Raw genomic sequence first — 72,089 nt, 5'->3', positions numbered from 1 at the left:
CCTGAAGGGGAGGGGGGAAAGGGATACAACAGATGGTTCTCTCTTTTTGTCTACTTATTTGGTGAGGTCTGCATTTTCTTTTTGGAACATCCTTTCTGATGAGTTAGAAAAAAAAAAGCCTTATCTCTGCAGTATGTTTTACTTTCTGAAGTGGGTTTTCTCTGACAACCCCAGCTGTAGCACTCGTACCACTTTTCTCCTTACTCGGTTTTTAAAAGAGAGAAATTTTTTTTGTGAAGTCAGCTTGGCAGCAGTGCTTATTCACTCTTTCTCCATTTGCTGGCCATTTCTCATTACCTGTCTCTTTCTACAATGTGGTGAAGGCATGCACAGCACCCTATTTTAGTCCAGACACTGCAGAACTAATAAAAAAAATACATCATTAGGCTGGAAAAATTCTAATAGGAGCTTTCATTAACAAGCAAATGAGACAAGACATGGGATTCATGAATAAAAACCAAGATGCAATATAAAAAAATTAACAATGCAGAATCATTACCTTTAGTCCCTCAATTTCATAAACAGGCATTTGCTTAGTTCTGTTTGCAAAAAGGCTGAGCATATAGCAAGAATAGTAATTTTTATCCCTTATTTTCATATTTCAGTAACCAATGATATTGCATCTGTATGCTACCAGATAACTCACAATACAAATTTTATCCAGAGTGAGGACAGGGAAGGGCAGGAAGGAAGGCTTGCTGGCATTTCTTCAAATGAGCACTGAAGCATACAATACAGTGTTTAAACCCTTTTATTTTCAGGCATGTAGGAGAAGAGATAATGCATTGGAACTTATTCCAGGAGAAAGCCTGAGACTTCAAAGTCAGCAAAGCAGCATCTTTTGAGCAAAACTGACCATACAGAATGAGTTTAAATTGGCTTCTTACTTTGCTTCATGGTATTTTCTTTTGATCTCGTACCACAGGACCTAAAGACAGATTTATTCTATGATCACACTGGAGCCTAAATCCATTGACTAGTAAAGAGTTTGCAGGGATGCTCCCTGTTCCAAGTAAGCCCTAATCTCTTGAGAATAACATAAAGACTTAATTTTCTGGATTTTTTTCAGGGGAGAACTCTTACAAATTATCCTAGAAAGATTGCCTTCTGGTTGTGCTGAGACATTCCCCATGCTAAGCATTTATTACATTTTTTTGTTCAGTATGCTTTGCTTCCTTCCATCCTACCAATAAGTACCCAGGGACCAACTGAATGTGCAATAAAAATCTTCATCTTCTTTTTTTTTTATTTGATTTTACTCAATGAAATATTATTGACAAGTCACCTTCTTTTGAAGAGAAATTTATATAAAGTTTTGAAAGCAACCTGCTATCCAGCAGAAGAATAGCAAACTGTGAAAGAGTTGCAGCAATGTTTTTGCTAAAAAATAATAAGACATTATTGGTATAACATTCCAGTGGCTTAGTGAGAGAAAGTAAAAAATCCTGTATCTATTATAACAAAAAGGAAAAAAATACCAAATATTTTAATCACTACTAATTTAAAAGTTATTGTGCTTTTTGGGAAAGTAGCTCAGAGAAAGCTGATTTACAGAAGTGCTCTTGAACTCTTACTGCTGTAAGTGTCTTCCTGCTCTTCAATTTGGTCTTTAATATGTTTCAGGCACAAGAGATAGTCTTTCTTGCAGAGGTGATCTTCAGGGACTGTTTTTCAGCATGTTTTTATTTTTCACCTAAGAATAGCCAGACACTGTTTAAGGAGTAAAGGACCATCAACAGGACACAACATACTTTTGACATTACTCAGTGTATGAAGTGCAGAAATTGCACTCCTTATAAATGCCACTCAGTTTTTGGTGAAGTGAAGGTAGGTTCTTTCCTCAAGTAATAAGGTTCTAGATGTTTTCCATCAGAAATTATTTTTTATTTTGAAAGTTGTTTTAATGGATAAAACCGGTAAAACTACTCCACACACTAATTTTGCCTTCCTTTGTTCAGTTTTCTACTTCTACCACCTTTCCTTTTGAAAGCCTGTATTTCTGATTGTAGTTTTTCTTATTGATCTGTTATCTTACTTGCTTTAGATTGAATGCCTATCTCTTCATTCCAGAAAAGTTCCTGCCTGAAACAACTACACACACAAAAGGAGGAGGAAATTTATTATGGGAACTTGGAATACTTCCATCATAATCTGAATAGGGATTCCCACCTCTTCTGTTAAAACGTAATTACCTCACCACAGACAATATGCCTCATTTTTGTCTAGCTTGCTATCTATGCCTTTTTAAATTTTAATAAAATATCCCTAAGTAGGTTATTTTTATTAGCTTGCATTTTTTTTTTGCTTTATTTATTCAAAAATCTCTGAGTATGTTATTTTTATTACCTTGCAGATGCTTTTTGCTGTATTTACTATGGATTTTAAATTTTCTTTTCAAGCGTTAAGGTGCATCACAGTACAGAAGCAGGCCTTGTTATAGGCATGCACAAGTTTATTGACAGTTCAGGATCAGGGCTGTTCTCATCTTGATTCAGCAGGGTGGGTGCCTTTTATTATATTTATGATATTATAAAAAATGGTATTTTCTCAGCTTATTATGAAGCCCACTCAATAGCTTAGAGACAAGAAAGGAGCTCAGCCTAAATGTTCCTGAACACTCTGAGCCTCTGCCCCCAGTATTTTGTGGGATACTTATTTGTGTCTCTGCTCTGATCAATTTGTGTGACCTCACAATAGTAAGGTCAGCAATCTCTAAGGTGAGGGATGGATTTCTGGTAATACCAAGGAGCTTCAGAGACTTGAGGAAAAAAAACAAAAACAAAATAATATCTGAGATAGTGTTGTTCACGTAAAAAATGCCACAGTCATCTGATAACTGATATTTTCTTTTTTCTTCGCTTCAGGCTGCATGGTGCACAGAAACAAATGAAGTTCTTCTCCATGAGAATTGGACCCAAAAACCTGTAGCCTTTTACAAAAATTACCCTGCTACAAGCCTTCCCCAACTACTTACATTTGCAGTTGTGCAATGTCCTCTCCTCAGAAGGTCAGCTTCAGCTCCCACTCCTAGGGGAGTTATTCTTGTCACATGAATGCTTATGCTTTGCTAACTTTTGTACTGACTGTTGAAAGGCAATTTGCAGGCAGTGCAAAACAAAGCTCTGATTAACACAGTTGTTATGATTTGAGCCAAGAAGGCCTGCTGGAAATTTTCCCCTTTCATTTTTGTTCACTTTTGGACTGTGTCCTTAGGAAAAGCAAGCACCATTTCCAGTGAGTTTAGATGATACCTATATTTAACACTTCTGTCAAACTGCTATATTGAGATCCCCACTCACTTTAACTGTTTATGTAAGACAAATTATTGGATGCTAGCTGCAAGATAATGGGCCCTTTAAACAGACTAAAGCAATGCCCTCTAATTTTACTAAATAAAAACCCTGTAAAGCAGTGTCAATTAACTGGCTCTAAATGTCTTTTCTAAATCTTTTCATGCACAACCACATCTGTAATATGCCTCATAAAAAATTATGAGGATCAAAAGAAACTGATGAAAATTTTAAAACCCCCATTCTTTTATAAGAATTTTTCCTAAGAAAATGCCATTTATCTCCTTTCCAGAAATAGAAAGCCAAAATACTAGCCCCAGTCATCAATAATGGTAGAAATCCAGCTCACTTGACACTTCCTTAATTTTGAATATGATGAAAAGAGAATATAGGAAAGAAAATTGATTAATTTCATGAGAAGAGGCCTGAAATATTATGTAGAGGTGTCAGTATCAATGTGTTACAGCTGCCATGTAGAACTCTGGGCTAACAGATTAGATCTAAAGATACTGGGTCAGCAGTGGGCTTCCAAAGTGAGATTCATACTCTTTTCTGGATTCTCAGAGTGGTCTGTGGAGATGAAGCTTCACCTTTGATGAAACTAAAGTGGAAGAGGAGCTCCAGGAGAATGGCTGGTACACTCACTCTATCAACCAATGGTCACTCAATCCATCAGGCCAAAGCAGAATTAGTCTGAAGTAAAGAAAGAAAATAACAACAAAAATCTCCCCCCCACAAAAAAAAAAAAACCCAAAACAAACGAACAACCCCGCTCCCCCGCAAAAAACCCAACTCTCCAGAATTTCACTGCCGGTTGTTTTCCTTACAGGTGGTGTAATCCATGCCTCAACAGTGAACAAACATTTTCTTTCATTATGCATGATGCCAAAATTGAATTAAAAAATAAATTAATAAAAATGAATAACAGCCTTAAGTCTAAATAAAAAAGTTTGACTGCCCATGATGACCATAAAAAAATGAGATTTGTGCACATCCTCTGCCTGTGCGTTATTCAGGTAAACACTATGCCTGAGCATCAACAAAAGGGATTTGGGTTTCCCTGGGTTTTTTTAGCTTTGACCTGGTAAAATTTAGTCATTATGGTAAGAAACAAATTCATACAAATAATCAGAAAATCTGTATATATAATGCATTTATGCTTGTCCACTGATGGCCAAGAGTTGAAACATGTTCTACCCATCAGGAATAAAGAAGGAAATCACCCACAATATTTTATACCTCAGGCAGCTTTTATTTTCAACTTTTGAACTCCTTTTTTCAGTGCTACCTCTGAGGAAAACCTTGCCTCACAGCAATGTAAGGTAAAAAGGGAATGGCAGCTTGAAACAAGAGAGGATTGCCACTTCTCATCATAAGTCTGCCAAGTTGACAGCCAGAAAATATTACCAGCTAGAGAATTGTCCTTGGAGAGGTGTTTTGGTCTCCTGCACCATGAGCACATGTGCAAGCATTGTACTAGAATGCATTAATTTAATTTAATCTTTTAATGTGTTGTATTTGTTTGAGTTCAAGTGATATCCATGGACTCAGTGTATGTCTTAAGAACTCTCCAGTCATTTTTGTGAGTGACCTGCTCATGTTGCAGACATTCTTGCAAAGCATGAAATTTTCCAGACGAAACCTCAAGTGAACTGTTCCCATTATGGTTCAGTAAATGCCTCCCAGATTCTTCCACACAAAAGAAACCTCATTTCCTCCTTTGGAGTTCTTTACATAGTCTACTTGCAAATGTTTTTTCCTTTACATACCATTCAAATTTTGTTCTTCAGGTATAATTCTTAAGCCAAGTGACTTCTTTAAAAATAATGAACAACAACTTGAGAAAAATTTTGGTGTTTTCGGGGAGTTCTGGGGAAAAATTGTGTCTTTACCAAGAGGAAAATTCTGTAGGCATGTACTATAGAGCAAAAAAAGTAAAAATAGGCAAATACAAAACCAAACAAAAATAAACCAAAAGAAGCAAACAAGTCAGAAGGTAGGCAGCATTTTGTCAGGAGGCTGATATAATTAGGCTCCTTGGAAGAACACATGCCTGAGTAATTGTCTGAGTAAGGGGAATAGTCTCTCTCAAACAGTCAACATTTTCAGAGTCCAGAGTGACCTGACTCACATGAAGTTTTGGGCCTGACAAATCAGACTCAAAGTTTTATGTTTCAAGGTTGTATAAAGAAATAACATTTTTCTATCATTTTCTCTTTTGCAAAACTTATACCTTAATGAAACTCATGGCACAAGAGAAATTGTTGTTGCTCCTTTATAAAAAATTAAACTTGGTTGGTTAGATTTTGGTGATAAAAATCAAACTTAGGTGATAAATTCTGGTGGATATTAGCCATATGCAACATAGGTTTCTCCCACATCACTGTTCTGAATCTCAGCAAAGATAAAACCCTCAACACAGAGATTGCTGTTGCATCATGGAAGATGAAATATCTAGCAAATATTGCAGAGGACTGCATGCAGTATACATTTTGAGGAAGCACATTTAAAAAAATTTAAAAAGGGCTGATTTTTTTCCTCTTAGTTTCATCTGAATAATCAAACTCTAAATTGGAGCACTTAAATGGAAGTCAAGGAACTTGGAGTGTGATGGAGGAAGCAGTAATCAGTTTGAAAAGATGTTGAATCTCTGATGAACGTTGAATATGTCAGATTAAGTTATGTCCTAGAAAGGGAGGTTCCCTGAACAACTGCTAGTCACTTTAAATTATTCTGCATTTCAAACAGGAAATCATCCAATTAGACTAACAGCTGCAGAGATTGTAACAAGCCTTGCATATTAGAAAATTAAAGAAAATGCAGCTGAGTATGGAAAGGAGTATGGAAAGAAGCTAAGGTAAGTCATTTTTCCCTCTTCTTTTCTGTAATAAAACTTAATTTCAAGGACTTTTAGGATAAGGAAATGACTGCAAATTTATTACATGCAATTAAAACAAGAAAAAACATTTAGCATGAATTATGCTACATAATTCGTTTTTCATATGTATGTTCTGCTTGTCCTGAAATATCCACGGTTTCTTTCAAGGTGGGTGGAGACTTCTGTATTTTTTCTTGTCCCAGGTCCATTCCAATACCATCACTATTATTTCCAAATGTTCTAAAGAATATAAGCAATGATATTATATTGCAAGTACTGTTTGGCTAAGAGTCATCTCCATTTGAAACTTTGTTCACAAAGACAGTCTGAGATTGCAAACTATATTTGAGAAAGGAAACAGAAGTGAGGTCAGGAAAAACAGTAACACAGTAACACAGAAGATGGAAATGAAATTCTATATCATGAAAAAACTCAGCCTCAATAACAGACAGAATTCTGATTCCAGGGAAAACAGTATGATGAAAGAAAATAATATTGAAAATGCAGCATACTATTAAAACATCTTGAGCTACTTCTACATTCTACTGTACCTGAAAAAATATATATAAAACCAATCTAAATTTTCCTAGACACGTCCATGTAGTTTCAGAATCAGAAGATGTAAGTTAGCCTGTGTGTTAATGTTAGCCTTTAATAACTGGACTATATTTGACATCAGTCTAAAAAAGAAAAATGGATAGAGTCATGAAGTGTCAGGCACAAGTTATATTATTTTGTTTGATTTTTCTCTGTGAAGAATTGTGTTTTAAGCCAAAAAAAAAAAAAATAACATGGTAAAGCCTTTTATTTACATAAAATTATTCTTTTTCCATGATCCTCTCAGATACCTTACTGCAGCTTTTGGCATTGTACACCCCACGAGTGTCCTTCCAGAGACATGACTCATTTGTGAAGAGGTTGTTCTTGCAGGAATCTCTGGTTAGATAAGGAAAAGGATTTTTTCAACCTGGTTGTGCATTGAATGTCAGGGCACATTCCCATGCTACATATACAATTCCTCCCACAGGATTTCTGCCAAAGTATTTTGCCTGGGGTCTCTGTCCCTTTGGTACATATGCAACATCTTCTAACTTACCACAAGAGTTCACTGAAATCACAACTAAATCTCTAGCAGGCAGAAATACAGCCTTTAAGTGCTGTAATTCCTCTCAGCCTATTTTAAAATGCTTCAATCCCCTGATGCCTGTTAAATGAGCCTCAAACTGTAATTAGGAAAAAGTCTAATAATTTTCCTTTATATGTAATTTCAGACTGCTTTCTTCTGAAGATCTTTAACTAATGTTAAAGCTCTGAAGGTCTTGATAGGATCAAAGACAAATTCATCAGGAAGAATATATTGAGGAAGGTGACTAATTTCTTATACCGGTACACATTCACCTCACATCAAGATTTCACCAGCTCTGGAAAAATTAGATCTGAATTGCCACTGAAAGGATTGGTTTAGTTAAAATGTATAATTTCAGTAAGGAACTGGAATTAAAGAAAATCCAGAAGACACTCTCCTGCCTGCAGATAGGCAGAGGATTCAAAAATAAAGCTGCCCACAAGGAACTAATTTTCCTGTCCTGACAAAGAGTTAGGGGGAAAAAAAACCTTTAAGCCATAAATGTGTTCAAAATGTATCACTTAACTTTAAAAATGGATTAGGGAGTATGTTTAAATTGTTGATGGAATCAAAGTTTCAAATGGTTTGAGAAAGCCTGTTGCTTTTAGGTTATGCAGAAGATGCATGTTCTTGGGAAAATTAAAATCTGCATTAAATTTATAGGTTTAATATTCACCAAGGTAATAGAGCAATTATCTAATACATTGGGACCAAAGAGTAACACAACTCTGCAGTAGAATGCATCAGATGGGCAAATGCATGGAAATCACTCTGACAACTGGTGAAATGCAAAAGTATGTGGAAAAAAACCCCACTATGACTTTAACACTTCAAAACCATTGTGGCCAAATGTTCCAGTGCAAAATATTGGAAAGTGTAATTGGGACACAGCTGCCAAAGCACAACTGGTCAATCAATACACACCAGTCCTTGCAGCTCATGCAAGTCCAGTGCTTGGCCTTGGTTGACACTGATGTGTAACACAGGCAGAGCCCAGAGTTTTCCAGCTGCCTGCAACACTGCTGCTCTCAACCAAAATTTAAAAATAATAGGTTTTAAATCACACCCATAGAGTTGAATTCAGCTGGGAGAGCTGTAAGAAACCTGTACTTACCTACTACCTTGTTTTGGGCCTGTGTTCAGCATATCCTGCCAGGCACATCACTTTTCACCTCCTCTCAAAGGCTGTTTCCTATATGCTTAATAAGCATCACTTAATTTTACTGTAATGCATTTAATGTATGAAAGCACACTTAATGTATGGCAAAATCATGATACCCATTGAAAAATCAAGACCCATTGAAAATCAGCTGGGAATTTTTTCTTTTTTAAAGTTTTTCAGTTACTGGAAGGAGTCTTTTTCCTGTGATCACTAACTATTGATTTGAACCAGTAATGATAGTTTGTATGCTCAGTGCATCCTGGTATGGAGGCTTTTTGCTGTCCACTCATAAATTTTGAAACTGTTTTGTTGTAAATTCTTCCATCTAAGGAACTCTTCTTAACCTGATTCTTTTAAGCAAATGAAGAGTAACTGCAACCATCTAATCTAACCTCACATATACCAGCAGCAGACTTCCAAAGATGAGCTCCCAACTCCTGTTTAGTCATTGAATTTGAAAATAGTAATGATTGTTGTGCTGCCTCAGAATTTGAGCATCTGACTCTTAATAAGATGTTAATGTAATGAGTGTTACTTCCCACATCGTTTTGAGAAATAGGTATTCCAAAACAGCTTCACTTCTCTTTTATGTGAGTATAGTTTATCTGGCAGATGCACAAGTGATAATGCAATAGAATTATTTAATGCATTCTACATCACACCTTAGGGTTAAGAAACTTGAGCAACACAAAATTAGTGTGCTGCATACCATATGGTTTAAACACTAATAAAACAGCATGTTAAAAAATAATAGGTCTGTATGTCAAGATTATTTTTAGCTTTTAATAACTCATCAATTAGGTGATTCGTGAAGAATCTAGGAAGGAAAGAAAGTAATCAGACTATAAAAGTTTTTTCAGCTATTGTTGAAAAAGCAAAATCATTGTCAGTTAAAAAAAAAAGGGATTTTGCCATCCACAGATAGCATCAAAGAGGTGTGTTTGGCTAGGAGGAAATCAGACAGACACAGATAACCAAAAGACTGATCAACTTAATGTGCACATATACATATTCATAGGTTTGAGTTTTGATGTGGCCCAATACAAGGAATACCTCCCATAGCAGCACACAGAAGACTTTCATTGGAAAACAGTGACACCTGAAAAGACTTAAAGCATCAGTGGATGGTGTTCTGAAAGATCAGTGTCCACTCTGGTGCCAGAGCCTAAACAGTTAATGTGACCCCTGCATGTATTCATGCTAATGTTATTGCTGCTGGCCAAGGCAATGACATTTCTCATAGCATGGTGGACTGGAGGACTCAGGGATAGTGCAACGAGGCTTCTTAAAGGGTTGAACAAAGCCTTAGAAGGAAGAACATGAGGAGCTCAGTCCAACAAGAAGAACACAAATGGATCATCAGATGATCTACAGGAAAGAAGCACATAACCGTGGACTTCAGCAGAAAACGTGAAGCTGAAAGCATGAAAGCTGAGGATGGAAAAAATTAGCTTGGAGTTTGAGGATATTACGAGAGTGAGCAATTGAGTGTTTTGATTGGAATATACGTACAGGTGTTCATTCTCTGCGAATAATTGTAAATAATACGCAAGACTTAAGACAGCTGTTTATTTTAAGGAGCTGGTAAGTCTTCTTAAGTAATTCCCAATAATTATTCACATTTTTCTCTTTAATTTCTATTTACCAGTTGACTAAGCCTATAATTATCTGTATGCCTGTGAAACTAGCTCCTGGTATGCACCAGAGATTGTGTTATTGGTTTCCACAGAAGCATAATCAAATCATGAAGGCTCACAATAATCATCATTAATTTTTAGGCTTGAATCAGTTCTTCAGTACCTTTAAAAAAACCCAAAAAACAATAGAATACTACTCTAGAATTTACTTATTTGCAATGTTATATTTTAAAGTTAAGAAAACAGTAACTAATAATTTAGAGAAATTATTATGCTGTTAATATTAAAAGAGAAAACAACTCCAGTATGTTTTTATTCACAGCTCCTATATATTTTTAATTTTAAGTCATAGTTTCTAGACCTGCTTGACCACTTATCTCATTCTCTCTGTTCTGCTTTGACTTGTTTTGGCTGACATCAGACTAGCTCATATTCTCTTTTAATAGTTAGAAGACTACTCTCAAGACCAGAAAAACCATTTACTTCCACCTTGTTTTGGATTCAGAAAAAAAAGTAACAAAGCATTGATGTTCTGATATGTTTCATCCTTATTAAATGAATTTAAACCTAGTGATTTTAACAATCAAAGGAAGTCTTCCCATCAGAATTGAAAAATATCAGACAAATTTTCATGCATACAGCAGCATTTCAAGTCTTTATCAATGATTCTGAAGTCAGTATACAAGCAAAAAAGAATTTTTTCTCCAAGATTTTTTGTTGTAGATATTATTGTTCTGACATGTTAATTTTCTGATGAATTAATGGTCTTTATCTGCTCCCTTTTTCTTTACATGAATATATTTTTTATTAAAAACTAGATGAGAAAATTAGTAAGATAGAACCAATATAATTTATTTTTCATTGTTATTTGTTTACATGTATTTGTCTAGTTTGTTCATTATTTTCCTCTGTTATCAGCATTTTAGAGAAATTAAATCTTTTGAGTATATTACACATTTAACTGTATTACAATACTTCTTGGAGAGATAACATTAACACGTACTTTTGCTTGAGATACATTCGGTGGACCTTTATGCCATTATTAAATGGTTTTTGTTTATTTCTTACATAATTTAGAAAAAAAACCCAATTAATTTAATGTGAAGTTATTTTTTTATAACCATTCTTACATTCTTAACCAGAACTGACAAAATCCTGAAATTAAATGGTAAAATTAAAAGCTGAAAAATGCTGCTTTAAAAGATCAAGATCAAAACATGAGCTTTTCAAAACAATCTTTATTAAAAAGTCATTTCAAGGAATAGTGACATTTCAATGACCTCAACACTGCACTTTTTAGTGAACTAACTATTCATTTCATTATTCATCTTTGTTTCCTGAGCCTATCCAGATAGATTGCTCATTCCTCTTGCATGGAAAAGAAATGACTTACTCATTTTTCCTGGCTGATGTTGCCATACATCTTTCCCTAAAAAAGGTTGTAGGACTGACAGGAGCAAAAAAGGGAAAGATTAACTGTCGTGAAGCTATACATTAATGCTTGGGATGCATGAGAAAAATATTAATGTTTCCCTCTTCCCTGTGGGTCTCAAAGTGGTTAGTATTAAACAAGGTTGCTCATAACAGTAATAACTTTTTTTCCCCTGTTATAAATAATTTCTGTTTTGAAGCAGAACCCACAAGGCACAGAACCTTGATGTTTCACAAGACATGGTCTTGCACAGAGCATATTTTCACTGGGTCAGCTCAGAGGGATTGCTGAAACTAGGGTAATATCCTACAGAAGTGGTATTCCTTTTTTTCCCTTCAGCTTAGCAGTCATTGGTGTTCCTTTACACAGTTAACAATGACGAGAATTTGGTGGCCCTGTTTCTCAGAAAATATTGTGTTCCATGTCTTTTCTACCCAGATATAGTCACTTAGTGTCACTTTAATGTCACTTGGCCATTTGAATAACTGCAATCCAGAAATTATTACTTTGTGGATACCAAGAATATGATCCAGTAAATGCATACAAATCTAGTTGTGTCCCACAGATTAGTGTGAAGTTACTCTCTAGTGATCCAACATACACAATAGAATGTTTGATTAATAGAAGGGAGAAGGGAAACTGTTCATGGGAAAAGGAACCAATTCACAGAGAAAAAGCATAATAAAAGACAAAAATAACTACAGAGACAAAAATAGTAATAATTATTTTTAGTGTTTCATACTCCTAATACTGTAATTAACATTAAAATTAACATTAAAATTAACATTAAAATTAACATTAAAATTAACATTAAAATTAAAATTGATGGGGAAAATTAACCATTATATATATTATGATCATATTCCCTATCAGAAATCCTATGCAAAATATCTGCTGCAACACAGAATAATGTGGAAGAGTCAGAGGTTGACCTTGGCAGGCTGCTGAGTGCACCCCAACTTTCTCCATCACTCCTTTTCTTCAACAGAGGAGGGGGAGAAAATACAATCAAAAGTTAATGGGGACAACATAAGTATAGGGAGATCACTCAGCAGTTACAGTCACAGACAAAACAGACAAATTAGGAAAGTTAATTTATTGCCAGTAAATTACAGTAAGATCATAAGAAAAATAGAAAAAAAATTAAAACATCTTTCTCCCACACTCTCACCTTCCCAAGCTCAACTTCCATTGTTCTTGACTGTTCTACCTCTTACCATAAGCTGTGCAAGGACATGGGAAATGGGGATCCTAGCCAGGTCATAACACTGTCTCTACTACTGTCTCTACCTCACCCTCTTCCCCTTCTCCAGCACAGGATCCTTCCCCCATGAGACAGTCCTCCAGGAGTTTCTCCAGTGTGATTCCTTCCCACAGGCTGCAGTTCTTCACAAACTGCTTCAGCATAGGGACTCTCATGTGGTGCAGTCCCTCAGGAAAATCTTCTCCAGCATGGGTCCCAGCCACAGGATCCCAGAACCTGCCAGAAAACCTGCTCCAGAATGCACTCCTCTCTGCTGGGGTCCACCTGTCCTGCTCCAGCCTGCTCCTGCATGAGCTCCCCACAGGGCCACAGCTTTCTTCAGGGTACATCCACCTGCTCCAGTGCGGAGTCCTCCAGAGACTGCAGGTGGATCTCTGCTCCTCCATGGGCTGCAGGGGAACTCCAGCTCCAGTGCCTGGAGCACCTCCTCCCCCTCCTTCTGCACTGACACTGGTGTCTGCAGGGCTGTTTCTCTCACACATTCTCTCTGCTCTCTCCCACCTGCTGTGGTGCAGCATTTTTTCCCTTTTCTTAAATCTGTTATCCCAGTGTTGCTCCCACCATCGCCGATGGGCTCAGCCTTGGCCAGTCACGGGTCTGTCTTGGAGCCCTCTGGCTGGCACTTGTCCTCCGCTGGACACAGGAGGAGCTTCTGGTGGCTTCCCACAGAAGGTGCCTCTACTGATCCCCTGCTACCAGAAGCTGTCCTCACAAACCCACTACTACTATGCAGTTACAGTTCTATTTCAATATGTACACTTAAATATTCTCATTTTCAACTGAATCATGTATTATATGTCCAGGGCCCAGGACACAGTATATAATAAAAGGTTGTCTAAACCATTTCTCAAATGTTATTGAAAGCGAAGTGTAAAATTCCATCTACAGGGCAAAAAGACATTAGTTTCCTATCTCACAAGAAGATGTCAGTGGAAGATGTGATTCCCATTGGACTATGGCTGTAAGAAGGGTTAACACAGGAGCAAATCAAGCATGTGGGAAGAATCACAAGTAGTGTGAATCAATGTCTGTGTAACACTGTCTGATCATCTGGGCCACACAGTTCATCAGGAGTTCTGAGGGCACATGGATGTATAAAAAAAGCTTTCCTCTAGCTAAGTCTTTATTAGCTACTCTGAGGCCTTCATTTTGTTACCAATAAGCAAGGCATTTGCCTTCCAAAAGCACACTTCAACTGATCAAATACATATTCTGATTATGAATGAGTTGCATGCAGATATGTTTGCAGATATATCTACAAGCATGCAGATATAATAGCTTAGTGGCACTTGGGCAACATTGAATATAAATGATTATTTACATAATTACAGCATCCATGAGTGTACTCCCTCATTGCTGAGGAGAACTTTGGGGATTTTCTTAATAGCGCATAATTTATTTTCTTTTGGCACTGAAAGGCTGGGTATTCAAGTAGCGTGTTGTCAGTACTGTGGATGCTATGTAGTTAATGCTGTGGGGGAAAAAGCACATTCAGTTGACAAAAACAAACTTCAACTGTCATTTTCTCCTTTAAAATGGAGGGAGATTTGTAATTTAAAAAGTCATCAAACCCTACCTGATGGAATCATATAACTGAAAAATCTTTGTTTATTCATTCTCCAAGTATTCTAAAAAACTGATGCTGAAGCTGAAACATTCCACTAATTGAAAATTAACCAAGATTTTTCACAGTTCTGATCTTATTTTTTGTACTCCTCTGCTCTTTCTTCTATAGCTTATGTTTTGCATTATATATCAACATACTGAAAGCAAACAATACAACTAGTCCTATTAGTATTCAAGGTATCTTCAGTCTGGACCCCTTTGTACTCAGTGGAATTTTCTTCAAAGTATTTAAAAGCTGCAAGGAAAAGATGTTCTTTGCCTTTCACAGAGATGGGATATATTATTACAGAGATTAAGATCCAGAGAGAAGGCTTTAGCTCAACAAATGGGATGAGCATAAAATGTAGGACCTTAAATCCAAGATAGTAATTCTTAAAATATCTCTACTTTGAACACAGCTTTGTGACAATGATGTCTGCACTCTGTCCAGCTTCTAGCTCATGAGCTTATGGTGCCTCCTCACTGTGTTCCCTTGGTTAGCAAAAAATTACAGTGGAAATTTTTACCAGAAATACTACAAATATTAGTGGGGCCAAAATAAGACACTACTGAGAGCACCGAGAGCATGATCAAGAAGCTCTATCTGCCCTCTCACAGACCAGCAGCACATCTACTGGGTCACAGAACCTTCCTGCCAGTTCCTCTTTTTCAGCTTTGGATTCTGTGCTCCTGTCCCCACAACAGCACAGCTACCTCGGGGTGAATGATGTCGTCCCCATCTGGTGTTCCACGGACTGGTGCTACAATCTTCTGTTGGTGCTAGGAACTAAACTCAAAATCAAAACATTCCTGTGTTGCTCCTTCTGTCAGATTTTAAAAGATTATGTATTGACACTTGCATCTTTAGAAAAGCTTTAGAAACATGGGATCATGGTCCGAACAGAGATATCTGAACTTTACCTTACGGGAAGATTCTTCACAAACAAAATAACATCTCCACTGGTTTTGCCTTGGGAAGCATATTCAAGTTGAGCAAATGTAGACTTGTATACCTTTATTCATTGTTGCAAATGTATTATACTAGGAAACCACTAGATTTTGCTAGATATTTTCCAAAAGACATGGGTTGCTGTGTAAAAATTAAAATTTTGTGTTTAATCATTAAAAAAAAAGTGTGATTATACTTTCCCCAAAGGACATAAATTTATTCTCATACTACACATTGTGAGAATAGACATTAAAAAGAGATTAAAAAAAAAGAATTATTGTAAGACCAGTCTCAATATTTTCCCCCCTCCCATACTAATTTTCTAGTGTATATTTATACTGTTATTTTGAATTTTATTAGCTCTTTTAATATTTTTTCTTTATTTTTGTATAATAATTTTCTATGTTTTAGTATATACACAGGGTAAAAATATTTTGTTAGCATTATTTCTGTAATTGTTTACATAATAATTTATATAATAAATATAGAAATAAAGAGATGCAAAAATCAAAATATGCTTCATCTTGTTGGTCCTGAAAAGACAGAATTTTTAGAAGTTTGTATTTAGATTATTAGATAATGTTTGTATAAATAAAGTATCTATAGTGGATGCTTTAATAAGTTTCAATTTTCTTAATTTTCACATACATGAGAATTTGTGAGAGATTACAGAGGTTTTGTACTAAGTGTTAATTTATTTTAATTTCTTACTAATTTCAGTTGTTATTATTTTGTTAAATTTAGTTAACAAATATGAGTTTTTTCTGTTTCTCTGGTGTAACCAAGATAGAAACTAATTCATCAACTTTCACGAAAAAATACAGTGATGAAATTTGATGGGGTGTGTGAGGACAAAAGGCATTGGATTTATCAAGATCTGTGAATCAGTCCCTGTATTTGATCATGAAGTTCCTGTCTGACAAATTGTTGGAGAAAAGATAACACAACATCCTGAATCTATTTTAAATATTCTTTTACAATCATTATTTTAATCAATATCTTTGACTGGTTGGTTGGTTGGTTTGTTGGTTTGACTTTATTCGTTTCTTACCCAATCTTTCATCTTTTTAATGGCAGTCAGTCTCAAAGTTTAATAATTTTCTTAGTTTTACATTTATTTTAGATTTTTGAAAATACCATTGCATGTCAGAGCTTGTTCTACAAAAGTGATCCACAGCTAAGTTTTATTGGCCTGAAAAATAATTTCCTCACTTCTTTTCCATAAAAATTTAAACTTTTTTATATGTCTTGCTTTAATTAAGAAAATTATAAATTATTTGACACTTGCATGCTATTTAAATGCATATGTAACTCAATATCTTGAACATTTTGGCTATTACTCTTATGGAAAATGCTAGAAAATCTGAGGGGGAAAGGAAGAGCAGGAAAACTTACATGGGCCAGCCAAATAAGTGTGTGTTTCAGAATACCAGCAATTTGACCTCACCCTACGGTAATTGATACAAAGCAAGAATAAACAACCATTTTCTAATTAATTTGTATTTTTAAACTCCAAAATACTAGGAGAGCTGTCAGTAAAAATATACAAGACTTTAGCAAGAGGCAGAATTTCCCTCACAAGGCATGAAGAGGCAACAGGTTAATGTCCTTCTCCATGTACATTACCATATGCTTGTGTAAAGCTTTGTAGAGCTTTGTCTTCTTAGAGTCTCATGTTCAAATAATTTAATTGGATGAACTTATGCCTGCTCACATTATGTAGCTGACTGACTCATAACTGCTGCTTATATTAGCTGATAGCAAAATGGGGAAATCATGGCCTAATTTCAATTAAAATACAGAGAAAATTCTTTGAGAAATTGCATTTCAGTCTCTTTTAAAAATGCATTATGCCTTCTGTCTCATTTGGAGCTGAATGGTCATTTTATTACCAGATGGCTTTAGTATTGTATCACTGATATCATATAAATAAGGAATTCAAGTCTGTGACACTGTTGTTTCTTAGAAGGAATTTTTGATTTTACTCTTTAATAAAAAGTTTATAACTTTATTTCTTAAATCTAGATATTTCACCTTATAAAGACTGGTGCTATTTGAAGGCTCTAGAAAGCAGTAATTCAAATGCCACAGTGTTATTTCAAATCACCAAGACCTTTAGTTGCCAATTCTTCACAGAATGTGCAACTGCAATACTTCACATAGCAGATATCAAACTCCTCTTTTTCTTGAAATCAATGCTGAAAAGCCAGCTGATCTCAGCAGCAGGAGGTTTGGTGTCATCTTTTCCCAGACAACTGGAGGAAACTGCATAGCTGGAAAGTCAGTCTCCCACTCTCACTTTTACAAATTTTCTAATTACTTTAGTATTGCAACCAAACCAATTTTGTATGTTAAGGTCATCAACACATACACAATTTTTTTCTTTAAATTAGTATGGCACTATTTCATTTCTGCTTCTGGATTCAATATTTACTTCTTTGATTTAGCTGAAACCTGTAATTATTGCAGTACTATGAAACATGAAAAGCATGTCTTTTCACATTGTGCTGTCTCATTTTAGGTTTGTCTCATATTATAGGCTGAACTGATGCACCTCTGTGTACTGGAGAGCATCAGTGCTCTTACCAAAAGCAAACTTTTGTTCTGTGGGCCTAAAAGGTAGGTGGTTCAGGTATTCATAAGGAAACATCTAATTTTGCTGTAGTTTTATTTAGTTGTACCTAAAGGACCAAAATTTTACTGTCTACAATTCTAGAAAATTAGAACACCATCAATGTCAATTGTATTAATCACAGATATTAAACATGACAGCTAAACACAATTAAAATTCTTTGTTTCTAAACAAACTTGATTTCCAACAAATGAAAGATTAAAATACCTGCAATTAACTGAAAATTGTCATCAAAATCTGGTTTTATGAGTCCAGGATGTAAACTTTGAGCCATTAAATTATTTGTAGTTCACATTTTTAGAGTCAGAATGCCTCCAGTTATTCACACACATGGTAAACTACTATGTCCCTTCTTTAATCTATAAAAATCTCAGAACTGTGAAGCATATACCTTCTTTTCTAAATTTTTTCTAGTTTTGTAGGCACATGTTTGCATTTCATCTGTATTAATGTGTGTTAACTGATATCTCTCACTTCCTGTCTTTAGCTCTGGTAGAGTCAGTCCTGAGGGGTATGGGTCAGGAGAAGAATAAAGCAAGAACCCATAATTTTAGGAAAGCAGAATTCCAGCTCTTCACAAAGTTAGTCAAGAGGACCCCCTGGTAAGCTGCCCTTAGGGACAAGGGTGCAGAACAGAGTTGGAGATCTTCAAGGACATCTTCCAGACAGTGTAAGAGCTATTGATCTCCAGGTGTAAGCCATCAGGAAAGGAAGATAAGTTTGGCACAATGAGGCAGTTTGACCACTTCTGGTCAAACTTAAGGGAGACAAAGAAAGACACAGGCAGAGGAAACAGGGACAGGTGTCCTAGGAAGAGTATAGGGACACAGTAGTTGTGTAGGAATGTGATCAAGAAGGTCAAGGTGGGACTGGAACTGACCTTGGCAACGTGAGGAATAATACAAATTGCTTCCAAACACGTGTCAGGCAAGATTTGCCTTGTGGAGCCATATTGCCTTGAACTGCCTGCCTGTCCTCCATGTGCCTTAACATGTCTTCTAGGAGAAATTGTTCCATGATGTTTCCATGCACAAGGCAGGTAGTTCACAGGGTCCTCCCTTCTATCCTTTCAGAAAAAGGGTGTGGTGTGTCCTATTTTCCAGTCATTGGTTATTTCACTTGACTGCTGTGACTTTTTGCTCATTCATCGACCTATGTCTTATACTATTACACTTATACTATTATAAGTTCACACTCTGCAAATCTGCAGATGACACCAAGCTGAGAGATGCAATTGACATGGAGAAAGGATGGGATGACATTCAGAGGGACTTGGATAAGCTCAAAAGGTGGGCCCATGAGGATCCCATGATGTTCAATGAGGCCAAGGGCAAGGTCTGGCCTGTAGGTTGGGGTAATCCCCAGTATTCATACAAAATGGGAGATAAAAGGATTGAGAGCAATCCTGACAAGGAGAGCCTGGGGATTCTGGACATGAACTGGGGATGTGCACTGGTGCCCAGAAGGCCAGCTGTACCCTGGACTGCACCAAAAGAAGAGTGGCCAGCAGGTCAAGGGAGCAGACTTCCTGGAGCAATTCATGAGGAGGTTCACAAAGATGATCAGAACACTGAGGCATATCTCACAAGACAGAAGGCTGAAAGAGCTGGGGCTGTTCAGCCTGGACATGAAAAGCTTTGGGGAAGACCTTTCAGTACTTAAATGGGGCTAGATGAGAGAAGGGGACAGGCTTTTTAGTAGAGCCTGCTGTGACAGGACAAGGGGTAATGGTTTCAAACTGAAAGAGGGTAGATTCAGATTAGTCATAGAAAGATATTTTTTACAACAAAGTTAATGAGACACTGGAAAAGTTTACCCAGAGGAATAATTGATACTCTGTCCCTGAAAATATTCAAGGTCAGATTGGATGGAGCTTTGTGAGCAACCTGATCCAGCTGAGAATATCTGCTTATGGCGAGAGAATTGGACTATGTGACTTTTAAAGATCTCTTCCAACCCAAACTATTCTATGATTTACTTGAAAACTTTGAAGTATTGCTGGGTTTTATTAATACTTAGAGACATATTAAATGTTTTAAAACTTGCTGCCCTCAGATATGACAGTGCTTCAATACCCTATCAAATCTTTTGAAAAAGGACTTTGTTGTAGTTCAAAGCATATTATCTATTAAGTATAAATGCGGTGAACTGAAAAGAAAGAACAAATATTTTCAATTAATTTAATATCATTATGTAGAAGGGCTTAAAAAAATCCCATCCCACTGAAAAAATGAGTTTAAATTAAATTATTTCTGCATTTTTCCACCAGCACTACGGTTCCTGTCTTGAAATGTCATTATCATCAATGCCAAGTTATTACAGTTCAGGAGTTATGTTTCTACAGATATCACTCCACTCAGTTTCAATGTTATGAGAATTCTTGGTACTCTCATAACTCACGTCAACATTAAGAAGGTTCAATTAGCTCTATAGAAATCTATTATTGAAGTGTATTTGGCAAGCAAATGATCTGAATTTTGGATCTTCATCGGCTGAGCTGTATTTTGGTTTTCTATAAATAATGAAGACTTGCATTCAGCTGTGATCAGCAGTCAGTGTCTTGCAAATTTTTTATTTCAGATGGCTTACCATGTCCAACTGAATGAAAATAAAAGCAAGCAAACAGCCCTTTCTTGCACTACTTTCTCTGTAAAATACTTTTTAGTTGAAAATTCACACCAATAACTTAAACCTGTTCATTGTCTTTCATAAACTGCTTTCCAAAAATGAAAAGAAAGGGTAAGAAATAAACAGAATGATCAGAATTATTATGATGAATATCCAACAATACTGTTGATTCCTGTAAACACACTTTCAGACTTGTTTTACTGTGTCATACCTTCTATTTGAATGCATCAATCCACTGCACAAAGATTGGTCTAAGGCTACTTCAAATTTTTATTTTCCCGTAATATCAGAGGAAACACTTGAGGAATACTATTGGAAACCATCTGGCAGCAAACAACTAGGAAAAATTAAAAAGCCTATTTTTGGTCCTGAGTCCTCTTTTAGTGTCTGCTCTCTGTTCATGTTGTTCACCCAGCTGCCAAGTGGAACAAAATGTGCTGCTGCTATTCTGGGGTTCCAAACGGCATGTTTAGGAGGACAGAAAACATAGTTCAAGATTCTGCAGCTGAAAGTTTTCAAAAACTTTAAGGCACATAACACTTTAACCTTGTAATAATCTCTCACAGTTTGGTCAAAAAAATATAAAAAAATTGTTGGGCAAGCCAAAATATTCCTGTTTCTGAACAGAGTTCTGAACATTTTAAAGTAATTTCAAGATTGAAAATGAAAGGTTTAATCAGGAAGTCTAAAATAAAAGACCTAGATAACTCATTACGTCTTTAGAGAATATTTAAAGGAGTAATGAGGTATGTTACAAAATTGGCAGAATTACAGAATTACAGAAATTAGTTATTCTACAAGACATCAATCTTACAGTGTAAGAAAATTTAGGAAAATTGTGTTTTGGAGAAAGAGGTATCACAGAAGTAACCAGTGTACATTGTATTGGAATATTGCAAGTTTGGAAATGCATAGTCATCTTTTAGATAGTGCTTGTATTTTGAGCTATACATCTTTGCAAGACTCAAACTTCTCTTGTTCACCAAATAGCTCTTGTACTAATCATCCCAAGAAATACCAAACTTCGGTAAAACTCAGTCTTTCTATCTGTGTTGAAAAATTCTCAATGAAGAGAAGCGGATGAGTGTGGATCTTGTTGAACACTTTTGAGTTCTAAGCAAATTATATTAGAGTTGTATTTATGTTAGTAAACAAATTGGGCCTGGACCATTCTGAAAGCAAGAAGCACAAGACAGAGGCTTTCATGATTAAAGTCTCTCTTGTCCTTTGAGTAATTATGGCCATGTACTTACTGCCCATCAGGAGCAGACCTTGACTAGTACTATCCAAAGTGATTCCTTGGCTTTGTGTAGTGTGAGGCGGCCCAGGCTAAAACCACACCAACATGTTAAAACAACAGTATCACTCTTGATAATCAAATTGGTGATTAGTCTGGTTTAGTTTTCAAAGCATGGGCTGTGAGTTCACCTGGCTCCAAGACAATGGGAGAGCTCATAAAAAGGAAAAGACCAACCATAAAACAGCTGGCAAGAAGCCTGCCCAGATCTGTAACACTTGTCTGAACTAAACTAAACTGCTTTCAAATGCAAGTGCTATTTCTGTACAAGTCAAGCAAAAAAGGCTAGGGAACATTCCCATGTACTGGAACTTGACCATTCACCCAGTGAAATCATTCACATGGTCTCTGGAAGTCTGTTTTTTGGCCTAGTCCAGTACCTTCCACAGAATCACAGAGCAATTCTCAGGCACGGCACAGAGCCTACAATGGGTAGGGCATCGTTCTCAACAGGCAGGAGATTAAGAGGATTTTAGGTGGGTACAGTGTTCTGTTCTGATTGACCTCATCAGCCAAGAGCAAACCAGCACATGACTAACTAGTTTAAATAGGACCAAGTTGTCCTTAGAAATAATATTTCTAGAATCTTAGAATGGTTTAAACTCTAAAGGACTCCTATAGTCCACCTAATCCAGTTTTGTTCAGAGTAGATCCAGTGCATCAGGTTCCTTGTGGACTTATTTAATCAAGTTTTTAATATCTCAAGAGAAATATATAAACACACACACACACACACACACACACACACACACACACATATATATATATATATATATATATAAACAAAAAAGGGCCAGTGATGGAATTGAAATAACATACTCTTATGAGTATATATATATATATATAAAACTGAATATATAATATTCATATTATATATTATATATATATAATGAGTGTATATATATATATAACTGAATGTAAGCAAAGCTGCAGAAATGTTTTTATTAATGAGGTATCAATCCAATATGAAAGGCATTGTTCAAGTAGGACACTTGGACAAATCATAGAGAACTTCAAACATAATTAAAAGTATGAGTAAACTAAAATTTTCAATCATTTTTGTGGGAAAGCTTAAAAAACATTTTAATAATTTTCCTCCAATAAATTATTTTTACCAGCTTTGCATCTAAAAATGGTTCTGCCTTGCAGAAAAACATGAAGTGTTTTATGCTATGGTCTATCATACCACAATTGTCTGATTTTGTATTGTTTAAAGGTACAAAAATGCCAGTCTTTATACACTTCTCTGCAAAGGAACAAGGGCTGATTTTATACATTAAAATCTACCATATTGCTGTAAGGACTTCTTTTTCATTTATATGACTCATTGTCTTCTACTTGGCCAGGTTTTATATGAGTGTTCTGTGCTTAGGCACAGTTCTTTACATTCTAAAATATGTGATCAATTTGAGCAAAACAAACAAAGCATACATTTCTGTAAGAGAAGACAATAATTTTGGTGTAACAATAACTTTTTTTTTTCTCTGTTTATAGAGACTGCTAAAATGGTTGCTTCTTATACAGACATTGTGCTGCAGAATCTTTGAGTGAAATATCTTTTAATGGGGGCAGCGCCCATGAAAACAGCAATCAGGAGCAGCAAGTTTCTGTAAACACCTTCAGCACTTAGCTCACATCTGATTTTAGCTTCACTGTAGGATGACTGAGCTGCAATGGTTTCATTAGTCAGGACTTTGAAATCAGAGCCCATATTTATTTTATTTTCTGTTTTCTCCACCTTCATTCAGCATGTTATAAGTACTTCATAAGCCCTCCTGGCTTGTGGCAATCCTTGAGATGCACATGACTGTCTCTATTACCATCCATAAATCCAATATCTGCATGAACCTGAATTCATTAAACTCACACTTGCAGCTTACTTGTGAGCCTTGCACGGATCTTATTGATATTTAAATAACACCGTGTGCCTTTACTTTTCCCCTGGTGCTAGTAAAAGGTTTTGATTTCAGGCACTATGGCAGGTAAAGTGAAAACGGTAATTCCAGAGAATCTAAAGGTACTAGAAAATACTCCATTCCCTACTAGATTTCAACACAATGTTCTTAAGTTTCACCAAATCACTGGAAATTCTCAGTAGTGAGTAAATATATTTTAATCTCAATTATTGTTATAAAAATAAACATATATACTCACATCATTGTCAAGATAGTCTTAAATACGCCTTAAGCCAAACGATCTTAGGCTCAGGACATTTTGCTTATTTGATTGATAACCAGTATAAATCTCCCATAGCTGATTTGTGCATTAAGTAAAAGAGCACAAACACTTGCCCTCTATTCCCTCTTTCCCACCCCAGTTTTCCTTTATTTTGCACTCTGAGAAGGAGATGGCCAGCACAGAAGTCTGAGTGTGTTTGATGGTTTTGGCTGTCTGTACACAGCTGATTTCTTACTGCTCTGTTTGTAGCAGGGTTTTCTGCTTTATCCTTTTGTGTCTTTAACACAGTGGGTCACCCATGGCCACAGCTCCTTGGGGGCTGTTCCTACCGTTTTCAGCTTGGAGTGTCTCCCTAAAAGTGTGTCCCTGGTGGCATGTGCTCCTCTGACCGACTGCAGCTTTGGTTCCCAATGGTTCTCTTTCCTCCTCTGTTGTTTCATTGGCTGCACGATGATGCCAACATCCACCAAGAAACAGACAACCCACCTGCACACAGGTCACTCCATCTTTACCTGAAAGGAGTGCCCGTGGGTTTTGAAACAAATGGACTTGACAAACAGACATCTGTTAATTGCTAGTAGGACAGAGATGGGCAATTTCCAGACAAGCCATTTCCCTCCCCAATATTCCTTGGTTCTGAGGGCACATCAGTCCTAACTGTAGAGGGAAAATTATGGCAGGCTACAGCTACTCAGGTGGCTTCCGTTCATTAGCCCTGTTTCCACAAAACATTTTATTTAATTGATTCACATTGAAGTTGCAAATTCTTGCTAATTTTAAAAATTTTTAAAACTGTATATTGAGTCATTAAAATATTAGAAATCTTTCACGGAAAAATATGAATATACTAGGTTCAGTTCTGAGCTATTTCTTTATTGTCAAAGAAATCCTTTAATTCTTATATGAATTCCTCTAAAACCAATTCATTATGTTAATAATTTCATACCTTCGTTATTGACAGCTGTCAGCCAGACACTGCGAAATATTGTCTGGTGTAGGAGGAGTATTTCCTTTCACCAAAATCATATAAGTAATATATTTGTCAATAAAATGAAGTCAGATAAGTCCCTTATATGCATGTTCCCTAAAAAAGATTGTTCAGCATAGTGCCTTTGACATAAAAGCCCAAAACAACAAAATATGTCCTGGTGTCCAGGTACTTTTGGTCAGATTTCAGGCAGTGGACAATGTTATTTCTTAAATCTTGAGGAAGTTATGTTAGGAAGAATAAATCTGAGAGAAAGTTGTTTCTTTATTTTGAGTGCAAAAATGTGATGCATAGAATAAATGGTCCAAAAGACATTGAAGGCAAGAATCTCATATCCACTAATACATCTGCCAAAAGATCTGTAAATGTCTCAACAAATCAAACCCCATTCTCTACATGAAAAGGAAACCACTGATCAGCATTTTGAACAAACTGGAGGGTTTGGGGTTTTTTTGGTTTTTTTTTTCTCTAAAGAGGAGAACTAAAAACATACTGTGGGGACAAAGTCCTGACTCATGAAATCTGCTCTTTGGAAAGAGAATACAGCTGAAAATTATTACAGATAAATCCAGTTATTAAACTGTAGATGTACTCTAGCTATCTACCTTCAGCTTTTAGACATGATGACTGTTGCTTATACTCCCCTTTCCTTAGACTCTAACACATCAGCATGATGCCTAGGGGGTGTTAACACCACAAAGAAAGGAGAAGACTTCCAACAATTGGCAGAGTTACTTATCCTGCTCAGAAGAGGGTAAAACACAGAACCTAGCCACCTCTGCATCCTCTCCAATTTTTACCACTTAGAACTCATTTCTCATTTAAAAGGGATCCAAACAGAAATCCCAAATCTATAATATTTTTTGTGCCCATCTGGAATAAAGGACTTTGTGGCCCATTATGATTGCATCCCATATGGAAAGCAGGAGGTCTCTGTTGCATGGTCCTGTGTTTTGTGTTGTATGCTCCTATGTTTGCACACAACAGCAGGAATGTGGACTCTTCACCTTCCTTCTGGGATGAACTTTCATATAACCTTCCCTAATTGTATTATTTTTCTACTTCAGTCATTCACGCATAGGATTTTTTTCCATAAGTGTTCTCTAAAGTATTTTCAGACCTCTCTGTTCAGCTAGTAATCAATAATCACAGTAACACTGTGAAAAGAGTTTAAAAAAGGTTGCAAATACACATTATTAACCTGCTTATGTATGGAATATAGACTGTGGACTGGAACTTGAAGAGATTGTAGAGAATTGATCTCCCATGGAAGTAAGGTCTTCCATTTAAACAAGTCATATAGTTTCCAATTCACTGAAATTCCTATTTCACCTGATTTTGCATGCCTATAATGTAGTTATCTCAACTGTGTAGAACACCATAACCTTCCAGTGTGCTTATATGGAAATAAAAATTCATTCACCTTACTTGTGTCTCTACTTTAGTGTTTGACGAATCGCTTGAAGAAACACCCATTTATCCCTTTTGACTACACAGAAAGCCTAACTGAACTGCAGACATGTATATATATATAGCAGCAGGATCTGCATTAGGAAAGATGAATCCAGCTTATAATCTCCCTGCAAGTTCAGTGAAGAGAATTACATACCTCTGGAAGGTGATTAACGTGGACATACTTTTTTCCACAGTACAGTGTATTCTCCTTCTTGTAAACTCTCTGTCTTTCTCCATCACCTTTAGCAAACATGTGAAATTAGAGACCAACACATATGGTTAAAGTTAGATGAGATGAAAACTGCTTATGCAGTTATTTTCTACTTCTCCTGAAACACATCCTTATCATATCCATGAGTGTGATGAACTTCAATATATTGTCCATATGCTTTCATACCAATTTGAAATCTTTTTCTTAAAGTACCATCAGAAAGACATTGAAGAAAATGCAATCTGTTCTCTAGACCATGACTAAATGGGGGTAAACTAGGAAGGACTAAAGCTTGACACAATTGTGTGTATATGGCATGAATCCAAATAGAGACTCAAGGTAAATTTGCACAGAAGAAGAATCCAGCACACTGAGTTATGACTTAGGGAGTCATAATAGAGAGATTATCAGTCATACCTCTGAGTCATGGTGGGTTTTTATGTTTGGACACAGTATTCATAGCATTTTTCTCCTTTCTAATAAAGTTCCAGAGCGGTGACCACTGTAAAATTCAAAAATCTTGAGAACAAGAGCATTCTTTCACTACCATCACAACCAGCAAGACCATACAGGCCAATTTTAGTTCTTGATGACAGCTGTGAAATCTTACTGAATGCTCAGAGGTGTAACTATGGAAATCATTTGGCATGTAGGATCTTATTTTTTATTTTTATACTTTTTTACACCTCCCTCTGAAATTGCCATCTCCTGGCTCCTGTTAGGCAGAGGATATGCAGCTTTTCTAACCTATCATTTCATACCAGTAGTAATGATGATTGACATGAAAACGGCACAGCTTGTCTATTAGCACCAAACTGAATTTGCAAGGATGTCAGTAAAATTATATAGTTATGCATCCACATGTGTTCAAAGGGACACATATATGTTTAAAATAACATCTGCAACATAAATCAATGAACTTAAGGTTTCTGTGCAATTTCAGTACAAGCTCAGGATCAGAGGTGAATTTTGAGGTAGAAGTAACCTTTTTTTACAGAGATCTCTCCTAAAGCCAGGCAGCAGATTCATTATTATATCAAAATCATGGAATCATAGAATGCTCTGGGTTGGGAGGGACTTAAAAGATCATCTAGTTCTAATGCTCTGCCGTGGAGAGGAATATTTTCCCCTAAACCAGGCTGCTCAAAGTCCCGTCCAACCTGGCCTTGAACACTCTCAGGGGTGGGGCATCTGCAGGTTTTGTTCCAGTGCTTCACCACCCTCACAGAAAAGAATTTTTTCTGAGACTATCTAATCTAACCTACTCTCAGTTTGAAACCATTCCCCTTTGTCCTGTCACTACATGCTTTTGTAAACAGTCTCTGCCTTCCTTTTTCTTTTTGCAGGTACTGGAAGGCTGCAATTAGTACCCCTGAACAGACTTGCTAGCCCCTGTTAGCACTGATTGTCTGCAGCAAGCATGGACAAGAGCACAGAAGAGGCTCTAACTCAGTGGTTCTTTCCACCTGTGATAATTTACAGTGGAAGCTTTGAGTCAGAGGTAAAATATCTTCTTAGTACTAGTATCTCAAAGACTTCAGCCTTGATACTGCGCAAAAAAAAATACAAGTCTCTAAACTCAGGATTTTTTGACAACAATGTTTATGAAGTTTATGAAGTGCTTCAGGTCTGTGTTTACATTTCAGATTTGTTTTACATTACAGATGCTGTCCTTGATCCCCCAGTAAGACTGGAGTTATGCAGGAGTCCAGTGGAACAGGCTTAGGGGACATCCATCCTAGCAAACTTTTACTCTTAAAGAGACACATAGGGCTTAAATATGTATTTTTATTGAGGCTGGAGGGGTGGGGGAGGAAAGTGTTTAAGAGAGTGAATATTAAAAAGCAACATTTATAAACTGCTAAAATAACTACAGAATGTTGTCTTGCCGACCTCATTTTCTGCAATGGCAGAAGCTCTGTTGCTAAGTAATTAACAGAGCCAAAGAAAGAAAAAGGGAAAAAAAGAGAATCCTATTTCTAAATTCTCTTTAAGTAGCACTTATATAGATATTTATTAGATGGCAGCAGACACAGTTATAATTGTTCTAATATAATGTAACTCAGTCACACTGAAGGGAGCACCAAAAAAGCATTATGTAGTGAATTTCAGTCCATGTGTCTATCTCACAACACACGTATCCATTTGCCCTGGACTTTGTCTTAAGATTCACATTTTTCTAAAGGAGAAAATTACTTCCTTGCTCCATGGTGACATGATATTTAGACTTGACCTCTGGTTAGGCCCAAGAACTCCTGAGTACCAGCTTTCCTGCTCAGGTCAGCAGAGTACTGCCTTTCAGCATCACAGTGGGATCTACCTCACTGCTTTGTCTACAGTTGCAGGGCAATTCAGTGATGAACTCAGGGATGAAATTCAGCTACTTCTTTCCCATCTGGATGCTCTGAGTAGTTTCTCCTAAAAAATGCTTTAATTTGTTAGCAGGGACAAAAGAGAAACAAACAGCCAGTCTTTGTGGCTGCCTGTAATCAGAGATATACAAAAAAAATTATCCTGATAGCAAAACCAGTATTTACTCTTGCAAAGGAATAAGACATACTCTTCAGCATACAAAAGATATTTCATTTCCAGCTTTGTTCAAGTCCTGCATTGAAAGGCAGGCATCCATCCATCCTACTGTAAAATTGAATAAATTATTTATTATTACTGTGATGAAACTGTGAGATCTTTAATTTCATCAGAGTTACTAGGTGACAGATATCTGACTACTTAACGACCTTGTATTTACTAAGAAAAAAAGTCTGTTTCTTAAATGACAGAGATGTAATGGCATGAATTCATTGTGGATAACAGAGCTATAGAAGAGCTTACCAAATAATGCATGACTCAGATTTCACTGCTTTTTGACATTCAACAGAAACATTGCTAAAATATCACTTAAATAAATATCAGCAGTTAATCACAAGAGATGTAATGTTATCAAGGGGGAAAAATTACCCTTTTCTGTATGTTTTCCTTCAACCCTGCACACAAAATAAGGAACAAAAAGGTGCCAGTTAAATTGCACTGTTCTATCTCACTCAAAATAATCAGAGATATTAGTCAATGCTAAAGCATAATGGAGAAGAAGAGGAAGAGGAGGAGGAAGAGGAGGAGGAGGAGGAGGAGGAGGAAGAAGAAGAAAGAAGAAAGAAGAAGAAAGAAGAAGTAGAAAGAAGAAGAAGAAGAAGAAGAAGAAGAAGAAGAAGAAGAAGAAGAAGAAGAAGAAGAAGAAGAGGAAGAAGAGGAAGAAGAGGAAGAAGAGGAAGAAGAGGAGTGGAACTGAATTTACAGTCAGAGTACCTTCCTTCTCCAGCCTCCCATACATACCCTTAAGTAGTTTACCTAGTAGTGTTATAAGAATCTATTATATTATTTTATGTTAAATATTAAATATTTTTAAATTTTCTCTTTTTTAGTAACAGATGATCTCCAAAATATTTTCTTTTATTGTTTTTTGGTTAAGTACCAAACCTTACAAATACTGAAAATATCTTTATATCTAGTAAAGACTACACAACATCAAATGTGGAAAAGCAGAGCTTTACTGATCATTTCTCTATTTACTTTTGAGAAAAATAAAATTTCCATGTTCATTTATATTTGTACAGATCTTCCTCTTGAAGAACAAAGCACATGAAAATTCAGTGCCATAATGCTTCTTGTGTTCTAAGTAAATGTCCTTAAACACCCTGACTGATGGGGAAGAGAGGGGTTTCAAAAGATGCTCAGATGTGCCATGGAAGTCTGTGGGTAATCCAGGGAGGAAATTCAGATCTACCCCCATTATATTTTGCTTGAAAGACTATAATTTATTTCTACTTCCCTGCTTATCCAGTTTGGTCTTCCCTTCAGAAGCCAAAAACAAAGAGTAGAAATTAAGGCAGCCCTGCTGTCTAATCTGTCAACCATATTTCAGTAACTGGCCATGAGTATCAACAATTAAAGAAGTCATAAATCTCATTACCCTGAAAAGAAATCTGACATGGAAAGATTGAAAAAAAAAAAAAAGATATCTAACTACTGATTTTTGCACTAGCCCTAGTGCACACTTGCACTAGGCAAGAAAGCTGTTCAGTATTTCCAGATGTAAAGACAGTCTGTGGTACAGACAATACTATTAAATACAGTTATGTGTGAAAAGATTATGCTAATATTTTGTATGAGAAAAAGAATGAAGGAACAAAGAGAAACTGAGACCCAAACAAGGGAAAGAAGTACATTTTAGGTGCAAGCAATATGCAAAGTTCAGGTTTTATAATTAATATTGAGAAAATAAACTAAACATCAGTAAAGAAAGGGACAGTTGTTCAGGGAACACACAGCATTTCGTTTTCAGTATGAAATCCACAAATTCGACTCTATCAGCAATTATCATAGGTACCAAATGCAAAGCTGCAAGATACAGAAACATTTTGCCTTTCCAACCCCAAACCAAAATTTATTGAAGTGAGTCCCTGCAACCTGCTTCATCTGTGAGCAAATGTTGCTTTTTTAATAGAAGCAACTTCAGACAGAAAAAGAAGGGATTTACAAACCATGCAATATATGGGTAATATCCTACAGAAATAACAGAAGCACAAAATATGTTTTCTTTATATCATGTGGTGCATTTTTATTTACAAATTCATTTTGTTCAGTGTGAATACAATAGGTTCACTTATACCACTGGTTCATGGGCATTCGATCAGCTGTACTGTTATTCTGTCCATATGCTTTGAGCTTGCCGTCTTTCAATCCTGCAACCTGTTGAAAACATTTTTAAGATCTATAGTTTATTGTCTCAGAGAAAGACTGCCAGTACTCATTTAAAACCATCTCTGAAAACATTATCAAGTACTGTTTTTCTTGATACTGTGGGACATATCTGTGGGTGTCAATCTGGCCCTGCCTGCTGCCTGTTGATAAGCCAGATACAACATATAAATTGTCACTATGCCAGTATTTGCCACAAGCAAACTGAAGCTCATCCTCTGGCTCTTTCCGATTGTAGTGTGAAGTGCAGAGCAGAGATAATAGTGGAAGGCATTCTACAAAGTGTTAAGGTCATGGAGTCTGAATAAATATTAGCTCAGGCCCATTGGAATTACATTTAATGTTTTTATAATCTCTTTCATTCCTTTTGGGATTTCAGATGTTCGCACACATGTGAATCATGAAATGTCAACTGAAAATAAAACTTACATTCCGACAGGTTACAGAAACAGAGATAGATGACAAACTGCAACGATAAGCCAGCATTAAAGGGTGTAAATTAGCAGGATTTATCAATTTATTTAAAGTATCATGCTTGATATTACAGAACTGCTGATACAGAGAGATATCCTGAACAACTTTGTTCTCCCCTGGGGAGCAGCATTTTTCAGCAGAGGGTCAGGAAGGAAAATGCAGGCTTTAACTTCCATCTGGTTTTCAATAAAGTGGAAATGGCATCTGTCCCAAATATGAAGTATGCTCCAAAAGATATTCCTAACAAAGTAAGGGGGTGACTCTAGATTTTTCTTCCTCTAAGTGAAGAGAGGGATCTGGGGATTAAAAGAAGTGTTGCAGGCTGAAGGTGGGCAAGAGAAATAAAAACTCAGAAACAAATGACACAATAAGCATGTATTTGAGGTTTTGTTTTGGTCACTGAGGTTTGATGTGAGAGCTTTGTCCTGCACTTTACCCTATATTCCTCATCACAGAAAAGTCTGGGATAAATTGAAAAGAGATAAGAGATAATATATGCTTGAGTCTCTTAAGGACATGGTTGTGGTCATTGACACATTACTTCTCCCCAGTAATCTATTTCCAATCTATGCAGCCATCTTTAACTGCTTGATCCATGAGAGAAAAAGTCTGAAAGAGACAGCCAGCCACACACAATTGATGCCAGTCAGCTGCAATTCCATTTCCTCCAGAGATCTCACGTCTTTATTTTATAGTCTGTTATGCGTTAGCCAGCATCTACTAACCAGATCTCACCTCCACCAGGCCTGGAATTAGCACCTTCCTGTCAAAAATTCCTCATTTCTGTGCTTATCTTATCATAGGTCCTGCTATGGTGGCTTCTCTTACAGCAAATTCCTTCTGTGGCCTTGACACTGTTTGAGATGGAGAGTGGTGCTCTTTAAGTCCTTATGCCAACTCCAGCCACAAGAAACAGCAAAGGTGATTCCAGGACATCCAGGCTTCATCATTGGCCCCCGAATGCACAGACAGGCAAACATATAACATCATGAAGCAAATGGATATTTATGTGGAATAAAAGATAGCCCAATAAAAAGTGCAGTGGATAAATCAGAGCATTATAATGACATGCTAGTTCCAAGGATGGAAGTTATGATAAGATGCTGAGATCTATAGCTAAAAAAGAATAAAGTAACAGCTATAATTCCTTTAAAATTTAGTAGTGAACCCTGAACAATATTACCTGTCCTGCAATAATAAAAATGTTTTTAAATGAAAGAGAAACTTCTTTTGTTTTTCCTCAGCCAAGTAAAGGACATATTTCTTAAAAAATAGGAAATGTTCAGCTGAGAAAAAAAACTGATGATCACATAACCTCATTTGCTCCTGCAGGATTGCTAATTTGGAGTCTCCATTGAGAGTCAAAAGGAGCATGTCCAGGCAACTGTATTTTCAGTCTTCCATTGCCTCTTGCTCACCATTCTAAAACAGTCCTACTCAAGCACAGCAAGTGTTTCAGCCTTGGCCCTCAGCCAAAATAAAATCCTTCTTCTTTCCAGGAAAAATAAAAATCCTAAGCAGCAACCTGAACATTTTCACCTCCCCTCTACAAGACAAATTTCTACAAGCGTAATGCAGCTTGGGGCAGAAGATGTTCTAGCAGTTTGACAGGATTTTCTGGGACAAGACAGGGAGAGTCTGTGCATCAGATGGGAACTGTGATAAATATATATGAGACTGAAGGAAGGGTAGAAGGGGGTAAGAAGGCAAATCTTTTCCAGAACACAGGATACTGAATATTCAGCTTCTGTTGTACCTTTCAACTGCCACTGCTGATGGAGGCAATCCCTCCTTTCCGGCCCAACTGAAGCTGATTTTCTACTCCTTAGCCCAGTTGATTTGGATTTTTCCATCACATATATGCCCAGCTGTCCACAGCAGAGGCAGAGGGGAGTTCTTATCATAACTCACAAAGGATGGACTCCAGAGCTTCTTTTTCTGGGTTCTATCTGCTTTTCTTTTTCTCTGAATCTATCCTCTCGGCAACCACAGAAGCTCTTCTCTCCCCTACCTCATACCTCTCCCTACCTCATACCCATACATAAGCCAGGACCATTGATAGTCTTTACTTGCTCTGAAATGAGACAGCTCTTCAATTTCCCCCAGCTGTCCCTCCCTCCATCTGACCACAGCAGCTCAGAGCAGACACCTGCCAGGCACACTGGTGCTGGGGCCTGAAACACTCTCACTCACTGAGTGAAGGAAGTCTTCTGTCCTACCATAAATAGGCCAAATCTGTTCTCCTAAGGCAGAACTTAGTCAGTCATGTTATGGATACATATAGTGCATCTCCAGTGTGTGTCCAGAAATTCCCCTGGAATCAATGAAAGGAATCAATAAAATTATGGAATCAATAAAGGGAAGATTGGAAGCAAATGGCCAAATCTGCACATTAGGCTTTAATAGTCCTCAGATCTTATAAATTTTACTTAGTAGTTTTTTATTTATGGCTATAAAACTTGCTTCTGAAGGCTGGCAAAATAAAGTACTGTTCCACAGACTTCTTTGTCTCTCACATTAAGAGGACTAGAATCCAAACAAACATCTGCTGTGACAGGGAGACACATTTCCCTGTCTTAACCACAACCTTCTCTGTAACTACAGTCTTTCAAGCATAAGTAGATTGAGGCAAGATTACTGCTCCAGAGTCCAAAAGGGGAAAATATTTAAAGCTGAGGTTTTGCATGCAATTTTACATATAACTTTATTTCTGCAGGCATTACTGATAAAATGTAGATAGCACTGCCCAGAATTTGGCAGACATTTTATGCCAAAAACCTTCCGTTTTGCAACTACATCAAATTTCAGTTTTACACAGAAGATCATGGGCTATTTGGAGAAAAAAAAATTGAACTGATAATAAGAAACTATTCACTTTATTTACAAATCCAAAGATATGTGGTCTTTTCTCCCTTCCAACCATATTTCAATTGCCAAGATGGAATAACAGTATACTCTTTGGAACCTTTCTTCACTCAAGTACACATAATCATTACTGTCAGCCCATCAAGCTCCAGGTGAAAATAGATTCTATATAAACTCTTTTAAGTCACATTTGATTAGACCTTTTTCTGTATGAGTTTGACATGTTTTATTATTTCTTATCAAGGCTTCTGTGGTGGACTTCCCCAGAATAACTCCTGTACCATAACTGACAAAACAAAATCTGACTTGCATTACAGAGAATGCAGTGCTGAAAATCTCCAGCCAAATATGGTAAATGAAAAGTGTGTACTCTACAATTCTCTTATTTGAATTGAAGCTTTATTTTGAGCAACATCAACCAAAGCCAGGATCACTTACCAGGCAGGAGAGGATAGAAAGTAACCTGTATCCTGGGTGGAGGTTGGATAGAATCTATGGAAAGATATAGGGATGTGATAACAGCAAGGAACATAGCCAGCAATAAATAAGAAATGTATATAGATTTCACCAGCTTTATGGTGCAGAGAGCAATTAAAAGAAAAAATTAATTATAAAAAATAAAACAAATTATAAAACCATGGCTGAAACTTGTAAATGTTTATTTAAGAATGTCAATAATCACAAAGATTATGAGACACAGCTGGAAGCTTTATGGGCCTTCTCTGTTAGGAATGGTTTTTGGAAAATAAATACCATGACAGATTTTTGCCTATTTCAGTGGCTTTCTTGCCATCTTTTCCCTCTCTTCCTAGATATATAAATATAGAGAGGTAAAAGGTCTCTTGTAATGCATAATTAAAGTTGTCTTTTTGAGCAGTGAACTTCTTTGTGACTTTTCTTTTACACTGTAAAATGGTCAGGAAAAAAAGTGTATTTTTAATTCATTTGCCTCCTTCAGTGGCCTAAATAATCTTGGTATGTCTATCAATAGATAAGTCAAAGGCAGATTCTGCTGGCATATGATCAAACACTGCTTCTTTTCATTGTCACACAGGGAGTTGTTCATTGGAAATTTTACAAGTTTCTCCTGTTTCTGTTCATTTACCAAAATTTCAATAAAATGCTATTTTAACCCTATAAAACAACTTGAGTTGATATAGGGGAATAATATAAGGGAAATGAACATTTTTGTGCTCTTCTCCAAGCCATGTGAAGGAGTCCAGAGAAGAAATTCAATGTCTAATTAATCCAACAGCTCCCAGAAGTTATGCATATTTCTTAACCTTGGAACTGTTTCAAGTTCACCAGCTTCTACATAAGTGTAACAAACAGGGCCATGCCTCTGCACTGGAAAACCTCTGCATTTGATATTCTCCTTCAAAAATTCGGCATTCACAACACCACACTTGTATATGCTGGCCTGGTCACACCATCAAGAGCTTACAAAAAGGGCTGCCAACCAGACCTAAAAGGAGTTCTGTAGTATCCTCCTTCTCTGGAAGGATTGCACATACAGGCGTGAATAAATCCAGAAGATTTAAAAATAATAATTGCTACGATGGGCCAGCAATTATGAGCTGTAAATGTGACTGGATGCAGTGTCACATGCTTATTACAATTAAGCACTCTTGAAAACTCACATTTCAGAAATCCCTCTGCAGAGAGTTCATGTCTGAGACTGCACTAGAAAATGATGTGTCTCCTCAGGGATGCTGAAAAACTCACCACCAACCAGAAAGTGATCAGTCTTTCACCCACAAAGATCTGACCAATGAGCCTGGAAGAACAGCAGTGAAGCTTTATTTCAACCTGTCAACACGCCTTTCCACTATTAGCCAAACCTTTCCGAGACAATTTATGGGACTGGGAAACAAAAGGATCATTAGGTATGAAGAACAAACCAGGACACAGCCAGCAAGGGCCAGCTGCTCCCTAAGGGACAGGGAATTAGGAGCTGAGCACAACAGGAGCCAGGAGACAGGATAGGGACTGGCAGCTGGAGACAGCCTGGAACCCACATCATCAGCTAAATCCATGAAGCCAAGCTGGAAAGTCACAATTAGCATCAGACCTGGTGATTTTATTTAGGATCAGACACAGCTCAGCAGTAATCAGGCAAACCTATGGTGACAAGGCAGATTTGAGCTGAAGCTGGTAGATCAGTCTGTGGATCAGGGTTGGGGTCTGCATCAGCAAGCACGTGGCCAGGAACAGGCAACCTGAATTCATCTCAGGCAGGAGACAAGGGCTAGAATCATAGCTTAAAACCGGCTCCTGTGGAAGGAGGATCATCCACATACGACTTCTTGCTTTCTTCACACAACAGTTTCACATCCTGAACCAGCTGTTGTGCTTTCTGGAGCTGTACATGAGCTCAAGCAGCCAAAAGTTGTTGGGAGGGTAGATGCACTCAGGGCTCTGAAGAAGAGACAGTCCTTCAGGAGCAGGCATTGTCCCACCCAGGATGTTTGCCAGCAAACCTGCTCCAGTGTGGGCTCCTCTTTCTGTGGGTCCACCAGTCTTGCAGGAGCCTGTTTGAGTCCCGGCTCACCTGTCCAGGGTCACAACCTCATCCAGGTATCCACCTGCTCTGGCACGGGCAGTAATAACCAGCCTTATAAATGATGGCTTCTCTGGCTATTTCACAACATACCTATGACAGTGGTAAATTGATGAGGTGATAGTAATCTCTATACCTAAGAACTTTGTCTACTGTGAACATTTCTTCACACAAGTGAGGGTAATACAAAATTCCAATGCTGCAAAACGTACTCAGATAGGCATATCTAAGTTAGTACAGCACTTTGGAACATGATTATAAAACATGATTATAAAAAAAATGTTTGCACAGAATTATATAGCTACATAAGCCAAGTTTTCAATTTTATGGTTTATGCAATTATTTCCAGTAAACACACTTCCAGGCAGGAGTTAGAGATATTTTAGAGATATGGCTCTGTGCTTTACAACTAATTTATCAATTTGTTTCTGTGTTAGATCAAGCTAAATTTTTATTCTCTGGAGCTGCAAATCAGTTTTGTTTAAACTTTCATAGCAGTACACACATAATACCAGCTGTCATAGATTTTAAACTGGATCTGTAGCCCTTACCAAAATGATTAGCCCCAATGGCTGATATTTTTTAGATGGGGGTGGCAACAGAAAAGTTGGATAATGATAACAAAACTAAAAGCAAACAAACTGTGTCAAAAATAATGGGAGAACATGAAGACATTTATATAATTTTGTTCTCATTTCAATATTATGAAGACTTTCTCAAAACCAGAGGAAGTCTGCAAAATTGCTCATTAAGTTGTGAGAGGAAATATTTTTTAGATACTCTGCAAGTGCTGGTAATTGAATGCTGCTTATAAAATTGCAAAAGATTCCTGCAATCAGTCATCAAAATATTCAGAAGAATCTGAACACCAGAGAATAAGGGGAAAAGAGAGACATGGAGTGGAACTGCCAAGAGTAGGAAGGTTATCTAACAAACTCTGAAGGCCTTGCTGGATTTAAAGTTGGGGGCAGCCTTAGCTGAGTGACCATGAGATTGTGAAGTTCAGAACTGTGTGAGGAGGAAGCACGGCAGCAAGTAAGATGCAATCATAAGCTTCAGAAAAAATAGCTTTAGCCTCTTCCAGGATCTTCTTGGAAGAATCCCGTGGGAGCTGGTTCTGCAGGGTAGAGGAGTCTGAGAGCTGGTTGATAGTCAAGAATTACTTTATCTAATCTCAGAAACAATTCTCTTGAGCCAAAAATAAACAAAGGGGGCAAGAGACCCATGTGGATGAATAAAGAACTCTTGTAATTACTGAAGAATAAGACATATATAGGAGATGGAAGCAGGATCAGACCACTTGAAATTAATGTAGAGAGAGAGGTAGTCAGAATAAGTAGAAATGAGATGAGGAAGGCCAAGGTCTATTTGTGATTCAATATGGCCAAGGATGCCAAGGACAAGAGGAAGGGCTTTTTCAAGTACATCAACAGGAAAAGAAAAACAAAAGGTCATGTAGGGCCAGTACTAAATGGAGGGGGATCCTGGTAACAGAGAATACAGAGAAGTCAGAGTTACTGAATGTCTTGTTCGTGTTGGTCTTCACTAACAAGACAAGACCCCAGAGATCCTTATTCAGGAGCACAGGGTAAAGGAATGTTGGAAGGAAGACTTTCCCTTGAACAGTGAAAAAGAGAATGAGGGGTCTGGAGGGGTCTCTTACAAGTACAGGCTGAGGGAGCTGGGCCAGTTCAGTCTCAAGAAGAGATCACTGAGAGGGGACCTCATCAATGTATACAAGTATCCAAAGGGAGGGTGCCAAGAGGAAGGAGCCAGGCTCTGCTTGGTGATGTCAAGCAATAGCACAAGATGAAGTGGGCAAAACTGATGCACAGGAAGATCCACCTGAATATGAGGGATATCACCCTCCTAGCAATAGTGTCTCATCCATGAAACTTCAGAGTAATAATGCTAACTGGTGAACTTTTGCACTTTAGCCCTATTGCTAGTCTTTTATTCCTGTCTTCTGAACTTAGTCAGTTGACCTATTTAGATATCCTATATAGGGATAGATAAACTCCTTTACTAAAGAGGACACTTAGGGTGACTAGTTTAGCTGTCTACTGCCAATCAAAGGGCTAGACTGATTGCAACAAAGTTTCAGTATCCATATATTTTCTAAATATTTACTGTACATTTTTATCCATTTTAACCAAAACACTATATACAGCCTCCTTCACAGAAGGAGGTATGTAGTATTTCTTTACCCTGAACTGATTCTCTAGTTTGTTCACTTAAGTGATGTAAGTACCTAAGTAATGAAATACTGAATCCCAGGTACATAATAAATGTATCCTTGAATTACTTGCACTGCATTATTTTTTCCCCTTGGAATTATTATTTTCGTATAATTAAAGAAATTAATCATCATGACATGAAAAACATGAAAATATTTGTGTACCTTCAGTCACACAGTGATGCAGATGGTATGAACTAGAAGAATTAGCCCAAGAATACTTGACAGAATGTGGTAAGTCAGGATAGTATTGTCACCTGACGTCACTGGCCTGAGGTGAAGAAGTGACAGACTACTACACTGAAACCAACTGACTAGAGATGGTTTAGTGCCAGATTATTATTCTAAACAAGATATATAATGCATGCAGAGCACTGTAAAGACTCAGCAGGAACACAATGTATTCAGATATTACCAGCCTCAAAAGGCATGAACTATGACTTTCAGTGCTCAGGGAAAGGGAGTGAGGGTTTAAAGCAATAACCTCTGTACAATGAGTACCGCGTTTTTACATCATTAGCAAAAGCAAAATGAATGTTCTATTTGTATAAGCCCACAAATATCGAAAGAAACAGTGATGATATCATATCTGTTGAACTGAGTTGAATCATTCTATCTGATTTGAGAGTCTACACTGGATTTTCTGTTGCTAAAGCAACAGCTACACTAGCTGTGAAATAAATGGAGAAAATAATACACAGACACTTCAAAACATTATGTACCTGCTCATTCTTACTGTATGCCATATCCACAAATATATATTTGAGTTCAGAATGCAAAAATATATGTGTATATGTATGTTGAGTATGCTTTGCAAATCAACAGCAAATGCTTATGTTGTGAATGCATATGTACCGTAAACACGACTCTGAAACACTTTTTTGCAAAATATTTATTAAGTAGTTGAATTTTTAGGATTAGAAACTACTTTGTAAAATTGTGTTAACTGAATATAATTGCTATTGATGTGATCCTGAGGAGTAACCAGGGATTGAGTAATCCTGTATTATATCTGTAGAATGTTTTCCAATTTAGACAAAACGCAGATTTTTATTCCCACATAATAGTTCCATCTGAGATAACAGACATGCACAAATGTTGTGCATCATGATCAGGACTGTTGCACCCCATGCTGTCCAACTAAAAAACAGGTAAACAGATAAAACAGGTGAGATTTGGGAGGAATTCTGGGAATGCCCATCCAATCAAGTAACATATCAATGACTGAAATAGCAAAGAATGCTGCATTAGTGGAATCCAGAAGTGTTTTTACTAGAACCAAACACTTAGACCGTTTCACAACATGGCAAAACTGCTATCACTGTGAAGGAATACAGTGCTGGGAATCAGGTCACCTTGTGGCTTTAAGAAGATTTCCAGCCCTAAAAAGGGAAAAGGTTAGACAGGCACTGCTTGGAAAGGGAGTGTGGCATCAGAGGGAACAAAGATGCAAGTGAACAAAGTTGACCAAGAACTACCTAAGAACTTTGTCTACTGTGAACATTTCTTCACACAAGTGAGAAAATTTTGCTCCAAAGGGAGCAAATTTTTCTGGAGGGCTAGAAAGTACTTCTTCCATATTCTAAAAAAGTTTTGTTTTCTGTTGCTTTTTTTGGTTGGATGGAATAGTCTTGACGGTCTGTTGGACTGCAAATAAAGCCTGAGAGATTTTGCATAACAAGGACATTGGTTTTCACTGTCCTAGATAGAAGGAGGAAAGAGCAATCTAACGCAAACTCTGCTGTTATCAAATACTTCCTAGAACCTCATATATGGTCAGAGGAACTTATTTTCATTCTCATTTTTCATTTACAGCTAATAAAGGCAGGAAAACTTTTGTCTTACTACTAGATTAGTATAGTGTTATGTAACAATCTGCTTTTGATTTCCAGTACTTTTGGGTGAGATCTAATTCTATTGTCTGGTACTGACAAATTAGTATCATCAGTGAGACAATTTCAGTGAAGATATATATGAAAACCAGTTATGGGTTATATATACTATATAACCTATTACTTATATATAAGTAGTATATACTACTAACTACTTATAGTAGTTACTATAACTAGTAACTATTACTAGTAGTAACTACTATATACTATAGTAGTATACCTACTAACTACTTTTATATATACCATTTACAAACTGAAAAATAAAACACATATTGATACATGAAATACAATACATAATGAAACAATCAGATAGAAAGTGATTTATGTTTTTTAAAAATTGCCCATGCTACCTTCACTGTGATCTCTAATGTATTCATCTCTGTTAGAATCTTTGACCTCTCAGGTCTGCTGAAACAAATTAAAGAAAACTAGTATCACTGTATATTTTATATATTATATTATATTATATTATATTATATTATATTATATTATATTATATTATATTATATTAGTTATTTATATTAAGAGAAAATTAGGATTATTTAATACTTTTTTGTTTATATTTGCAGGCTTTTTTCCTTTAAAAAATAGACCTCAAAAGAAATAAACTAGGATATTTCCCTGCTTGTTCACGAATTTTTACCTATTTTGCAACAGTAAATCTATAGCATTTGTTGTTGTTTAATTTAAAAGACTATTCCAGGAGCAAGAGCAGCTAGAATTTTATCAGTGAATGGCAAAACCTCTTCTACATTCTTGAAATCCTTGGGATGTGTCCTAAGCAGTGTTCAAACTATTTCAATTTCTTAACTTAAATCAAATTAATTCATAGCAGTGTCAGTTTCTTTTCACAGTCCATGATGACAGCTTAGACTGACTAACATATGTGAATCCCTTCTTGCTTTCTGTCTCCTGCCCATTGCCTCAATAGGTGGTTGGGATATGGAAATGTTTTTTCCTAGTGTGATAATCACCAAATGAGAAGAACAGGAATTATGTGCAGAATGTGCAGAATGTGGCAGAAACAGTTTATTTCAATTCTACTGAGTTTCCTGCTTCAGCACCTATTGATGGTATCCAGAATAAGTTTAGAACACCTTCTTAGAATCCAAGTCTAGTCTTTTTGGATGTCCAGTTTTACAGAACTACAGAATCGTAGAATCATTTAGGTTGGAGAAGATCCCACGATCACTGAGTTCAAACTTTGATCCATCACCACTTTGGCAACTAGATCATAACACGGAGAGCAGCACCTCAATGTCTTTCTTGCAGTGATGGGCCCAAAACTGAACATAGCATTTGAAGAATGGTCTCACCATACTGATTGTGTGATAATATTATTATCACATATCACATTATATTATCACATATCATATTTTATTAAATATGTAAGTGCTGAGTACAGGGGGATGGTCTCTGCACTGGTCCTGCAGGACATAGTTTGATACAGAATTTTGATATTTTGGTATCCTACAAAATATTCCTAGAGAAACTTACACAGAAAAACTAATTTTAAAAGTAATTTATAACTCCATCACAGAAAAAGAAGCAAAGATATGTATCTCTTTACCCTGGTAGCTTTCTTCCTGGGGTCTTCTCTACACAATGGAAGCTGAAATTTCTGTGACACACACATATACCCTCATTTAGCATTTATGTATTTAGTATTATGTATTAGTATTTAATGTGCTTCTTAAGACAGGAATTTAAGACAAATTTTAAAGAAAATTATCAAAAAGACACTATTCTTGCTTTTTCTATTTTTACATATTTTTGTACAACAAAACTAAACTAAAAATCACACATACAAACATACACACCAAAAATTCCCCAGAAAAGACTTGTGGCTTGATAAAAAATGTAACACCTTTCAGTCTTAAAGGCAAAATAATCACGGTAATAAAATTTTCGATAGTCTTATTAGAAAGAAGGGTACGAACTACATTTAGAATAACTGCAGTTTGGTATTTTATAATCTAATACAGTTATTTAACATACATAGGATAAATTTGGAGTCACTGTCATTCACGCTATCTTGCCCTTACAAAAAAAATGCAAGTAGTCACTTAAAAGTGAACATGGCATTTAAGAAACTAATCCATCAATAACACTGGTATCATAGTAGAGGCCAAAGTCAGAAGAAATCAAGATTGTACTGTATAAGGTTATGCACAATACTGTAGGGAAAATTCAGTAGTCGGAAGAGTTTTCAACCAGAACTGAAAGCCCAGACTCTCCTGTAGAAATGAAAACAAGTGAAATACAGCTGGAGTGTGGGAAAATCACAGTGATACAGAACAGCTGAGCTGGGGATGCACCTCTGGAGATCATTAGTCAAACTTCTGCTGCAGGCAGGATCACTAACAGCAGGTTCCCCGTGACCATCTCCTGTCAGACTTTGAACATCTCAAAAGCTGCCTACTTCTAGTGTCTGACCACCCTCACAGTAGAAAAAGTTTCCTTCTTCTATTCAAATAACATGTCTTGTACTTTAACTTGTGCCTGAAAAACAGCCTACAGATCTGCTCTAGGAGTTTCATTCCTTTTTCTAACTTGATGGGGGAAGAAAGTGGGATCTTTTTGGCAGGCGGTTCACTAAATTCACAAAATACCAAAAGGAGGATGGTACTGTCATGAGACTGTATTAAAAAGGCCTGTGAAGCTGAATAATATGTCAGTGAGAGCAACTGTCTTTTATGACTTAAGTTAAAAGCTGGCAAGTGGCTATTGTATGTGTAGGACCTCAGATGGGTCTCCTTTCCTTCTCTACCCATTAAGAAAGTAGAAGATTGCAATGACCATGAAACCCCCAGAAAAGACAGGGAGAAACCAGCTCTGCATAGTTTTGGTGCTAGAAAAGGAAGACAAGGAGCTAAATGGAGGATATTTGCCTGAATTTTTTGAGGAATGGACTTGTGGGGAGATCCAGAGAAGGGGACAGGCCTCCTCTGGGTAACGAGTGTATCTTACAGCAATCTGTCGTGAGCTTTCAGACCTGATCATTTCTCCAGGCATCAACCTATCATTTCATGATCTATATTTGCATCTATATTTGCAAAAGAAAATACGCCTCTGTTGTTAAAAAAATTTATTGTCTCTGAAGAAAATAAAGTAGATATGGGAGAAAATTCTGAACATGCAGAAACATTTTTTTGCTGTGAGAGTGACCAAGAACTGACTCAGGTTGCCAGAAAGGTGGTAGACTCTTCATCCTCGTAGATGTTCAAGAGCCATCTGATATGGTCCTGAGAAACCTGCTTCTAGGTGACACTGCTTAAACAGTGGAGGTGGACTTGATGACATCCAGAGGTTACTGCCAACCTCAACCACTTTGTGGTTCCAAATTTTTATGAAGATAATTAGATCTCTAGAGAAGAATACTGAAGATATTGTGCTGACCCTCTTTCAACGTTCCACACTTCACTTAGGAATGAGTTTCAGGCAATTCTGGAGTTTGAAGTCAACATTTTGAGAGGAAAAGTCTCAATTCATGTCTTGAAAATTAACACTTTTTGAAAGCCTGCAGGCTTCTTTTTTGCTGTGTCCAACAGCCCATGATTTTAATAAGACTATGCTCAAGGGCTGCACCAGGCTCTGTGTTTTGTTTAGTAGTTCCCAAAACTTGTGTCTTTCCCCAGGTGCCTGAAAACATGTGCTGGTTGGAGTGGATATGTCTCTTGGATTTTTGTTTTTCTCTGCACAGAAAATTTCAAACTTCTCTTCTTTAGGTACTGTTGCTTTAACTCACATTTTTGCTGCTTGGTGGATTTGCAGATCTGAGGGTTGGTTGCTTTGTGAAGGCCCACACACCATACGTGAGCTGTGGCGGGGGAGAGAAGAAGACAGTGATGTTTGCTGCTTTCAGAGACTGTACAGCAGAACATCTTTAATTTCATGGACCCTCGTTCCCTGTGTCTGTGCAGCAGTGCCTGGCTATGGTTGTGGAGAGGTGCTTTGCAGCAGAAACGCAATAAATATTATAGCGAGTTAGACCGAGCTCAAATGACCATAGTGCCATAATAAATTAGTGGAAGATATCAAGACAGCACTGGGGAAACCTGAGAAAAAAAAAATTATGAGGTTTTATGGTTGCATGTTTGCAACCACCCACTTCCAAAGACAAATGTCATCCATTCCAGGCAGTGGGGATAGTGCCATTCATTTGGACTGCTGTCACTAAGTGAGCTGAAGATTTCCCCTACCACATAGAGTCCTAGGCTGCAGGCAGCAGGGGAAGAAGGGGAAGAAGAAACTGATGAAGCATATAGAAGGACAGAACCTCTAAGATACTGCTTGAAATTTCAGCAATTTAACACTAAAGGTAGCACTAATAATTAAAGATTGACCTTGTTCACCTCAGTTTCCCAATGGTTTTAAATATGATAGAGGAACTGTTTATATTGCTTCCCTGCCATTATTAGTACACATCTTATTTGCTATATATTCTATTAGAAGAAGAGCCTAAATACCTCAGTCTAATTATTACTCATTCATGAATGCCTGCTTCATTGTTCTAAATACAAACATGCTCTTACAGAGGCAATAAAATTATCATCAGACTCTATTCAAAACAAATTTAAGAGCAGTCAACACTGAAGTCATCTAGAGCATATACGAGTATGCAAGAACTGTTATATATACTGCTATGTATATACTAGTTAATTGTTACAGTTGTATTTGACATAGAAAAATGACTTCTTGATCTAAATAGTTTTGAACTTGCAAGGCTCATCCTCCACTGATTAAATTGCACAGATTCATAGACAGCAGAGAAGCAGTGTTGTTCAGTGTCAGATCTGGATCACAAAAAATCAGCTGCATTTCAGCTAAGTAGCACCACAAGAAACAGCATTAAGACACAATCACCATGCTCAGGCACAAAGTCACTATCTATCTTGCAGACAAACTCCCTTTCTCACAGCAAAAATTTACTAACCCTCTTTCTGAGAAGACAATTGTACTGTACATTTCAAACAGTTTTTCTAAAATGCATAAAATGAGTAATAGCCAAAACAGGCATTTAATGGGTATAGTCATATATAGTACCAATACAAGCAAAATCAAATACAATTATTTTGAGTATTCATTTTTCTTCACTCTAGTTATATCCCATACTTTTAATGAATATATATTGATAACCTATTAGCTGGCAAAAGAATCCACACTGAACTTAAGCAAGATAATGCTGTCCAGGATTCCAGACTTTGTTCATAGGAAGGAATGTTTCACCACAAATGCAAGACAGACAGCTGAATATGAAAAAGCCAACAGAGCTGCTATGACAGACAGATGCAAGTTCTGCTCCACCTATTCAGCACTCCATAGGGAGCCACTGTAGTGAATGGAGGATGGATTGTGCTTACTGTTGTACAGAGATGTGTTTCTGAGGTCTCTCCTAACAGCAATTTGCTCATTCTTATGGATTCATGCCCCTACAGAGTTCATTGCTCCAGTTCTCTGTGTGTTAACCAGGAATGCAGTTCCATGTTTCAAAGGCAGAAAGCTCTAACAGTTTCAAGAGCATCTTGTCAGCTGGGAGACATGGCTCAAAGGACACCAGGAAAAAAAATCATCTGAGGTAAACCTAATCTTGTCAAAATCTTGTGTGGAAACTCTGAAAATATAAATGTTTCATATAGACAAATGTCTATCTGCAATATGGATACAACTTCTGCTTAACAGTCACACAACAGTTTGAAAAATGTTTTTTCTGGGGTTTTTTTCCCCACAGCAGGATGCTAATGATTCTGCTCTTAGATGTATTTTGCTAACAGCTGTATTTTGCTCAGGTTCTGGCTCAACAGGACCATTTAATTCCTCTGACACATTATCACTGACCTTATCAAAAAGCATAAGGATAGGATTTTTTTCTGGTAGAAAACTAGATCACAGGTGCAGGTCTGCATTATGTAAATATGCCTGTGATCGATGAAAAATAACCCCCTGTTCAATGTGTGTTACCCCCAAGTTACAGATGAAGAACAGTCAGTTTGATATCCTGCTTTTATTTCCCTATGGTAAGCAATTCCATTCCTCCCCATAGTAAGCCATACTTGACACATAATTCTGTCAAAAATTTCAACTATTAACTAGCAAACTATAAACATATTTTTACCATAAAAGAAAGCTTTATGATTTAAATAAGCTCTACAGTACAATTTTCATCCCAGATCATAATGGTTATTTCAGCATTTACTGTGCTTGCTGAGGGTAATTTTAGGGTAGCTGATCTCTGCTGAAAGGGTATGTCCTTTAAATAAGAAAGGATAGATTAATGTCAGAATAATATTATTGATTTAATGTGCTAAATACTTTCATGTATCCTGGTAGATATAATCTCATTTTTACAAGCATTTTAAAAGGTAGTCTGGTTTCTGTGTTGTAATGCACTAGCTTGTCTCCCGCTGGAACGGAGGATTTGTTACAGACTACTGACCTGAAACTTAATTCACAGAAGGAAGGAGAGCATGCTAGCTGAATCCCACACTTCTTTAAGTATATATTTCCATTTTTAGCTTGATCTTCATTTTCTGTCCTGCATTCTGAGAAGAAAAAAAAAAAAAATAAGAGAGCAATAACATTCTAGTGACATGTCTTTGGTACTTCCAGGACATAATATCAGTAGCATAATGTAACCAGGTCATTTTGCTTTCTATATGCCAGTACAGTGAAGGCCCTAAGGCACATCTTGGCCTTTTCCACTGTTGACTACACAAAGGCTTCCAGTTTTGATTTGCCACTTGCTAATCTTAGTTGACTAAAACCACAGCCAAATTCTCCTGAGAAACAGTTAGATTGCATTACTCAGTACATTACTCATAGTTTATATGACATTCACTTATTACACTGAACTGCAGCTAAGCATTGCACCTGATATATTTTAAGGGATTTAAATGATGCTGGTTGGCAGTCATGTAACTTCATCAGCTGTGACACAGCTGCTGTACACCTTTATGACCCCTTGGTATTTTATAATTTTTAATGTGTTCAGAGCTAGTCAACAGAAATGTAGTAATGTCATAATGCCATCTACAGGCCCTAAACAGTCCCAGTTTCACTTGATGACCCTGACTTCCATATTCCACCAGACAACTAAAAGAAAGGGTTGTTAGAAAAAGAAATCATAACAAACCCTTCCAACTGTGAGTCAAATCATAAGTAATTCAAAAAAATTTCTATATTGTAAATATTAATAATGAGTTTTCCCACCACCCTTCTGGTAATATCTGCCTGGAACAATGCAGACATAGCTTTTCATGTAGTATTTATCAACTCTAAGCCATGGCCTCAGTTAAGAAATAAGATAATATATTAACAAGTAAGCTGTCCTGAATGTCACATTGAAGTTGCATTATTTTCAATCCTTAAAATCACTGCTAGGATGTTGGTCTACAGTGGTTGATATTTCTCTAATATAGATACATCCAGCCTTTCTGATCCTGAACACCAGCCAGCAAACCTTCAAGTACCCAAGGGCCACAGGACAGACATCACATATTCTAGGGAGCTGAGGGAAGAAGAAAACTCCAACTGTAGTTCACAAAACATGACAACGGCTCCCAAGGGGTCCCACTGCTTCACTGGGGTATTGTCTCTACACAGCCTGCTGATTTACTCCCTCAAATTCAGATATTCAGACTACCCAGAAGTTCCCACACCAGCTCAGCTTCCTTGTTAATCATGCGGCACAATCTCACATACGGCTTGAACTTTTGAAGGTCCACACACGTCTTAAGACCCATTTTTGCCATCCTGTTAGATTTGCCAGCAGATATGACTTTGTACAAGCACAGACATTGTTAAAGTTGACTGATGTTTTTGCCTCTATTCTGTCAGGTTAAATGGGAAACAAATGAAAAGAGCCTCACCAAAACACACACGCCAAACAAAAGGAAGAAAAAAAAATGGCTGAAAAACAGAAACCACAGCCCAAAGGGATGGGTCATATGGCATGAGGTAATCCAGAATACAAAGAGAAAACCTTTGCCCTTGCAAATGTTACTTTTTCATGTTTTAGAGGCAGAGAATCAGAAATAGAGAGAAAGCTTCTGGCTTTGTCTACATTTTAGCTACCTGTGTTTCCCTTCACAGAGGATCTGTGAACAGTGAATCCAGAAACATTGTTAATGCAAAATACACAAAGAAATTCAAGACTATAGACTTAGCTCATTCACATTTTGAATCTAACACACTTTTCAGTGTCTTGCTTCTTCTCTTATTGGAATAAAAACCTGTTACACATTCTTCTGGTAAGCAGATGTCCATCTCAGTCTGTGGGTTCCTCCCACCAGTTTCTCTTGGTCTCCTGAAAAGCGTTCTTCAGAGAGGTCAAGAGCCACTGAAATTACATGAGTGTTATATTCATGTTATGTAAGTTATAATTATATTAGTGTTATATTTATACACATGACCACTTGGAGCAACATCTGAAAATATTTCTTTCTTAGGTGAGTCCTAACACAGAAAGTGGAATGCCTCTTTATTATTTGTACAGAATCATCACATTAAAGAGATGGCTATGTACAAATAGTAATTAATAATCAGAATTGTTGACTCTCTTCTAATTTAAACCTACAGACTACAGGAAGGAAGATGAGCTACATCTGTAAGAAGAGGAAGTGTCTTAAGCTTTTATGAGGCATCATTTTTTTCAGTTAATTATATTTTCGATTCTAGGGCTTTCTGTGCTGTTTGAATAAAAGCACTTTTATTTAAAAATCATATTTTAAATGCTTTCACAAAAAAATTAGAGAAATGTCTCAGAATAAAAGTCAGACTAACGGCTTGACAATAGACATCACAGTGGATTTAATTTTTGCACGCATTCTTACTGCAGCTCCTGTCAGGCAGCAAAAAAAAGATATGCTATCTGAAGCTCTTGTTCTTCACATTTGTTGCATGCAGCTATTATTTTACTTGGCTTTGATGTTTCACACAACTTTTAGAAGCAAAGAATCTGCTTTGACAACATGACATTTCCCATATGTTCCCTTAGTTGTATGAATGAGAAAACCTTGGCTAACCCTAATTAGCATTGGCACTGTTGTTTGTAATCTTTGCACTGTTTTTTATACAACATTGTTTTAGTAACTTAGAGTTATGAAAGGTTCTGCTTACTGTGCAGAAGACCAGGAGCACCTTACTACAGACGATACTTGACTTTAAATTGCTGGGGAGAGATGGTGGCTGAGTCCCACACCTTGGCTACCTTGTAACCAGGTGGAGGTTATAGAAGGTAATGGTCTGGGTGTAGGCAGGTGGGATTGCCTCCAGGTGAATTTCTCAATTCCACCTGCTTTGCTTTATGGGCTGGAAGAGTTTTTTTAAAAAAGCTGCTCAGTTAACAGATGGAGGAGAAGAGACTTACCTGAACTGGTTCACCTTTTGCCTCCAGTCATGGAAACTTCTTTTCTGCTTCAGATAAAAAAACTAATTTCCAGTGACTAAAAGAAATTTAATCTCCTACAGATCAAATGCAGTTAGTCCTAGCTTTTGTAAGTGTTACCTCTCCAACTGAATGGGAAAATATCTAACCTTTCCATATAATCTAGCATGCCAGAGATCGTGTCTGACATATTGTGTGAGAACAATCTACTTCAGAGCTAGCCAGAGGAGAGTGTTATGTGGAGTGCTGTTTGTCACTTCTGGTGCCTTAAGCTCCCCAAGATTCAGAATCTGGCAAGATTTCAGAATGCAGCTCCCTGCTTTGGTTACTGGGAGAAACTATACACCTGAGGGTTGTGCTGCCTCCCATGGGGACCTGGTCAGGCTGGAGAAATGAGCAGACAGAACCCTGTGAAGTCTAACTAGGGAAAACACTATGTCCTGCATGAGGACAGGAACAACCCTGGACACCAACATGTGCTGGGGACAGGATGCCACTTCCCTTCTTTACAGCAAGGACACACTGCTGGATCATGTTCAGCTTTTCTACCATGACCCCTTAGGGTCCTTCACTGCAGAGCTGGTATCTAGCCAGCTGCCTCTAGCTAGTGCTGGAGCCTGGGCTTATTCCTCCCTAGGGGCAGAACTCAGCATCCCCCTGTATTGAACTTCACGGTGTTCCTGCCAGCCCATTTATCCAGCTTCTTGATGTCCCTTTGAATGGCAGCACACCCATCGAGTGTATTAGCCAGACATCTTCACTTCTGATGAAGGTTCTTTTTTCCTTGTTTTACTTTCCAACTTATTTTCATTCTGTTTTTTTTTAAAAAAAAAAATAAAAATAATTCAGTCTCTCCTGCTTTAAGTGTTTTGAAGTCAAGTTAAAACTTCCATGTTCCTGCATACACTATATTCCTTATTGTTTTAAACCATGGATTTGATATGCACTGCTTCCAAATACGTTAAGGTCTGAAATTCTCCGAGACTCTGGACAAGTACTGAGTAACTAAGCCTATTATTGCACATATGGGGTTCGAGCCAAGTGCTTTATCATTAGAATTCAGAACTGCTTCAGTAATACAAAAAAATACCCCACAAAATACATGGAGTAAACGATAAAATGAGAACAGCAACAGAAAGAGCTCTTGCTGTGATTTTTTTTCCCCTCTCTTGTCTTAATTCTATAAATTTAACTTTAAAAATAGCAAATGACTGAACTGTTAAAAGAAAAATAATTAAACTATGATAAATAAAGGTCAAAACTTTAGGCAAAAGCATTTCTTGATGGAATTACTAACTGTTATTTCCTCAATAGCCAATCCTTTTTCCCTCTTATTCATTTTTTGATTATTTGTTCACAAATCTCTCCTCAGCTGAACCTACCTTTCTTTACCTTCTTTTATTATATATTACTTTTCTAAAGATTATGTTAGTAACTTAAGTAATATATTTTCCTTTATCTATAAAGAATGCACATAGAGAAAGGTCAGTGTTATAAATTTCTTCTTTCTTTCCCAGGATGTAAAACTTATTCAGCAAAGATTCCTCTCTTCCCCCCATATTTGCACACAAAAATATTTAACAGACTATTCATTTCATAGCATTCGTTTCTAATCCATGATACAATATTTTTATTAGAACAAGGGATTTGGAACATATCCTGTGAATGTTACTTTTTCAGTCAATTCGTCATCTGGTCATCAGTTCATTCTTTTATAGATTCTTGTTTCCCTGTGTAGAAAAAAATGCACTTCTCACTTCTGTGTTTAGATGCACCAGCATAATAACCACAGCAATTGCAGAGAGGTTCCAAAGCCCTTTTGATAAACATTTATTTCTAACAGCAAAAGTTTAGAACAAGTTAATATCTATGATCAAATCTGATAGACATCCTTTGGTTTATTACTCCTTATTCACTAAGTGTAATTCACTAAGGCATCTCTGCTACTAGGATCCATACAGGTATTTCATAAGATCTCCGCAATCCTTCTGGCTGTATCATTATTTTGACCAATTTTTGAATCAATTAATGCCCTCCAATTATTTTTCTCTGAGAATAAAATGTTCCTCTGGAGTCTCTTTCAGATGAGTGTTTGACACTTCTATTTTCTCTTCTTTTTCAAAGTTACCTTTCATTCAGGATCAGTTAAGAAAATCTTCCTATTCTTTCATGTGTATATTCTACACAGAGTGTCTGTAGGAGTTTCAGGTATGAAACACACCCTTCAGCCAAGTTAAACTCAGCTGGTAAAGGCTTGAATTTGTAGTCATGCCCTCTAGCTCTAGGTATAAAAGTAAAGTTAATCTCCTTCAAGCAGTAATTCTTTGTTTTCTCCCATTTTCTATGTTCCTAAAAAAGGTTTGAATAGCATAAAGCATCTGCGTTCCATTTGAAGGAAATAGAAGCCAACATACTTGCAATTAGAAATATGTCCTTCTGAACAAGCAATCATTTTGAAGTCACATTCTTCCACCACTTTTTACCTTGTTCTAACAATTCAAGACATGGTCCCAACCCACTATAAAAGTTTGATATTTATTGCATGATATGGGGGAAAAAATTAATCTCAAATTAAATATTCTTTATTTCTGAAAATAGACAAAAATGTAAGGGTGGACATTTTAAAAGCTTTGTACTTCCCAGATAGATTTAGGTTCCTTACATACGTTGTACTCTAGTAACAGTGTGTCCTACTATTTGTCTCCTTCCAAGTTTCCAACATACTTTTGTTCCATCCAGAGCAATGCTCCCATTTTTCTATTTAAGCTTCCAGCTTGCATGCAGAAAGTTGTGTATCAGGCCTTGAATTTCTTTCTAACCCTATTTGTATATGGCACTTCATTTATTCCATCTATTAAACATTCATTGTCTTGTATTATTAGTCTTTATCTGTCCTATTTTTTTCATTAGGACTGTAGAATTTTAGTGATTTTATCCACAGTGGATGGGCTCTAGAGAGCTCTGTTATTTTACACGTTTGCTTTCCTCCGTCTTAAAAGGTCACACTTGACCTTGACCTAGCAGCAGCTTGGTTCCCTTCCAGCAAAGTCAAAAATGTAGTGCTCTGGAGAAGGTTTTTAGAAACAGGATTCTCAGTCCCTCTTCTAGCACATGAGCACATCAGATGCAATTAAAAGAAAAAAAATAAATAAAAGATAAAAGAATATATAATGTACATACGGTGAATGCCTTGTCACCAGATATTACTCCTGTTAAGAGTATACCTGTCCTTAGGAAGAGTGAGGACAAATTCATGAAATATTAACATTTTGAAGTTTCCTATACATATGGAAAACATGTCCAGCTCAGAAATTCCCTGAATTACAAATACACGGGGCTATTATCATACATATAATGCTCATGATACTGTAATAGGAATAAACTAAAATAAAAATACTGTAATAGGAACTAAACCTTTTTGTAAAGTTAGAGAACTTTTTCTGAATGTGTCAGAGTGCTTTATATGCCCCTTTTAACCTGGGAGACCAATCTGTATCACTCTCAGCATTTTATAGGTAACTCAAGAAGTAGGGAAAAAAGGAATGTCAGGAAGAATGAGCAAAAGGAATGAAACTCTGTGGTTCATTTGTGGTTGTGTGAGCAGAAGGGCACTCAAATCTGTAGACTAAATGGTAGCCCTTGCCCTTAGTGGAGATTCTTTTTCCACCAGTACACAGAGCAAGGGGGATCCTCTTGACTTCTCTTCCCCTGTAGTCACAATTCTTCAACTCCTTTGCACATCTTATACAGTAAAGGTTCAGGGGGAAACAATGACTGCAGGTTAGTAGCTGTAACACCATACTACAGGAAAAAAGAAAATAGAAAACTTCTATTGAGGTTTATATCATAACAGATATAAGAAGTCATTCATTCTGTCTGGAGGCAGACCTCAGCTATACCTAATTCAAGATATTTCCCTCCAGTATGGTCCAGAGAAGAGAGATAAGTCTGAACACAGGGATACAGAACTTGGTCTATGTACAACATGAAAGGACTGAATCAATCTAAGGAAAAAATAACTAACTTCAACTACATAAATGGTTGGCACAAAGAGGAGCAAACGTTTTTTCTATGATCACAACATAACATGAAAAAGTAAATTTATATTGCCATGAAGCACTTTTTGGATAGGAAATAAGAAAACACTTTTAAGTCTAAATGAAATTAAATGGTTGAATCAATTATATAGGAAGGAGAAGGAAGATCCATCAGAAACTTTTAATACAAAGATGTCATAAATAACAGTCTTGTAATAGGATACTTTGAGTGACCTCATAAGACCTCTTTTAAACCCCTTTTTTCTTTTTTATTGTTCTACTATAGGCTGAAGAGAATGAAGCATTCAGATACAATGATTGGAATATTACATAAAATAGATAAGTGGAGATTGCTTTTGAGAATATCACAACCACCACACAAGTATATCACAATCATTCTGCTAAAAAAAATCTATGTACTAGAAACCAGTGGTTTGAATGAAAACTAACCAAAACACAGGATTAATCTTTGGCTACTCATATTCTGAATGCTGAAAAAGGGATTAATTATTCTGTCATTTATCTTAAATATCACAGGAGTGTAGTATATAGACTTAAAGATGAAGTATGGATGTGATTATACTGATATTTTATTTTATAAGGTGTCCACACTTTGTACTTGAACAAAGACTTCATCATACCAGTAGTTTAACTCATGCAAGAGAAACTCAGTTCTTTATCAGTTCATATTAAAGTCTCATCATCATCATCATCATCATCATCATCATCATCATCATCATCATCATCGAGTTTTCTTTTTAAATTGCACCAAACTCTGACAGAAATTACCATGCCTAAAAATGATTTTCATATTTCAGTCCTGTTATTCTTCCAACATTTATTTTTGTGTTACTACAATTGGTTCCTTAGTTACTGCAACACCATCCTACAGTATATTTTGTGGTAAAATTACTTTACAGTTTTTGTCATGAAGGAGATGTGCCTAGGCTTGAAAACCAGCGCTTCCAGAAAGCAAAATAAATGATCATCTCCTGCATTGATTTTTCAATAAGTGCAAAATTTGAAATTTTTAACTATATGTAGTCCAGTTTTTTTCCTTTATATGTTCTCTTTCTCTGATAAGGCTCCACCCATGTTTATAGCCATGCAAGTTAAAAATTAATATTAAAATAAGAGTTTAGTTGAAATAGAAAGAGTATCATTAAAACTAAAATATATGATTTGGTCCAGGAAAATGCTAAAAGTTCTGATTTTATCATATATGCCACTTGAGCTCTATTGACTCACAAAACTAGTAACTGCTGTTCCATGTAGCAACAATTGCAATAGAAGCTTTTAAAATATACATGTTGTGTGTACCTGAATAATTTATATCTCTTAATTTAGTCTGCATATAAGCAACAAAGAGAGAGAAAGAACAAAGTAGGGATCTTAATTTTGCACAACAGAAAGATTCTGAGCCAACCAATGCAAAAGGTAGGCAATTTTGACTATGTCAAGGAGAGGAACCAAATTCTACTTGAGTTTTCACACTTTTCTTATTTCTGGAAGGAAAGCACTTGTCTTTTACACAGAGAGAATAAAACATCTTCTGTAGATATTCAGTTCTCTTTAAATAATATTCATCCTTTCTTTAAGAAAGAATGACCCTAAGTCAGTAGTATCAACAACACAGTATGGAACAGTGAGTAAATATTTTTTCAGTATCAGAGATAAAGAAAACATCTATGAAGGCTAAATCTTCTCAGAAAGAGTTATGTATAAGAAGTTGTTTAGCAGGAGGAAGCATTGAAGACATGGGAGTGAGATTCAAGCATACCATGCCTTGTCAGCCTCCACTGTGCCTCCCACAGTCAATGAAAGGGTTTATGCTGATCATTTTTCAGCAAACTTAGCAGCCTCCATGACTTGATTCTTCAAAATATTTGCATTTTATAGGTGAAGGTAGCTTTTGGGTCTGCCCCTCACTGGAATATCTTTAGATATCTTATTGTGTCTGAGCATGATTATGGAGGCTGAGTTTAACTGAGTAACATTAATGATGACTGACCAGATTGCCTTGCTCTGTGCTTTCCATTACTTGCAATCAACTTGTTGACTTAACATGATTAAGGTTTACTTTATTTCATGTCTAGTGGCCATGATGCCAAAAACTAATGGTATTCAGACAGAGGTACCTGAGCCTACACCATCTACTGTCAGCTCTCTGAAGTGAGTTAGAGCTGTAATTGACCTGGGTATTATAGGATATATTCTTTGGCTTTTAATATTACTCCATTCGAGCTCTGTGCAAACCACTAGCAAAGTCATTTACAAAAAGCCCTTATCACAAAAATCCACAGCGGGTATTTATTCCTCCTTGGGCATATCTGCTGGAGCAGAGATTTTCAGTTCCTCATCATTCTGTAGGCAGTCATTCACTTAATTTCACTTGACTTTTATCTTCCTGAAGTGTATGCCCTTGGCTCAGGACCCAGGAGCACACGATGAGCTGCATGCCTTCACACTTCATCCATCGAGTGATAACACTCTCTGGTCCTGTTCCACCCCACCTTATTGCTCACATGCAGGGACAGGCTCATCTTTCCACTTCAAGCTGATAATAAGGTGTGTTCATAATTAGCATGGCAGTAACTTCATGTGTTAAGTGTAGCAAAACACTTCGTGATCTTCTCAGAGTGCAAACATGTTGGGCGTGTATCTGCCAACCTAATGTTAGAAGGGTCAGCTATAGATCTGTGCACCTGTATCTCATTCTACTTCTTGAGAATTAAATTTATTTGAGAACTGAACACAAAAGGTAGGTGTTTATCTCTCCCCTCTTTCCTCTGTGTGTGATTAGTATTGTCTGTAATTGTATACTCTCAAGAAAGTGGAGTAAACATACATCAGGTATTTTCTTTAATACAAGAGGTACTGAAACCTGGGAGTGATTTTCCATCTCTAAGTACATTACTATAGCTCCTCTTTGGCTGCCTCTCATTTCAAGGGCAGTATGTTAGAAGGATTCTGGGCTTTTATTGATTGTTGTTTTCATAATTAGCCACTGTAATAGAATTAAGTAGGACCGTGTCTTGTTTGGACTTGTACATAGGGAAAATATAAAGACAAAACCAAAATAAAAGATCTCACTGTCAGAGGTTGAGAGGATTTTGGATTGTTTTGAGCCCTTGGAGGGAAGGGAGAAAGGAAAAGGCAGAAACAATGTTATTGTTATTTTGAGTTGGTGTCCTTGGATGTTTGTGAAAAGTGCATTGCTGGGGGTGGATTTAGATAATAGTGTTTACTGTCAGTGTCTCAAGAGGCTGCATCTACATTACAAAGAAGATACATTTGAAATAGTATCATTTATATGGCTGGATCATTCAGTAACAAAACAGCAGAAATAATGTTAAACATCCAGTTTCATGAAAATGCGCACTCATAAGTCTCATACAGCTGTTTGAGTCTTTCACCAAGGGATTTCCAGTCATGTGAAAGCTGTATACATTTCTATCCAAGTACCCTCCTGCTGACAGGGAGAGTTTGGAATGTTTAGAGTGTGGTCATTAAAAATATTCTTGATATGAACCTCAAAGCAAACTAGAGATTAATTCACTGCGATTAACCATTTGTTTTTCATAATTAGCAATTTTTAAGACAGTGTATGATGAAGGGGTTCCATCATAATTCCTGATATTTCATTATAAAGATATGAATAAAGGAAGTTACTTATCTCAAGTAATAGCCTCAAAGATGCATAGAGATTTTTTCTAACTATTCATGTAAATTTTTTTTCTTTTAAAATTATTAGTAGTCTGACAGGACCCATTATAATCATCTGCCCTATTTTTCTTTTGTTTTTTTAGGTTAGTCTTCCTCTGCATATTAAAAGCACCTTTCAAGCATTTATAGCTTCAAGCATGCTGAACTTCAATTACATTGACTCATGTGGTGAAATTTTTGTTTAAAATAGTAAGATCCTTTTTATCATGGGAATATACTGCTCTTTCTTTTTTTGTTTTCTTTCTTTCTCAAGAACTGGGTGTTATAAACTTAATAATGCACTTCATTCAAAAGGAATTAAAATGAAAATGAGCTGTTGACATGGGTCTTGTTTACAGTAAGGACTGACTGGTTGAATTTAAAGCTGTGTTTTATTAACATGGATACTAGTAGGTACATCTACTAATTTTATAGCTACTAATTTTATATCTGTAAAATAATTAGCCATAGGAAGTATTGTAACTTTTTGCCTTGAATCTAGCAGTGTATTCTACCTCTTCTTAAAAAAAATATGTTATAATGTAAAGAAAATAAATGGTTAATGCAAGAAGCACATCCATTTGAGCCCCATGAAATCAGCACAAACTTCATTCAGAAGTCTGAAGGAGCAATATAATGTTATTTATATAGAGTATGCCTTTCTACATTTCCAGCCTTGGAAAATATGACAAGCAAAGGTAACATTCACTTGAGGGAATGTGTGTGTTTGAAGACATGCACATGCATGTTTTTGTAGGCTGTTCTAGCCCTCCAGATTTTAAGATGCTGGAAAAAGAAGGGCAAAATGTTTCAGAGAAAACCAGCTTTATAAGCCTTGCTATGATTCACTGTATCTGCCCCACTTAGAGAGGGCTGGCAGTTAAGCAAAGGGAAAACAAAGAATATTGTTTTGCAGGTGTTATTTCTGCATGCTTAGATATCTTAGAATAATCCTTCCTTATTTTTCTTCTCTTCAGTGTTTTTTTTCCTAGTGGCTACCCAGCTACTTTGAGAGAGGACAGGCAGCAATGTCATTCAGAGAAAATGAGTAAGCAACTGCAGAAATGCCAGGCAAGTACTTCTTGTAAAAATCATTAGTGGGCCAAGAAAACAAGCAGTGGAGATATTGTGGTGAAATTATGTCTTTTTCCATTCACCCACCACATCATCACGTGTTTTGGAAGACAAGCACTAGTTTTGTGTCTTAGTGCTCTGTCTGGAAGCAGGCACACAGCAACCATTTTTGCAATCATTTCTGGATGCATGTCACCTTAGTCACTCACTTCTAAGCCTGCTCATTACTTTTAATGTTGCTGAATCTTTTCTCTAAAGCAGTGTGACATGCATAGTTGAATAAAGACCATAATTTCTCTTTGAAAATCCACTGGCATGAATGAAGTTAATGATTTTAGTCTGGCACTTCAGATGCAAGGTAAATGAAATGAAGTTTTTTATCCAATATTTTATGGCTTTGCATTTCAGATATGCATCTAATTAATGTTAATGAATTAGGCAATTTTTTGGTATAATGGAAAATTTCAAGGATCATCTAAAAAATTCTAAAATAACATAACTATGTGCAATTTGTTTAAATTTCATATATAATCATACTGATTGTGCAACTTACATAACTGCATCACATGATACCAATAGCACATGAATCAGAAAACTTAGAAACTTTCTTACTTCTTATAAAACTTGTAATATATGTCAGCTGTAAATTACCCCCAAAAATATTCTCTCCTTCACAGGAGGCATAAAGAGTACAATGTTCCACTTCTTCTGCTCCCCTGGATCTGTGGGTCATGACATCTGTGTTTCACTAGTGTCTCTATTAAAGTCTCTAGCATGCCTCCTGCAGTGTTGCTAGTAGACCTTGACATTATTACAATGAATATCATCCCCCAGTCTCCTTCCAGGGGCAGCATTCCTGAGGTGAGCAACTCTTCCCTTCGTTTCAGTCTCCTTCCTTCCTTTCAGCTGTGTTCCTATATGTCATTGTCTTGTTGTCAACCTTGGGTTTTGGTCAGGCTTTGAATACGTGTGTGAAATACAGACCAGGAGAAAGCACTGGTCAAGGAACAGCTACAAAAGGAACAGGTATGTCTATGGAGGCATGAAGGGAAAGTCAGTGCCAAAAATAATTATTCTTCCCAGGTGTAAGGACCCAAACAAGTAAATTCTTCCTACTGTGCTTCTCAGACAGCAGCTGCTAGGAAGTTGATGCTCCAGATCCAGAAGTTGCTTGGAAGAAGCAGAAAGCAGGCTGAGGAGCAACACTGAGGAGTCAGGAGCTGTGGCCAAAACAATATACAGAAAGAAAGAAACTGCAGAGATTAATCTGGAATGAGGGGTGTATCCTTACTTTACTACTCCTGGTCTTGATGATGAATCTCCTCAGCAGAAAGCTGAGAAGCATATTATGAACACTTATCCCCTTTTCCTCCTGTTTTCCCCACCCAGCCATAATGCATTTCTAAGATGGCCTGCTCCCTTCTAAGCTTATCCCTCTCTGAAAGAGGATTGAAGAAATCCTGACTGGTTTTTGGGAACAACTTCGGCATCATCAGTTAGAAGTCAGCACAACTCAGCCAATTTTACAGTCAAAAGGTGTTGAAAAATGGGTAAAATGAAAGAACTGGCAGCTTTCATGAAACTCTTCTGAAAACATAAATCAGTCCCGTCTGTTCACTGTGAGCAGTTAAATCCATTTCACTATACAAAGAAAGATGAAGTGATTTTCTGGTGGGCAAAGAAAAATCTGTTGTATAGACACTTTGCCTCCACCTCCGTTTATTCAGAAACAGATTTTTCTGCACTCCAGAATGGTCTCTTCTCCCATGAGCTGGCACCATATTCACCTATGCTCTTGATGCATCCCAAAACCATCTGGTTCCTGCTCCTACAGTTCAAGTAAGAGTACAGTTCAGTCAGAGTTGGATTTTTTCCCCCACTGTGTCAGCTTTCCTGACAGCCATCAGAGTAGGACCATCAGCCAATCTGGGTTTGAGCTCAGACTCTATGTAATGATAGTACAGACAAAACAGTCCAACAGGCAGTCCTGCAGAGAACCCCTATGCAATTCTCCTACTCAGGAAGTCACATAATTTAGCACAAAACTGCAGTCCTGAGCTAGAGTTCTTTCAGTTATAGAATCACAGAATCATTTAGGTTTGAAAGCATCTTTAAGATCAAATCTAACTATTAACCCAGCACTACCAAATCTGATGCCAAAACATGTCCCTAAATGCTGTATCTACGTACCTTTTAATTACCTCTGTTGATGATGCACACTTCCCTGTGCAGCCTGCTCCAATGCCTGATCACTGTTTCTGGGAAGAAGTTTTTCCTAATATCCAATCTAATCATTTCCTGACACAAACAGAGGCCATTTCCTCTCCTATCACTTGTTACTCGGGAGAAGAGACCTATGGTAAACCAAAGCTAGCTAGGCACAAAATGGTTCAACATTTTTCTAACTTGTTTTTAAATATAAGGTGGTAAAGAGATCAAAGCAGAGCTAAGAACTTTGCCAGAAACATTCCTGTTTGGGGGAAAAAGCCCCAGATGAATACACAAGTAAAGACTGGATGGAAGGCTGTAAGTTTTCAAAGGGTTTCCTTGAAAAAGTGGAAGCATGAAGATATTGTGACCCTCTAGAAGGGGTTTATAGTGTTTGACTTTTCACAATTCAGGATCTGAATTTAGTCTGGTGATGACAGAACTGTCTTGCAATAGGTCTTCTTTCTTCAAACCATTTTTGTGAGTTTCATAATGTCAACCAGAGGGGGGGAAAAAATGCCCACCTTTTAATGAATTAGTGCTTAATTTATGCTGTTACCTTAGCACATATCATCCAGGTGAAAAACTGTCGCTGCAATGGTGTGTCCATATAAAATAATAGTCTGAACCTTTTGTGAGTGAGTCAGTTGCTCTGTTTGTTTGGCTACAGTGTGCGGGAAAAAAAAGGCAGATCATTAAATCATTATTTTCTAAAGGTTCTTAATTACATTTAATGCTGGAGAGAGGACAATTTTTTAAAATGGATACTAAGGCTGCATGGAAACAAAAAGAAGAAAAGGTAACTCTCAGCTCTCTGTTCTGAGGCAGGAACTTGTGAATGTCCCACATTTACTGGGAAGTTAACATATAATTTAATAATTCATTCATTTTGCTCATCTGTATAATTTTTATGGCATGAGAGGTAGTGGCATGTTTCCAGCATCTTCCTAAACAAATCCTGAAAATATAAGTCTGCAAATGAATGTGCCAAGAGGAGATTTTACAGGCACAAACACAGCAGATGTTCAGTTCTCAATATTTTTTTCCTTTACATTTTGCAATTAGTTTCTTCAGCAGTGTTAGGATTTACAAGTAGATCATTTTATTTTTATAGAAGTTTGCTAAGCAGATTTAATTGCAATAATTGCAAAAGGGATGAAACTGGAACAGGTTACCCAGAGAGGTTGTAGATGCCTCATCCCTGGAAACATTCAAGGTCGTGTTGGACGGGGCCTTAAGCAGCCTTATCTAGCTAAAAATGTCCTTACACATTGGCTAGATACTCCTTAAAGTTCCCTTCCAACCCAAACTATTCATTATTTTATGATTCTATGAAGTTTCTGAGGATATAATGATATAATTCTTATCCCTGCTGTGATGTGTTAAGCATCAGTGGAAATATTTTTCTGATAGTCCATACTGTGAAAACAAAATACAACCTTGCAAGTAGAAGGAACGATAGGCAATCTGGTTTACACATTGTGTGTATTAATATCATAGCTATCTGCAGGCAAGACTGTAGGTCTAGCACTATTGGGAGACAGTGTTAAAAGTGGGAAGATATATATTGAGAACCATAGGAAAAATACCTGCAAAAGTTTTTAATCTTCCATGCACGTAAGCTTATTAAGGTAGGCAAATTCTTACTACCAAATTGACTTGTATCAGGATAACTGTATGCATCCTGACACATGACTTTTATTTATTTAATATTAAAATTTATTTTTTAAATTTTTTTTAATCAAAACATTCTTGCCAATGTACTCATAGGCTGCAAAAAAATAATGTTTGTCCAAAAATTCTTCCTGAAATACAGGACTATGTTCCACCTAAAGTGCTATGTCAGGTAGCCTGAAACATCTGTGTTGAAATGTGGCTTATGTAAACCAAGGTGAAAGCACATTAAGTGTTTTATGTTTTGTGCATGACAGTACAGTTTTCATCTGCATTTTCCAGACAAAAAGGAGTCACAGGAGCCGCATGCGCCTGTCTGCCACTTCTGCTCACAAAGTGGCTGGCAATCTCTCTGCTGCATTACAGCATGGTGTCCAAATGGATATGAGCCTAATAAGAGCTGGCAATTAAACATGATTAATAAGACACATGACCTTTCACTCTGGCCTCTGTGAAACTATAAACATACTGATGTTCTAACTAGATCCTTGTTAAAATCCAGCTGCTCCAGTTTTGTTGGCGTGGCGGTTCCCACAGACAAAAATTGGCATGTGGCTTTTGCCTGTCTTTCTTTTCTCTATGCTTCCCAGATATCAAGGCACCCCCACATAGATCCCCAAAAGATAAAATCCCACAGATTAACAACAATTTACACTTTGCCACACAGATTCTTGCAGTACTTTAAGTAGAAGGTACATAGCACATCCTGTGCTTGACAAGGAAAATATGCTTTCACTTGACATATTATAGGGTAATTGAGCTTTTTATGATTTCCAAGTAACCCAGATAGCATTATTTATATTGAGGCCTAACTGCTTCCCATACTTGAACTATATTACTTAGGTGTCACTTAAATCTCTAATTTAGGAGTATATGGTATAGATATCACCAGAATACTGGATGGCAAAATCAGGACTTGGATAGCCAAAGGAGGAAGCACTGAGAATGGAGAATTAGAGATGCTGTTCTCTGCAGGTATCTACTATTGTTTCTATTAAAGCAAATCACTTGTTGCAATACTGATTTTTCTGTGTGGAACACCATTAGGCTACATTGAGAATCTATATTTGCCTATATATTCATGAAAATATAAAGAAATACATTTTATTTTCTCAAGAGGACTGTTGTCTTTAAATCTGATAACTAAAATCTTGCCAACCAGTTACTCAAATCAGGCTGCACGGTGAACAGCAGATGTCAACTCTGAAAATTCGTTTCATGGTCAACCCCGTGTAAAAACATGGAAGTCAGTGCTGCATCATGTTTCTGAGTGGAGGATTGGATTAAATATTTCAATAGCATTTTTAAGCTTTCACTCAGCCCAACACACACTTACCTGGAAAGGTCACACCTCAGCTTGTTGAGACTGAGATCTGAGAGTACTTCAGGACCAATGTACAATGTACATTGGGATAATTCTGCCCTCAAGCTGACTTGGACACTATTCTTGCACCTCAGTGTTGCTACAACTAATGAAATGAGCCTTATCTGAACCACTGGCCTCTTACTCATCAAAACATGAAAGGGCAGGAAATCTGACAAATCTGCAAAGAAAGTATTAGTAAATAAAGGCAGGAAACGGGGAAAAAGAAGTAGTGGTGTACAGGCCAGAAGATACGGAGGGAAATTTGACAAAGCAAGTATGAACAACATTCAGTTGTGTCACATATATTGCATAATATTCATAATATATTAACATATTTTTATATTATATGTTTTATATATACCAAGCCAGACATAATTTTGTGTTACTTATTTTAATTATTTTCCCTAAGAGAAGTGGGGGGAATATGGCGAGTGGAGAGAAGAAAAGATGCCATTTTTTCCATAGTATAAGAAATTTGAAAAACTATCAGAAATTTTGCACCTTGAATTATACACATACACATAAGGTCGTTGCAGACTTGGACAAAGTTAAAACTTTTTATATGTATAAATATCTATATCTATATGGATATAAATTTGTATATATATATAAAGTTGTAAATTATATGTAAAAAGATGTATCTCAATACGTAATTTTACATTTAAATAGCATAATTTATCTGCACACAGATCTGTAGAGAGATAGATGATAGATGAGAGAAAGAGATACAGAGATACATATTTCTCTTGTTTAAAAATCCATACTCATAGTATTTAAAATACCTTGTAAAATTAAGGCAAGTTGCTTACAGGACACCTGTAAGACCAGTGTATAGACAAAAGCAACACTTTCTTCCTAAAGGTTTTCAAAATTCATCTTCAAAACATCTTGCGTGAATCACACTTAGAAGAAAATCTTAACACATATCAAAACATAAAGTAATTAAAAGATTTTATATTTATATTTTATATTTAAGGGTCTTGCTTTCTAGGTGCAGTATGCTTTCAAGCCAAAAGAATATTTCCACTAGCACAAGCCAGAAGGCATTCTTTGATCCTTAGTCCAGGGTACTCTGCATTATCTATGGAACAGCAGCTACATCTCACTGACGGGATTACTAACATTAATATAATCCAGATACTTGTCTTTTCTTTCCTTACACTGGCATGGGTTTTAACTGAATATCTTCATATGTGGTACCAATTTATTTTGTTATTTTCCTTGAATACTATGCATTCTTATTTTTTTGAAAGGGAAAATACTTCAACAGGAAACAACTGATGATTCGTTTGACTACAGATATGAGTTTTATACTTTTAAACTAGGCATGGAGAGTAACACATAATCATGGGGTTTTTTCCATCTCTCCCTTTATGTACAATTGCAAGACAGGTTCAAGTCTTCTCAAAATTCCCACAAAGCACTATGAAAATTTGAAACAGAGACATAAAATAATAAATACTCTTATTATCTCCTATGTTTTTTGCACAAAACTCCAAGTTTTGTGTGTGAAACTTATTCTTTATGTTAAAACGTGATGTACAAAAGCACTATTTTAGGGGATAGGGATGGTTAAGCAATACCAGAAGCATTTTTAAGGAGAGGTTTTTGTGTATAATCCGACTGTTCATTTGTTTCATTTGTTGTGTCACTATGGGGCAGCTCTGAACAGTATGATTTGAGTGAGTTTGCAAGTTAAAGAACAAATGTATCAGCTTCTGATGTCCTTCTGTGTCTTCAGATTTTATAGGACTCACAGTGGAGTCTGATCTTGTAGATGTAATTTAATCGATTGGAAATGCTTCTGAACTGCATTGAAGGAGGGAGGTAGACCTGTTCATCAGTTAATTATGCACTACCTAAGAATAAAATTGCCTGTTGTGTCACATCAGGCTCAAAAAATTCCAGTCCATTATTAACCACAACTGCTATGTATTCAAGAGGGACCAATGGGAAAATAAAGAGATGAGGCTGCAAAGAAACCAGTGATGCAAACAGGAAGATGGAAAAGTCCATAGCTTTTTGTAGGTTCAAGCCTCCACTGAATTCACCTGTCAGGGAAGGGCCTTCTTACCAGCAGGAAAGTCTGTGATCTCTAGCACTGTCAAAATTTTCAATCCTATTCTCATCCAGTGTGTGCAAGTGCACTTCTTACCTTTGCTCTCATTACAGAACATAGAGGATGTTTCTTTCTATTTCTGTAACTGTCTATTCTGATAAAAGCTGGAGGAACACACCTCCTCAGTTTAGTGGAAACTTTCTAAGTTTTCAAAAGGATTATACAACTATTGAGGCAGAGTAATTAGATAAGCCTTTTGTTTTAAGGAAAAGAGAGAGATAAAGGCAGTGGATTCCCACAGGCTAATACCAATGGATCACATACTAAAGGGTTAGTTAAAATCATAGGCTCACTAAGTTTGGAAAAAAATTCCAAGGTCACCAAGGTGATTCCACCTTTTCCCTGGGCAGTGTATTCCAATGGCTGACCAACTCTTTGGTGAAGGAATTTTTCTTAATATATATGATCTAAACCTCCTCTGGTGCAACTTGAGGCCAACCCTTCAACTTGAGGTTAACATTTCTTTGACAAATGTCAAAAGCAGAAGCCCCTGGGACACAGAAACGTGCTTTTCATACTTGCAGCATGCCATCAAAGGAGTGGCCCTAAATACAAAACAAGTGCTGTACAAATCTTAGATTGATGAAAGCATCAGCAGAGCTTCCATAAGGAAGGAACAATCTCTGCTCACAGCCAGTATCTGTTGGCCCATTGGACCCATTCCTACAAAACACATTTCAATACTGTTGCAGCAGAGAATGCAGGTCCTCTCAGCTGGAAGGACAACTGTCTTATGGAAAATAATAACTTTAAAACGGAGTTATTATGAGCAGCATAATGAAGTGGTAATATGGGTAAATGTAATCCTGGGATTTATAAACTCAAACATATTAAAGTGCTTTATAGAATGTGGGACAAAGAATAGCAGGAAACAGCTGCTATAAATTGAAATAGAACTAGATAAAGTCAAAGCAGAAATTAGTAGTATATTGTTAATGGTGAGGTTGATTAGCAACTGGAGTAAAAAAGTTGTCTTATGCTGACAAAACTTCTATAGCTGAAGGGAGATCTTTTTCTGGGATTAAGTTGTAATTCAATCAAAATTAATTATTAGATGGAATTGGAAGTAGGTGTCTTTTGCAATGGCTGCACGTCTGTATGAGCTGTAAAGTTGATCCTACACTTGCTGCAGTTAATTTAAAGCTGTGTTCATGATTTTCGGAGTAGGAATGAAATTTCTCTGCTTCTCTCCACAAAGTAAATCACTGACATAAAGAATGCAGTGGCAGAGTTCTGGTCTTATTAAATAAACATGGAACTCAGAAGGTGTTTCAAAAAAAATGACATAGAAAAATGGGATCTTTAATGCACTCAGTAATGCGGACAACCGTCATAAAGGAGAGAAGTGCCGTTGAAAAAGGAAAAATGGAAGCAGATTACAGTGTGTGAAGTAAACCAAAGACTGGGTATGAGCCAGAGAGCTCCTGTTTCTAAAACATTATGAGGGTGTCCTCAGGATTAAGAGGGATGATTTAGGGCATCAGCTTTGCACACTAAGCGGGATCATTTATTGAATTCCAGAGAATGGAAAGAAAATTACACCATGTTTTTGAGGAAGACTGTGCGTGTGTTGTTGGTGTCAGGTGTTGGCAGTGGGACACGAAAGGAATGACCTCTGAATGAGGTCAGAGCTGCAAACATTCCTCCACGGCCCTGCCCATAAGGGAGCAGGGGAGGAGCCCACAACGGAGTAGGAGAAGGAGCAGCAGATAGGATCAGTTATGGACTGACCACATACCCATCCCCATTCCTCTCCCCACTGGAAGAGGAGGTAAAATCAGGAGTGAAGGAGTGAAGTTGAGCCTGGAAGAGACACAGTGAGGAAAAGGACCCTGTTTTAATTTTTCCTTAGTTTCAAATCTATTTTAATTGGTGATAAATTAAATTAATTTTCCCCAAGTCCAATCTGTTTTGTCATGACAATGATCCCACTCTCTTCATCCTGCCTTTCTGTAAGAAAGTAGGTACTTTCTGTAGCTTTTCTTTTTTCTCCTTGTCCTGTGCAGAAGGAGTAAATAAGAAGCTAGGTTGGAGTTTGACCCATAACCAAGGTTAACATTACAGGTATTCTTTCTAAACATAACAATTACAGGTATTCTTTCTAAACATAACAAATTCACATCTTTACAACTCTGTCTGAAAAAGTTTTTCCCATGCTGAAGTAGCAGTTTAATGATTTCTAGAATCAAGCAAGTTTGGGATGTGAGTAGAAGCTGGAAAAAAAAAAAAACCTTTTATGTTTTTCTTTTTTTTCTTAATTCTTAGAAGTGTACAGAGGCTTCAGTTGAAATTTCCAAAATAGAGATACTTTGGACCATCAGAAATGTAAATGGAAAAGGATTATAATACAAAAGCTTAGCAATTACACACATAAGAAATACTATGTCAGTTTTGCATTGCTCTACAAACTCAATAAGGTTTTGCCTAGTTTCATTTATATAGTGAAGGTTAAAATAAGGTGGTAGTAGAGTGGCTGCAGAAAATTTAACATTTTTAATATATCTAGAAATTCATGGGAACTAATTGTTTCTTGCCCTGGCACCAATGGCCATCAAAACTTTTCACAAAATACCTTATGAACAAGCACCATTTGACATTTAAATGCAGGGATGTCAAAACATTATATTCATTTTGCCTGAGTCACAGGAGTGATGTTACTATGAGTGACCTCTTCCTTTTAATAAAAATGCACTGACTACAGCTTGAAAACCTGTTTATTGCAGCAGTAATGCACTGAGTGTGTGCGTGTGTCGATTTCAAAAACAGGTAAAGCCACTTGTATATTTTATTCTCAATAATAAGTTTTGTTTTAGAAAGTGACAGAAGATTACATCTCTACCAACCATAAAATAATTCAGGCTGGCAAAAACTCGTAGGACCAAAACTAGGGATAGGTGGAGACTCCTCTAACTGCTTGAATGACATCTATTCATACATCCTTAGGATTTGTTAATAATAACAGTTTTTAAAAAAACCTGCCTGTAGGATATGCATTGAACTATTTCTTGCACTGCTCAACATCATCTGTGAAATAAATACATTCAATACTTGGCAGACAGGATAAATAAAAAAACATTAATATAGACAAAAGAGTTATTGGTATGGTGCTAAGAATTACTCTACTAAAATACAACTAAGTACACTCAGAAAACCAAAACCAAGCAGATCTTAAACTAGAGAGCCTATATTCCTACAGGTACACTCTCTTCCTCATGGCAGAGTCCACAATTATGTATATGCAATGTATATGCAACTTGAAATATCATTCTTTAAAATCTTGCTTGCAAATATTTTCCCTGCCTTAACTGGAAACTTCTGAAGTTTTAAAATTTATCTTTTTTTTTTTTTTTTCCCCTTGTGAAAACATTGAAGTCTGATAGCTGAACACCACTATACTTCAGACATTCCTTTATGGACTTTTTTCTTGAATTCTTTGCTTGATAAAGATATCACACAAATTAATAAAAGCACCTGAGAAATAAGTTTCATTAATGCAATAAAAGTGTAATTGTGGAAAACAACATAAAGTGGAAAAGAAAAGGGAGATCTAATCATGAGAGCAATTTCAGTATCTTGTATGATGGGCCTATAGTTCAGGTACAAACTTAATGAACATCCGAAAACAGAGCTTCAGTTAAGCCCCAAAATCTCTGGAATATCAATATAATATGCAGCTTTTACAATTCAAAAGATTTTTTGGCTTGGGGTTTTTTGCTATGCTGACTGATACAAACTTTTCTTCTCCTGCGATTCCAAAACAGTTATTAAGAGAAAACTGTAGTAACTCTACATTGTAAGGTAATCAGTAATACATTGTAATACATTGTAAAAATACATTGTAAGGTAACCAGACTCATCAGTCCAGACTCTTCACAATATCTTCTACTAAGCTCATTTGTTTGGATAATAAACTGAGGAAAGAGGATATTTGACCACATCAATAGATATTAGTTCAAATTTAACTATCTGCAATTCCTTGGCTGTCCTTAGGAGAATTGCAGTAAATGATAGTACAGCAATTATATTCTGTTATTTTACAAGACATCTCCATTTCTCTGAAATACTGTTTTGCTCAGTTTTATAACCTGTGGATCTCTAAATAAACCAGGAAAAACCAGTGTGGCTAGCCTCTCTTTCTTCATTATTGAAAGAATTATTCCCATATCACACTCTATATGGCTACTGTACTTCTTGTGGCAAATTGTTTCGTTTATGCATGTGGTAGTTTCACATTGACTGACATTTGGAGAAGAAGTAAGAAAACACCCATGGAAGTGACTTCTTTGAGAGAAGCTGCTGGGAGCTTCCTCTTTGTCTGGGAGAGGCCAATATCTGGCTAGTTCTGAGAACTGCAACATTTTGCAGCATTTAGAAATTAGATCTGCCTCTGTGAGATCCACATTTTAAAAACACCAAGCCCAGGAAACCTCTCTATTTCCAGCCTGGAAAGGTAGCGGAGCTCTGGTGAGGCAGGCCGTGCTCCCCCATAACGAATCATCCTTAAAATAATACCCCATGAACTCATGGCCCACGGACACATCTCTAAGAGAGCTGTGAAAATGTGAGGGGTTCCACAATGCTGAACTTTTTCCTGGCAGCTGGCATTTGTGGAAGTGAAAAGCCATGAGAGAACTGTTTCTTGTGGAGAAGTCTCTATGGCATGACAAGAGAAAACTCCTCTCCCTACAAGAACTGATGAAAGGCTATTGTATAGTTGGTACTGCTTTAACATCCCAGGGTTTGTCTCTACATTGTTAGTTGGGAAAGGAAAAAGTTGGGCAGGGGGAGGAATTTATTCTGATGTTTCTTTTCTTGTAGTCCTGCTAATAAAGTTTATTCATACCTTTTAAGTTTTAAGCCTGTTTTGCCCTTCTTCTAATCCATATCTCACAGCAAGAAATGCGTGCCCTGGTGATTTTAGCCAGCGCTAAAACCCACCACATTATTTGGTGTGGGAAACTCAGATTGGTGAAGCCAAACCACTACACTGCAATAACGACAATAATT

Source organism: Parus major, chromosome 1 (genome assembly GCF_001522545.3).
Source record: "Parus major isolate Abel chromosome 1, Parus_major1.1, whole genome shotgun sequence".
Classification (NCBI taxonomy): Eukaryota; Metazoa; Chordata; class Aves; order Passeriformes; family Paridae; genus Parus; species Parus major.
Note: the sequence above shows the minus strand (reverse complement) of the source record.